Source organism: Gastrolobium bilobum, unplaced genomic scaffold, assembly GCF_033153095.1.
Source record: "Gastrolobium bilobum isolate Gb01-03AN ecotype WA unplaced genomic scaffold, APGP_CSIRO_Gbil_v1 utg3828, whole genome shotgun sequence".
NCBI classification, from domain to species: Eukaryota; Viridiplantae; Streptophyta; class Magnoliopsida; order Fabales; family Fabaceae; genus Gastrolobium; species Gastrolobium bilobum.
The window spans coordinates 37069-109157 of NW_026898686.1; the positions used below are offsets into that span (position 1 = coordinate 37069).

The 72089-nt window shown below is 34.4% G+C and overlaps 2 protein-coding genes, 2 long non-coding RNA genes and 1 pseudogene across 4 annotated transcripts; 3 read left to right on the forward strand and 2 right to left on the reverse strand.

The window, feature by feature from the left end:
• The first annotated feature begins 29285 nt into the window (after positions 1–29285).
• Positions 29286–30310, forward strand: LOC133318334 (uncharacterized). The gene is made up of 3 exons (XR_009752461.1): positions 29286–29385; positions 29555–29646; positions 29793–30310. It is a non-coding gene; the product is annotated as an uncharacterized LOC133318334 (long non-coding RNA).
• A 30-nt stretch (positions 30311–30340) lies between these two features.
• On the reverse strand, positions 30341–34337 carry LOC133318333 (uncharacterized; annotated as a pseudogene).
• Positions 34338–34433: 96 nt separating this feature from the next.
• On the forward strand, positions 34434–36296 carry LOC133318354 (histone acetyltransferase HAC12-like). The gene is made up of 5 exons (XM_061520342.1): positions 34434–34769; positions 34871–35155; positions 35238–35519; positions 35829–35957; positions 36033–36296. Exons 1-5 carry the CDS (start codon positions 34434–34436, stop codon positions 36246–36248), a joined length of 1248 nt encoding a protein of 415 aa, XP_061376326.1. The 3' UTR covers positions 36249–36296.
• A 2-nt stretch (positions 36297–36298) lies between these two features.
• Positions 36299–37113, forward strand: LOC133318355 (uncharacterized). Its single transcript, XM_061520343.1, has 2 exons — positions 36299–36448; positions 36535–37113. The coding sequence occupies exons 1-2, from the start codon at positions 36299–36301 to the stop codon at positions 37111–37113; spliced, it is 729 nt and encodes a 242-aa protein (XP_061376327.1).
• Positions 37114–66522: 29409 nt separating this feature from the next.
• Positions 66523–68473, reverse strand: LOC133318326 (uncharacterized). Its single transcript, XR_009752459.1, has 4 exons — positions 68357–68473; positions 67377–67450; positions 67228–67291; positions 66523–66656 (listed from the first exon to the last, which is right to left on the reverse strand). It is a non-coding gene; the product is annotated as an uncharacterized LOC133318326 (long non-coding RNA).
• Positions 68474–72089: the final 3616 nt, after the last annotated feature.

The following is a 72089-nucleotide window of genomic DNA, read 5'->3' on the forward strand; positions in this document are numbered from 1 at the left end:
GGTTGAACTCGACGGGTCAACCCGTCAACCCGTCAAAACGGGGTGGGTTGGGTTACACTTTTCAACACACCAACTCACCTCAACCCGCCTCGTTTAGTAGCGGGTTAAAATGGGTTGGCGGCGGGTCGGGTCGGGTTGGCACGCGGGTTAATTTTTTTTTTTTTTTACTATTAGGTAGTATTTTATTTGTCACTAAACTTTTGTGATATACATTTTTTTATTTATTTTAGTACTCTCGTAGAAAAATAAAGAAAAACACTTTACTTATGACAAAGATTATCCATATATAGAGACAAAATTAAGTTTTAAAAAAATATCTGACTGAATATTAGCGTATATTTAAGCTTGAGATTGAAAAAAATTAAGGAAAATGTGAAATAAAAATAAGTAATATTATAAAATTAATAAAATATAATTTTTTATTATTTTTTATTTTTTAGGCGGGTTGACCCGTTAACCCACCAACCCATCTCAAAACGGGATGAGTTGATATTTCCAACCCACCATCAAACGGCGGGTCAACCCGCTCCGCCCCGCTTTTGGCGGGTTCAAGGCGGGTCGGGGCGGATTGGCCCGTTTTGCTACCTCTAATTGATGGAAATGATGGATTACTGGGCGTCGGGGAAGAATTACACAATGCATTAAACGGACCCGTGTTTCTTCTTCTCTTTTGCGATTGAGTTTCTGGTTTTGATGAATGTTTTCCCTTCATGTTGCGCAAAACTAAACAACAAATAAGATGAGATGCCTACAAACACGAACGACGTGTATATACAAAAAAAGGATATAGCACCATCTTTCAACATGTATCAAGGCTCTGTTTGCATAAATTTTCGTTATTGAAATAAGTAAAATTTATTATATCTAAAACACGATGTAAATATGCAGAATAAGATTTTCACATCCATTATTATAAAACTTAACTTTTTATAAAAAGCAGTCATATAGTCATGGTTTCTTCTCAAAAAATATTAACACTGTTTAAATGCATAATAAGATTGGTTTACTTATAATTGCTGTTATAAAGTTACTTTGTCAAATTTGTATATGTTTTTTTAAATAGCTCAAGGGTCATTATGTTAATTGACATATAACACTATATGTCACACTAATTGTATTAAGACACGGGGAATGATATTATTATTTTATTTTATTTTATCTATATAAGACCATTCTAATCAACCATTGAATTATCTTGAATTTAATAAGACATATTAAAAGTTCTGTAACCAACAACATCGATGTAGCCAAGCATAAGATGTTTGGTACCAGCCATTGGTGCATAAAGTATACAGCAACATTAGTTTAAAATTCTACAGTAAGAAATGGAGACCCATAGCGCTGGATTTATAAGGATAGGAAGGTCAGGTCCTTTTTAATTTTGGGTTTATTAGTGTTATGTAACGTGATGTACGTAATTGTTGTTTTCAACTCTCACATCAAAATGGAGAGAGAAAGTAGAATGATGAAAGAAAAAAGAAAAACATGCGGACCTCACCTCTTTAATGTGTGTGTAGGAAAGTGAAGTTATATTATGTTAAATGATAAACATAAAGCCCATTTTAAATATAATGAATCCTCAAGTGATGCTTCCATTTCCGAACTCGAAATTACATTAAATGTCCATTGACATTCAAAAACATGTCCTCGTTTTGATATACCTATTCAGATTTTAATTAGAAAAAAATAAAACATTATTGATTGCCCTGGTTGTCTTTATATATTTTCTTTCCAAAATGTTCGTTCGAGATATCATATCAGGTAGCAAATATTTCAAGTGAGGTTTTAAATTCAAAACAGAGTGACATTTCCAAGATGTTTTAATTCCATTTTAGTGAACAGCAAAATGTTGATGCGAGGCATTTCTCAAACTAAAAACACTAATACAAAAATTCAACAACTTCATACGGAATACATTATCATCTTCTCTTCCACCTCTTATAGTCGGATCCACCTGTGTCTGGAAAGCAGAATCTGGGTTGCACGTGGGAGCACATAACTATCCCTTGCAAGATGAAGGAATTCCCTATAACTTAATTCGACCTTGCAGATGTCTCGTATATTATTTGCTGCAACCCTTACAAAAATACATCACCACCCCATCACGGTACAAAACTTCAGTGTTGCCACTCTCTCTACAACGTTTCAAGAACAGTGCTTGGCGTTCTGCATCGAAGCCTTTTCGAGTTTGAAAACAAAAATTTTGTGCATCAGGCCTGTGCTCCGTTCTACCACCAAAATGATCCCCAACTCTAACCTCATGAAGAAATGATTTTTTTTTTTTGTAATCCATTCCAATGGACCCAATGCAAATTTATCCAAGGAAACATGTTCATAAACATATATAATCATCTTCAGCAAGTTGTGCAAATCCTTTGCACGTAAGTTTGATGTTGGCAAGATCCTCTATGGAATCAAAAGCCAGCTTTCCAAATATGGTCAGCAACACATCATCAGGGAGAGATTGCAAGGAATCACGATCATAGATCTGAATCTTCCTTCGCTTTGTAGCAGATGAATCAGCCATTGAAAAAAAATGCACAATAAAAAAAATGAGGTTTAAGAGAAAATATAATGGTTTTCCAGAGAAACGATAAATACAGTATATAAGGACGCTGGAAACGCAAAGGGAAGGAACGTAGTTTGTTGGTTAAACGATTTGAAATAAAAAACTGTGTCCACTTTAATTATGAAACAGCCATCGTGCAACATAAATGCGGTACTGATTCCAAAACAGCAATCATCTCTTTCACATTAGTTGCACATACAACCAATGTGAGACTATATATCTCAACACGCCCCCTCACACGAGAGTCCACTGGGCTTGAAGAGTGGATGATGCAACAGGCCCAACCTACCTGTTCTAAGAAATTCCACACGAGAAAGTGGGGGACGACGAGGCTCTGATACCATGTAAAGAACCTTGAGGTCACCACCCCAAAAGCTAGCTCAAAGGGTGGGAGTGTCCAAGGCTTTATAAACTTCACATTAGTTGCACATACAACCAATGTGGGACTATATATCTCAACATTATAAAGCCTTGGGCACTCCCACCCTTTGAGCTAGCTTTTGGGGTGATGACCTCAAGGTTCTTTACAACAGTAATGTCCAAAACGTCATCATAAATGTTTGTCCAATATTAAGTACGAAGGAATATATCCACAGCACGCACAAAACAAAAACTATCCCTTGCAAGACGCAAAAAAATCCTTGCAGCTTTGTTCAATGCTGCATATGTCAACGATGTTGTGAGCAGATAGCCAGATACCATTGCAAAGATCACTATTAAAATCTCGTCCGGAAGATCGTTCAGTGATCGAGTCACACATTCATCAGCCATTGCTCGAAGCATCCACACAGTCACAAAGATAGTTCGTAGTGCTATATTTAACCTTGATCTCATGCCTATACAGGGAATGCTTCATCATAACCATTTATCCAATCAAAATGTCGTAACCATTAAATCTCATAAGTTCACTAAGATGTTGCCTAATCGTTTCTATCAATCACATTTCGTATTCCAATAAACAATTATTAAAAATCATCAACAACGGATGCAGTTATCTGATCAGCATTAGTCTTTTCGATTTTCCAATACACATTGGCATTATCATTGCTGCAGTCACGTGATATCTCCTCAATGCTAATGATGACCCTTGCACGCATGTATTAGCACACTTCATCGACACAATTAAATCCAACAAACACATTAACTTTTTTCTTTATCTTGAAAGGATACAATTAGTATCTGATAAAAAAAAAAAAAAAAAGGAAATGTTATAGTTACTACCTTTTATTCTTACTACTTGTTACTACCAAATCTTAACCGTTGATTTCCGTAAACTTAACGGATATAATTTATTGGGTCACATTTATTAATTAACTATTAATTCTAATAAATTATAACCGTTAGATTAACAAAAATCAACGGTTAAAATTTAGTAGTGACAAGTAGTAAGAAAAAAAGGTAGTAACTATATCCTCTCCCAAAAAACAAAATAATCTAAGAAATATTTAATGACAGACACCATTTATCAGTGAAAAAAATTGTCTCTCTTCATTTTATGGCCATTATTAAGTGAATGAGACGATCTCTTCGTATGAGATACATAAGCAACAACAAACGTAATTTTCTGTTTCAGTATTTCTCTTTTTGTTTTACGAACAAACGATACGATTGTGATTCTAGATTTTATTTGCTCCACCATCCAACATTAACAATAACGAATAGATGAATACCAACCCATAGACATAATTTGTATATGGTTTATTTACCAAACCATACGTCCATATAATTTGATTTTTTAAAAACTCTCATAGGAACTGGTTGTGAAGTATTGCACAGGGTAGGATTTAAAGGTTTATGTTGCTTCAAAAGTTATGACTTTTAAATAAGAAAGCTTATCCATGATGTTGGCAATAATCTTATATACAACAAAACGCAAAAGAAACTCAGAGACATTGTCAACATTGGATTGGTAAAAACAAAAAACATTCAAATCGTGGAAAAAATATCCAAAGATGGTACTGGCAAAAACATCCTAATCAGGTATTAAAAGATCTTGACGCGGCACATCATTCATCTCTCCACCAACGTGTCTTCAAATTCAGCATCCAAACTATTTTCAAAGAGACAAAAAAAAAAAAAACAATCGTTACAATAAAGTATATAAAAGTTGCTTACCAAAAGTATATAAATGCTAAAAATTTTAAGGTTAAAAACTAACTTTTTCTCCACTTTAATCTTTTTAAGTGGACGAACAGCTGAACAATTAACCAAGTCTCCAAAAGCATCGTTAGAATTGACAGAAGGCGTCAACAAAGACATACAAATACCACTCTCATCCGCAATCTCACATGTTTGACTCTCTCCATCCTGGCAAAAAAAATGAAATCCTACATGAAAATACGGTGCGACGTGCAAACGATAAATTAACTATGAAGCATTACCGCATCCATTCCATGTTCTGCTGATACAATATCATTTTCAAAAACATTTGTAAATATTGCTTCATCCTGCCATTTTAACGCACTTTAGCAAAATAAAATTAAATAAAAAGATTGAAACAAATGCAACAAACAACGTAAATTAAATAACAGTTTAAAACAACAAAAAACATACACTTGTGTCCACACCAGACTTAAGGAAGGACGCAATAATAGTTTCATTGCTGCAAACTTTAGCAACTTGATATTTTGGCTCATTGTATGACTCCAAATTCTTTTTCTTCACACTGATTTTAAATAGCAGAGATTTTTCGTTAAGAACATTAAGTTCTTCGGGATAATGTTCCAAATCAGCACCCTAATAAAGAAAAAAAAATCAACAATTATTAGATTATAAAAATTTGCATAATATAATGGCACCTAATCTTAAAATCACATTGTGAAAGACTTTGAGTCCAAACCCTCTTGAAATGTTGTTCGCGCAAATCTGCAACACTAATTCCCAACAAAGAAACACAATCTCTATCAAACAGAATGAATGATGCACAGTCAGTGTTATCAACAACTCTGACCTGAACACTAAACCTACGGCATATCATCAAAATTGGAAAATCATTATAAAAAGGTATTGCAAAAGGTTTTTAATTGGAAAATCATATTGCAAAAAAAATTATTCTTACTTTGGATGATAATCACTCCAATGCTTCTGACAGTTTTTACAAAACCATTTTTCAAAATCTTCACAAACAGAATACGGACACTTCTTACAGGACTTGTACCACCAGTTATATTTTCTCTCAATCATTTTGATGGTTCCATACGTAATAAACGTGGAAACCTGACGCAAAAAAAAAATTAAACCATAAGGAAAAAAAATCGCGTAACCGTATTAAAATGTATTGAAAGCGCACCTCGCTGCAATTTTTTATATCACTGATGCTCTTCCTTTCGGTATCTTTAAGAAAATCATTTTCAAAAGAATAAGAGGACGGGCTGGACAACTGAGTCAACTTCAAACCACTATCCACTGGTTCAGATGAAACTATAAACCGAAAAGACATAGCATTGTTAGGAGACATAATAAAACCAGTGTTCTATACGTTTAAAAATATACAACTCACATTTTTTTGAAGTCTATAATTTCTGGAACGTTACAATCCAAAACAATCTTCGTGGTATATTTGGTATTGGTTATACCAATTTTACCTGGACAATCAAGAAAACAAACAGAGGGAAATGCATTAAAATAACAATGGATATAAAAATTTAAGAAACAAAAAATACCAATTTTAACTACACAATTTAGAACAATGAAAATACCCCTGAAACCCTTTATCTTTGCAAGCTAGACTATTATAATGTTCTGCAGCGACTCATTGTTTGCCAAGAAAGATTGCACCTCGTCCACATACTGCTCCCAAAGAGTGCACTCAAGCTTCTGACCCCTATGTAACAAAGCGGTGGTAAGAAGTCAATTTTGTGTATATTAAAACAACATCCAAATAACAAAGCAGCATGCAAGATACTTGAGGTTGTCAAGTTCTAACACAACTATTTTTGTTTTTCTGCCGGACACAACATACTCACGAACTTCGCCAATTCCAGAAAGAAAACTGATCACGTCTACACAAAAGAAGCTGCAGTCACCATAACGTTACTAAAAAATTAAATATACAATTAATAGGGAAAAAAATTACCCACTAAATAAGGACAATCAGGTGCTTCATTTTGAATAACGTCGAAATCAACAAAACTGAATCCATTAAAAGGAATAGCCGCATCAAATGTGGCTTTAACATCAGTCCTCAAATTAAAAGACAGACGATAATCATGTCTGGTTGGCCTAAAACTATCGCTATTCATACCAACTCCAAAAAAATTTATATAATAGACACCTCATTCGCTAACTTTTTTTCGTACTAGCAAAGATCCTTTCACATTAGCATGGATTCTTCCACCCTACAAAAAGCATACATACATAGCTTAAAAAAACAATAAACATATCACAATAGAATTGCAAATGGTATGGCAAGGGAAAAATCCTTACATGTTCATCCAAAAGAATCATCTCCACGTTGTCGTCAAAACCTTTATTCTGAAAATTAGGGACCTTCCAAAGCCTAACCACCCTAACTTTGATCTTCCAATCCTCCTTAAACGGATTAAAATCCTTTACAAAATCATATTTGGAGCCCATAATTAATGATATAACAACACACAACGCAAACGATGAAGGATTTGAGAGAACGAAGAAAGATGAGGAGATGAACAATCCGAGCAGAACCGGTTTCAACAAAGAAAAACTCGGATGCAAATCATGTTCTATTTATACCCGACTTCAATCGCTTTGCACATCAATAAATTATAACCATCAATTTGACTGAAATCAACAGTTAAAATTTAATTGTAAGAGTTTGTAAACGAAAATAGCAATAATATAACATTTTCCATATATATATATATATAAAGTCAAAAAGTACATTAGAAATTATTAAAACAAATTAAATAAAATTAAGTCATATAATTATTAACATTTTTTTTGTACAGTATAATTATTAACTTTTAAATATGAATCTTTATCATATCTTATAAAATTATGATTATGTTTAGATTTATTTATTTTGCATAATATTTTTTAACGTTAAAGATTTTGATTATAGAATTTTATTAAAACTACCAATTTAAATATATAATAAATATTTATAGAATAAAAGCTTATTATCGTAAAAAAAATTAAATAATTCATATTGCACGATTACTGCAAGTATACCATTATTATTAATAATAAATTTCAACAATCCCTGGAACAAATGAGTAACCTAACTAGTTAATCTTAATATGTGAAAGGACATGCAATCCCCAGTAATATTTAGGATCTATAGTCATTTAATTTAGGATCTTTAGAAAATTTGTATATATGATACTTTTTTAAAAAAAAAATTCACTGAAGAATTTAATTATTATTTTTTATAAGTTGAATTTATATAGCAGGGTACCATGCATTTAAGTACCCTCCCAAAAAGGAATATACGGTAGTCTCCTAAAGGCAAATATTTTTTTTAATTTAGCTCGCGTAACTTTTTGCGCAGACTCATAAAAGTTAAATATGTTCAAATCTTAAAAAAAATATAATATTATTGCATTCAATGAAAACTTTAGGATTACTTTGACAACAAAACAACCATTCTTTAATGAGATTTTTCTCTTTCCTCGTACACATATTTTAATATGCTTAAGTTGGTAAAAAAAATACACCAATTGTCCTCTATTCAACATTTGGCAATGACATAAACTATATAGTATGTGACAACGTGTCACAAGTGTTCAATGCATGACATCGAAATTCTGTAAAAGAAAAAATCATTCATTTTTTTTTCTCTTTGTTCATTGTGCTTGCTCGCGCCTATTTTGGAGGAATGAATTTAAAGTTGCAGACTGCAGCACCCTAAGCCTACAAATAGGGGCTTTGGACTTCACTTTTATGCATCCCACAATTCACAGAGAAACTAAGTAGTATATTTAAGTGTCATTTTGAATGAGCTGTATTCTTTTAATATAAATAGAATGATATTGTTCTTTCTTTATATTTTAGAGAAAGGTTTAATTTATTTTACTTAATGAAAATTTTCTTTAATCTCATCTTTGATTTTTTTTCAAATTCGGTTTTGCATGTAAATATCGTGTGTCAATTCAATTGACATATTTATTGATCTCTTTATATGTGAAATTAAGATAAAGTTATTTATTAATCTCTTTATATGTGAAATTAAGATAAAGTTAATTCACTCTGTTGATATCCAGAAGGTAGTTAAAAGGCATAGTCTTAAAGTTAATGGTTATTTAATTAATGGGTTATATATCTATTGTTATAGGAAAAACACTATTTAGTGCTACAAGACTGAAAAATAAGAGAGAGGAAGATGAGATGAGTAAAGAGAAAAAAAATTGTGGACCTCATATCTTGATTGTTTGTGCAGGAAATCAATTTTTGTTCCAGTTGCATGATAGATACATATCCCTTAATTAATCACTATTGCCATTGCACAAAGAGACTCCCACTTACGAGCAAACTTTCGGTACATTCATTGTACCGAACTTGATACACCCATTTGTTAAAATAAATAACTTTTTTTTAATTTTAACTCTTGCTTTTTTTTCAACTCTTGCTTTTTTTTTTATACTCTCCTCTACATCCCAAATTTTTCACTATTTAGTAAACGGGTATATATCAAGTTCAGTATATCAGTAGTATTAAAAAAATTTCCCCCACTTACACTTAGCTAGGGGATAATAGTGTCTTGAAATTTTTGTTTCTCTCAACTCTATTTTAATTGTTTGATTCTCTATTACCTAACATAAAAAAATGATTTAAATGGATTTCCAAACTAATTTTCATATTCAGAACACCTTAAATATAACTTAATCAAATTCGCATAATTTGATAATTTTGTTTTAGTAAAGTTGCTTAGAATAGATAAACTAATTAAAAATAAAATCTATTCTTCTTAATAATTAACAAAAACCTGAATCTAAACAAAATCAATAAATCTTTACATATACTTACATCTTAAATAAAACTATTTAAAATTAAATAATTCTCACTTACCAACTTTCTAAACCATGAATTCAGTTGAAAATCATCCCCATAATTAATCATTGCAATCAAATTTGTGGATTTAGTAATTCACCTAATTACCAAATGGTGGTAATTCACCTAGGGAGAGAATTGTCCCAGTACCATATTTCATGCGGATTAGTTGCGAAGCGATGAACCGATTGGAATATTTCCAAAAAAAAAAAAAGTAATTCACCTAATTGTGCATATTTCGTGCATAAATCTATCCATCAATCAATATAACATTTTAAAATTCTCCAAAAAATTATCACCTCCATTATTTCAATCTAAATTGAAATGTCATGGCAGTATTTTTGTTGTACATGTGAGAAAGAGAAAGGGACCTGCACAACATAAATAGAACAAGTAGTAAGGGCTAATCAATTCAATTGAATCTTGTTTCTTCCTTCTTAAAGACTATTTTTTTTTGTTCAAACTGTTTGGAGCATACATTTCAATTATAGTATTGTGGCTGTGAAAATTTGAATAACCAATGGCATGAAACACAAAGTCAATAAGTAATTATTCTTATTCTTACTCTGAATGCTTGAGATAGGAAGGGTGAAATGAATTTAATCTTCAGATTTTTGAAGGAAACTAATCTGTGTGAGCTAAAGCTGGTAAGGAACGAAAAATGCCAAACACTTACTCATGAGAGCGTTCCTGAGGTGTCACCACAATGAAACTTCTAACTTGCCTTGATGCTGTGAGTACTGCTGAAGAACAAGTGAATTTCACTAACAAGGATAAACCTTCGAACACTCAGCCTTTCACAAACACTTCCATTCCCACTCACACCGCAACACATCCCCACACACACACACTCATCCCATGGTCAACAAAAAGAGACAAGGAACAAATCCAAAATGAGCAAAGAGAACAAGGAGAAAGAAAACAAAGAAAAACGGGAACAACCATTCAAAAGAATTCATAAGAAAATACTAGAAAATATTCTTCCAAAGGAAGAAAATAAGGTACAAAAGACAAGGTGTTCCCTTAACAGAAAAGTCCAGCTCTGAAACAGAAAGAATTGTTCCTTAACCCAAGACCCATAGCTATTCCATTTCTAAAAACCTCCATCACTCATTTTCACAAAGATCCTTGATATGGAAGGCACATGCACTTCTTAGGAAAGCAACAGATAAGCAAGTTTGAAGAATCACATCCAGGAATGGACAGAGAAAACACCAAGCCCTGAGTGATAGTGAGACTAAAGATCAGCAACCTTCCCTTACCTGGGAACAAATTCTTTTTACTTCTCACCTATGTAAAGTAGTTCATTCTTTGAAAAGCGTAAGATTACTTACTGGCTCAAGTTTATGAAGATGAGCTATTCTTTGAAATTGATCAGCCTAAGCCACTATTTCTAAGTTGTTTGAGGACAACCAACAGTTTAGTTTTGAGGTGTTCGGTGGGACGAAAATTCGTTCCCATCTAAGCCCATTTTGATGGCAAAATACCATCTGTTCCCTCCACTGATGAACAACTTTAGCACTAAAAGCACATCTTTAATATCTTTTTGACAAAAACACAGTGGGGAACGGATGATGACGTAATTCTTCGGAAAATATACAAAAAGAGGAACGGATTGAGAACATTAAATACACCTGCTTCACTCACTCAATCTCTCTGACAACTTTTCAGGAAACGTTGAAGAGAAGTTTCCATAAAGCATAAGCGGTGCCACAATCAAGCAAGAGGAAACGTGCACAGCAGAGAATAAAGGGTTCCTATTGGCCAAAGAGGAAAGCAAGACATGGGGGTGGTCGGAAGGAAAGACAAATTTCAACAACAATTATCCCATCCAGCCACTTTGCACTCTTCGAAGCACTGTTCACACCGCCTCTATCACGAAGACAAGAAGACAAATCCAAGAGAATTAAAGACTTTGCCACCCACTCTTCTGCTATAAATAGGACGTTCCAGCACGAAGACAACCATCGAATTCCTTAAGAAGAGATCACTTAGTTTATTTTTGTAGTTTTTAGTTGTACAGTTTTAACTTTAGTTAAGTGACAACACTTCTTCTTTCTGTATCACCCATTTGAGACTCCTCACGAGCAACAACCATCTTCTCCATTTTTCCTTTTGTTGTAATCAATTTATTTCCATTTAAATACAAGATTTATTTCTCTCCTTTACATTCGTTATCTCTGAACTGAATCTCGGGTCTATGGGATTTCAGTTTGGAATAATTATGTTTAATTTAGTAGCCACGGGCTAAACTATCTGTGGAATGGAAAAATTGCAAAGTTGTTAAAGAATTATTTTCAAAACTTTTGTATTACAGCTTTTGTGTTTCTCTGGTTAAGTGAGCTATATTCATTGTGTATCAATAGAAATTGAACACATACTGAGAAAGGAACTTCCATAAGGAAGGGATTTCAGACAGCTTAACCAGAGGGGGAAGGTAGTCTTGTGGAAACAAGGCTGCTGGTTGCCTTAGGAATAAGGGACCACCTCGTTTACTTAAAGGTCCTGTACCCAGTACCTGTTGGAGTCAAGGGAGCCATAGGAATATGAAAACTTGTGAGTCATCTAGTTCATGAGCTGAGGAATCAGAGTTGGCAGTAAAGAGACTGGAACAAAGACAAAAGTGTTGAGTCTTGAGTAGAGAAAATAATTGTTTATGAATGGAGCAGTGGATCCGTTCCTTCTGTTATTATTGTTTTAAAACCATACATATTGTTGTCTCTTAATTATTGTTATTACTTTTATTTTTCTTTACTTTATTCAATCTTGTATCTACAAAACTCCAATGAAAATGATCATACCTTCTTCTATAAAGAAGGATTGCATACATAACGAAGCGAGGAGCCGTTTGCTGTCAGACTGCACCTACTGTTCTTGAGGAACATTGTCAAGACAGTAGGGAACGTTTGACCAAACAGGTCAATTACTAACTTTTCTTTTCATTTTCATTCTTTGTAAAATAGTATAAGGCATTAATTAGAGTTCTATCCTCGTGGGAACGATAATCTGGGCATTAACACTGCCATTTATTACTTGATACGTGCACTTGCGCACTTGGGTTGAAGCTAAGAGAGTCACTGTGTTTTCTCTTAGTGAACTGAGGAACGTCTTCATCATAATATATTTTTCACCCACAGCTTTCCACCCAACACATCCCTCTAACTCAAGCATGGCCACTTGCCAGCAGAATCTTTCGCAACATCTGTACCTGAAAAGGGGTCCCCACAACCCGGGGTGAGATGTACGAATACATCTCAGTAAACCAGGGGTCCTTGGAGCACCTCTCCACTCCGTAGTTCACTCACAGTATAATAGCAATAACCGCAAATAATGCAGCAAATACATATCCATGTAGTGTGTAGAACATCTCCAGGAGACATCCCTCGAGCTCTCATGTTGTCCTAAGGATACTCAGATGCAAATAGTCCTACTGGACAGCTAAACTACCAAGTATGAATTATGCTTCGTCATGCAACATACAAAACATAGGGAAGCACCATCCTATGCCACACCGACGTGCGTTGTCAAACCCACGCAAATTACCGAGCTTTAGGTTTGTAGTGATAGGGCAACTCAGATCGTCTCCCAAAGAACATGCTTGAAATCAGAAACGCTCTATAAAATAAAATATAAAAGGGAAGGGGGATTTTTTTGATTTAATATTTAAATATAAACAGAATTAAAATTGGGATTTGAAAATCAGAATTAAAAAACAATCAACCTAAGGAATTAAGATTCATTAATTTATTTCTTCATTGGATAAAAAGATAAAATTGTCAATTTGTGATTATCCCCAATCGAATTCGAAATCTTCAAATGCAATTGCAAACCCTCTCTAGACTATTGCCTAGCGTTTGGTTGAATACAATATCTCAACTATGTGATTGCAGTAGTTTTGATCTGTTCAACTTATGTTCATCGAGTAAATTAATCTGACCATTAAATCTAATGATCAATTTTTCCTTATAGAATGCAATCGCATTATTCAGTTTGAATACCTACAATCGCATGATATTCAACATGAATTGGGAAAAACAAAACTGATTTAAAAAGTTAACAACATATCCTCTGAAATAAACTAACGAACCTTTAACCTTAGATTGATTAAAGGTGTTTAGCCTAGCTTCGCGAGGTTAAACATCATTCAAAATAAAATAAGAAAAGAAGAAGATTAAAAGAAAGAGCGCATAATTTCGATAAAGAAAACTCAAAATAATTGTTCAATTCCAAAATCTGACTACCGAAGGGTTTCCTAAAGTTTCCCTTAAATAGCACATATTCAGAACGGGTTAGGGTTTCACCACTTCGGCCCATACATAAAATAAAAACTTTAACAAAAAAAACATTAAAACATGGCCTTGGGCCCTAAACACTTTGGGTTCTAATCTGATTTACAAGTCCAAACATCAAAATAAAATTCCAGCAAAAAAAAGTCATTTTGGGTTCTAATCTGATTTACAAGTCCAAACGTTTGAATTGAGCTTCAGTAGCTGAAATAGAAATTGTAGCCCTTTCTGTTATCTGCAAAACTCAAAAAGAAAGGAGTCAATCGGGCATCTGTAGAGTGAGATATGGTCAAAATACAAAAGTAGTATAAATCTGGAAAATTATGACAAAAATCAATTAAACCCAATTAAAATCTAGAATTCTGATTTGACCTAAAAGACATTTATTTAATTCAAATAAATCCTAAAATACCAACCAAGAGTAATAAAAAAGTGTAACAAAATATGTGTTATTCAATTCCCCATACTTATCTTTTTGCACTCTTGGGAAAAAACTAAAATAGAAAGCAAAGACTAAGATCAACCAATCCCTTCTAACAATTACCAAGCATACAGAAAATATACAAAGATCAAGAGTCTATAACAGATAAACCAATTAGGACAGAAATTCTCTAATCTCAAATCAAAAGACCTGCTAATTTCAACTGTACATGCCAATTACAGAAAATGGTTCCTTACATGATGCTCTCAATATTTTTCTCTCAAGTGTATCAGGTAATCAGTGTATCACTCAAATCTACTCAAGAAAATCATCTACCATAGGCTTGCTCAAATTCTACTTCTCCACTGCTACTAACATATGCATGCACAAATCAAGAGGACTTTACGTAGGGTTGTAATGGGGCTGAGGTGAAGGTATGGATAAAATATGGAAAAGAAGGTTAAACACCCAGAAATCTACTAGAGCAAAAGTTAAGAACTACACTAAGAAAATAAAACAAAGATAATGAAAAGATAGAAATAAACACATATTTTTTTGATTTTTTTATTGTCTTTTTTTATTTTATTTTTTACATTAAAGCCACATAGCATAAAGGAATCAGATGGTCATCCCCCACACTTAAACTTTTGCACGTCTCGAGCAAACCCCCACACTTAAACACAACATCACAGTGAAACTAATACTAATGCTCAGTAAATCTCCAGTGTGTGGAATTAATTGGTTTTTCACTTAGGCTAGTAATGTGGCTTAAGAAACAAAGGATATAAAGGCACAAAGGGGCTCACCAAAGGATAAGAATGTAAGGGATGGCTATCTAGCTAAAATGAATAAAGAAAGAAATGAATGCCTCAATCATATTCAAGCATGTAAGTGAAAAATGCAGTTTCAAAAAGAACCGGAACAAGTTCTAGAGAACAAAGATCAAGAACAGAAGCACACAAGAAAGAAAGAATGGCCAGAAGATGTATGCCATGTATACAGGCTCAAAACCTCACAAGGGTCAACCAAATCATGCAATCAACATCACAGAATCAATCAACAAGTATTGCAATCCAAGAATCGAGATCAGAGCCTAACGGACTAAGAATCATGCAATCAAACATTGTGATCTAAGTCTATTCCATGTAGCACTTAATAATTATCAGAAAGAAAAGGAAAATCTACCTATGAAAATCAAAAAGTAAAAGAAAGAAGAAAATACAAATAAAAGAAAGAAAAGAAAGGAGGGAAGAGAACTCCCTGAACTCCCTAAGGAGAATAAACAACATCGAGCAGCCTGATCTCTGCTTCCATCTCTGTATCCTCAGGCTGCTGTGGTGTTCCTTCATAGAAGGGCTTCAGACGATGCCCATTCACAGTAAATGTGCTCCCAGTCTGTTTGTCTTTTAATTCAACTGCACCATAAGGAAATACATTAGTAATAACAAATGGGCCATTCCATCTTGATCTAAGCTTACCAGGCATTAACTTAAGACAGGAATTAAACAGTAGAACATTCTGGCCCACTAAAAACTCTTTCCTCAGGATCTGCTTGTCATGGAATGCTTTTGTTTTCTCTTTATATATCTTGGAACTGTCATAAGCATCCAATCTCAGCTCTTCTAATTCTTGCAGCTGTAATTTCCTCTCAATTCTTGACTGGATGAGATCCATGTTGCATTGTTTCACAGCCCAATATGCTTGATGCTCCAACTCTACCGGAAGATGACATGCCTTTCCATAAATAAGTCGGTAAGGGAACATCCCAATAAGAGTCTTGTAGGCAGTCTTGTATGCCCACAAAGCATCTTCAAGTCTCTTGCTCCAATCCTTCTTGTTAGAATTGACTGTTTTCTGAAGGATTTGCTTGACTTCTATGTTTGAAACTTCAGCTTGGCCATTGGTCTGTGAATGGTATGCAGTGGCTACTTTATGAATTACACCATATTTCTTCATTAATCCAGCCATGCTTCGGTTGGAGAAGTGTGAACCCCGATCACTGATAATAGCTATAGGAATGCCAAACCTGCAAAAAATATTAGATCTGACAAAATCTACAACAACAACAGAGTCATCAGTCCTGGAGGCTTTTGCCTCAACCCATTTAGATACATAATCAACAGCCAAAAGAATGTATGTAAATCCAAAAGAAACAAGAAAGGGACCCATAAAGTCAATACCCCAAACATCAAAAATCTCACAGAAGAGTATAGTGTGCTGGGGCATTTCATGCCTACGGGAAATACTACCTGTTCTCTGACAATTATTGCAAGATTTACAAAATTCATATGCATCATGAAACAGAGAAGGCCAAAACAAACCAGAATCTAAGACTTTCCTAGTAGTTCTTTGTGGTCCAAAGTGACCACCACAGGAAGATGCATGACAAAAATTCAAAATAGATTGGAATTCAATATCAAGCACACATCTCCTAACTACTTGATCACTACAAAATCTCCACAAATAAGGATCATCCCACACAATACTTAGACTCACTTTTAAATTTCAGGATCTGAGCCTTAATGGAATCAACAGGCAAAACACCAGCAACCAAGTAATTAGCCATATCAACAAACCAGGGAAACTTACCTTGCAGCTGTAAAAGCTGCTCATCAGGAAAATCATCACGAATGGGGAGTGGATCAGATGAAAAAGAAGTGATGCGGATCAGGTGATCAGCTACCTGGTTTTCTGCTCCGCTTCTATCTTTGATTTCAATGTCAAACTCTTGGAGCAACAACATCCACCGGATGAGTCTAGGCTTAGCAACTGTTTTCTTTAAAAGAAATCTCAAAGCTGCATGGTCAGAGAAAACAATAACCTAAGTATCTAACATATATGACCGAAACTTATCAAGAGCAAATACTATAGCCAAGAGCTCTTTTTCAGAGGTGGTATAATTTGCTTGGGCCGAATCCAAAGTCCTGGAAGCATATGCAATGACATGTGGAGCCTTGTTGACCCGCTGAGCAAGAACAGCTCCAACAGCATAGTTGGAGGCATCGCACATCAACTCGAATGGAAGGGACCAATCAGGTGACTGAATCACATCAACAGCATAGGCAGCGCTTCAAATGATCAAAAGCCGCCTTGCATGCATCACCAAACTCGAACTCAATGTCTTTCTGGAAAAGGTTGGACAGTGGTAGGGCAATCTTGCTAAAATCCTGAATGAAGCGCCTGTAAAATCCTGCATGACCAAGAAAAGAACGCACTTCCCACACAGAGGCGGGGTAAGGAAAAGCAGTAATAACATCAATCTTAGCAGTATCTACTTCAATTCCTTTTTTAGACACTACATATCCTAACATTATTCCCGACTCAACCATGAAATGACATTTTTCAAAATTCAAGACAAGATTAGTCTGAATGCATTTTCTCAATATTCTGCCCAAATTACCCGAACATACATCAAAAGAAGACCCATATACACTAAAATCATCCATAAATACCTCCATACAGTCCTCTAAATACTCGGAAAAGATGTTTACCATGCAACGTTGGAAAGTACCTGGTGCGTTGCAAAGGCCAAAGGGAATCCTCCTATATGCATATGTGCCAAAGGGACATGTGAAGGTGGTCTTCTCCTGATCCTCAGGTGCAATATGAATCTGGAAGTAACCAGAATATCCGTCTAAGAAGCAGTAATAAGATTTATCGGCCAACCGCTCAAGCATCTGATCAATAAATGGCAAAGGGTAGTGATCCTTGCGAGACTCTGCAACTATTCTAAGCTCTTGTCGGAACCAGTTCAGTTTTATGATTCGCCACTACAGTCACTCCAGTCTTCTTGGGAGTACTTGAACCGGGCTGACCCACTGGCTATCTGAAATGGGAAAAATGATGCCAGCCTGTAAAAGCTTGGTGACTACCTTCTTCACCACTTCTAGGATGAGAGGGTTCAGGCGCCTCTGGGGTTGCCTCACTGGTTTAGCACATTCTTCAAGCAAAATGCGGTGCATGCACATTGAAGAACTGATTCCCACAATATCTGCTAAATTCCATCGAATTGCCTTTTTATTTTCTTTCAGCAATGTCAGAAGCTTTTCCTCCTGCTCAGGTAGAAGGTTCTTGGCCACTATCACAGGTAACTGCTCATTTTCCTCCAGATGTGCATACTTCAAATGGTCAGGCAGAACCTTCAAATCTAACTTAGGTGGCTGTTCAGTGGATGGAAGAAGTCTAGTTGGTGCAGGTTCTGCAGAAAACACATTAACATCTATGCCTGCAATCAAATTCTCAGAAACAGAATCATCAATAATTTCAACAGGCAATCAGAATTCAACTTCAATGCAGAACCACTGTGCAAATCATCATTCAATGCATGATTAAAATCAGAACAGCACAATGCTATCTCAACACAAGTTGTACAGTCACTATTATCGGTACAACCACATGACAGATCAGAATCAAGGAAGGATGAAAATTCTGGATATTGAGTTGTTAAATCAGCAGAGATATCATCAACCACTTCATCTATTACATCAATATAGAAAACATAATGCTCTTCCCTACGAGATTTCATGGCATAAAATATATTAAAATTGACCATGCTATCACCAAATTCCATGGAAAGAGTACCAACATGCACATCTATCTTAGTCCTAGCAGTTTTCATGAAAGATCTACCAAGTATAATTGTACTACTAGGAGTCTCACCCTCCATCCTTAAGATATAGAAATCAGTAGGAAAAATCATGATGTTCACCCTAACTAATATATCCTCAACTACACCAGAAGGGTGAACACTACTCTTGTTGGCTAACTGAACAACAATACCAGTAGCACGCAAGGGACCGAGACCAAGAGACTTATACACAGATTCAGGCATAACATTAATGGATGCTCTTAAGTCTAACATACAATCATGAAAAACAGAATTTCCAATGATGCAAGGAATAGTAAATGTCCCTGGATCTTGACACTTCTTGGGCATGGGCTGGATGAGTGCTGACACATTCTGACTGACGCTAACTCGCTCATATCCTTTCAGCCTCTTCTTGTTAGTGCACAACTCCTTCAGAAACTTGGCATATCTTGAAATTTGCTGAATCGCATCCAAGAGTGGAATGTTTACCTCTACATTTCTAAAGGTGTCAAGAATCTCTTTATCCTGAGCTTTTTTCGCTTGTTTCTTAGACTGGGTGGCTCTTTGAGGGAAAGGCAAGGGGATGTGGATATCAGACGTATCAGTGTTCTGCTTCCTTGCACTAGTGTCACCTCCCTGGGATGACTCAATAGCAGCTTGGGTTGGCTCCTCCAGTATTTTGCTAGACCGCAGAGAAATAGCACTAACATTACCGGTTCCCTTTGGATTTGGAACTGTCTGTGATGGAAGGGAGCTGCTGGAAGGTTGATCCTGGTTCATTGATGTTGCCAATTTCCCAATCTGTGTCTGCAAATTTTGGATTGTGTATTATGTCCTCTGTTGAAACTCCAAATTGTTGTTGGCCATCTATTTCATTAAGTCCTCCAAGGAAGGACCATTGCCACTATTTTGCTGCTGCACTGGTGGTTGTTGTTGCATCTATTGGGGAGCAGCTTGCTGAAAGTTTTGTCTCTGCTATGGAATGAACTGTTGCTTCTGCTGATATGGAACATTTTGCTGATTCTAGTTCCATCTGAGGTTAAGATGATTCTTCCAGCCAGGATTGTTTGTGTTGGAGAATGGATTATTCTGCTGCTGGAACTGTGGTTTCCCAGGAAAGACTGCAGCTACTGACTGGTCTACACGAAATGGGGCCTTTTGCAGAGAAGGGAAAGCATCAGTGGGGTGAAAAGGGTCATCGCATATGCCACATGGGTTGCCGGACTGTGGAGCAGAAGTCTGGACTGTGTGGGTAACTGCCAACTGTCTCACCATGGTTGCTAGTTCATCAAGTCTATTTTCAATTCTTTGATTGTCAGTACTTGATGCCACTGCTGAAGGCTGGGTCGGAGTCGCTTGCACCTGGTACACAGCACTGCTATTGGCTATCGTTCCAAACTGTTGAGCATTTGCAGCTATGTTTGAGATCAACGTCTTAGCTTCATCGGGTGTTTTGTCAACAAGAACTCCTCCAGTGGAAGCATCAATCAGGTTCCTATCCATATGTAGAAATCCCTTATAGAAGTAAACAATAAGCAACTGGTCAGGAATTTGATGATATGGACAGCTCGCGCAAAGTCTCTTGAACCGCTCCCAGTATTCATACAAAATTTCTCCATTTGCTTGCCTTATTCCACTGATTTCCTTTCTGATTACAGTGGCCCTTTATGAAGTAAAATACTTCTCAAGGAATAATGTAGACATGTCAGCCCAGCTTGCAATGGATAAGGGTGGCAGGTAGTACAGCCAATCCTTGTGGTCTCATGGTATTGCATACCACTTGGAACTCCTTGAGATGCTTATGCGGATCCTCACCTGCAAGACCATGGAATTTGGGCAGCAAATGGGTCAGTCCAGATTTGAGGTCAAAAAACACCTCAAGGTCAGGGTAATGATTACATAAAGGCTGTTCATTGTTAACATTAGGGGCAGCGAATTGCTTAAGTGTTCTATTATCCATAACTTCAGAATTAAATAAATTACCAACTGAGTATACACTATGTGAAGGACTCGAGACTCAACAGACGCAGACTCTAAGGTATGCTCATGAATAGCACTACTGTAAGTCAACCTACGAACTCTACTAGCAGCATGCAATGATCTCTCTATCTCAGGGTCATATGAATATAAATCATCAACACTAGTAGTACTCCTAGTCATGCATCACAGGCACATGCATACAGCAGTAAAATCATAAAACATACGAAAAGACACAAAAATTATCGAAAATAGCAAACAGAAGAAAAAATAAATCTACGAAAAATATCAAATGACCTCAGAACGCTGTGGGACCAACTCTCCTAAAGTCTAATTGACCCTACGGACACAAAAATCAAATAAATTTTTTTCGAAAATAAAATAAAATAGCAAACAAAGGAATTTGGCTAAAATTGGGCCATCATCATGAAGAGCTATGACTTTTGTCCGGGATGACCGCCTCCTTCACTTCACCAATTTTCAGATCGATCAGAGCAAGTTGAACAAGTGCAGAAATATCCTATACGTCCTGAAACGATAAAGAAACACTAAAAAGGGTTAGTAAACGGCAGAATTTGGCAAAAATAAGGGTGACCTCACGCCTTTTTAGAGCGTGACTTATGCTCAAAAGGTCAAATTTCTTTAGGAATAGAACTCCTGAAACCAATCTCTTAGACAGCAGTAATGCAGAAAAAAAAAATAACTGCGACAAGATGCAGTAGCAGATGCAAAATTCGATGCAGAAAAGAGGTGCAGAACACAGAATGCAACGTAGAAACTCGAGAACAAGGCGAAACAGAACGCACACAGAATGCAGAAAAACGAAACTGATTTAAACGCACACAGAATGCAGAATTGATGCAGAAAAAAGACACAGTATTTTGCAGACAGAAACAAAATGCAGAAAAATGAAACAGATGTAAACGCAATATGCAGACAGAAATCCTAAACAGAAAACGAATCAGAAAAATAACGAAAACAGAACAAGATCAATCAAAAACAATATTTTTTTTTAACAGAAACAGAAAACAAAAATTAAAAGAAATTAGAAAACATAAACAGAATTAGAAAATAAAAAACAGAAACAGAAAGAAGGAAAAGAAACAGAAAAATGAAAAATTGCAGAAAACGAAAAATATTATTTTTTTTTACAGAACAGAAAAAATGAAATTTAAAAGAAAAAGAAAAATAAGAACAAAAAGAAACAGAACAAGAAAAAAAAAATTAGAGAAAGATTAAGGAAAGAGAAAGAACACTTTTGATGTGCAGATTCCCCGGCAACGGCGTCAAATTTGACGTGCTCTTTCGACCCCACGCAAATTACCGAGCTTTAGGTTTGTAGTGATAGGGAAACTCGGATCGTCTCCCAAAGAACCTTTTTGAAATCAGAAACGCTCTGTAAAATAAAATATAAAAGGGAAGGGGGATTTTGTTGATTTAATATTTAAATAAAAAAGAATTAAAATCGGGATTTTAAAATCAGAATTAAAAACCAATCAACCTAAGGAATTAGGATTCCTTAATTTATTTCGTCATTGGATAAAAAGATAAAATTGTCAATTTGTGATTAACCCCAATCGAATTCGGAATCCTCAAATTCAATTGGAAACCCTCTCTAGACTATCGCCTAGCGTTTGGTTGAATACAGTATCTCAACTATGCGATCGCAATAGTTTTGATCTGTTCAACTTATGTTCATCGGATAAATTAATCTGACCATTAAATCTAATGATCAATCGCATGATATTCAACCTGAATTGGGAAAAACAAAACTGATTTAAAAAGTTAAAAACATATCCTCTGAAATAAACTAACGAACCTTTAACCTTAGATTGATTAAAGGTGTTTAGTCTAGCTTCGCGAGGTTAAACATCATTCAAAATAAAATAAGAAAAGAAGATGATTAAAAGAAAGAGCGCAGAATTTCGATAAAGAAAACTCAAAATAATTGTTCAATTCCAAAATCTGACTACCGAAGGGTTTCCTAAAGTTTCCCTTAAATAGCCCACATTCAGAACGGGTTAGGGTTTCATCACTTCGGTCCATACATAAAATAAAAACTTTAACAAAAAAAACATTAAAACATGGCCTTGGGCCCTAAACACTTTGGGTTCTAATCTGATTTACAAGTCCAAACGTCAAAATAAAATTCCAGCAAAAATACGTCATTTTGGGCTCAGGTTTCGACCATCTCACCGTTTGAATTGGGCTTCAGTAGCTGAAATAGAAATTGTAGCCCTTTCTGTTATCTGCAAAACGCAACAAGAAAGGAGTCAATCGGGAATCTGTAGAGTGAGATATGGTCAAAATACAAAAGTAGTATAAATCTGGAAAATTATGACGAAAATCAATTAAACCCAATTAAAATCTAGAATTCTGATTTGACCTAAAAGACATTTATTTAATTCAAATAAATCCTAAAATACCAACCAAGAGTAATAAAAAAGTGTAACAAAATATGTGTTATTCAATTCCCCACACTTATCTTTTTGCACTCTTGGGCAAAAACTAAAATAGAAAGCAAAGACTAAGATCAACCAATCCCTTCTAACGATTACCAAGCATACAGAAAATATACTAAGATCAAGAGTCTATAACAGATAAACCAATCAGGACAGAAATTCCCTAATCTCAAATCACAAGACCTGCTAATTTCAACTGTACATGCCAATTACAGAAAATGGTTCCTTACATGATGCTCTCAATATTTTTCTCTCAAGTGTATCAGGTAATCAGTGTATCACTCAAATCTACTCAAGAAAATCATTCTACCATAGGCTTGCTCAAATTCTACTTCTCCACTGCTACTAACATATGCATGCACAAATCAAGAGGACTTTACGTAGGGTTGTAATGGGGCTGAGGTGAAGGTATGCATAAAATATGAAAAAGAAGGTTAAACACCCAGAAATCTACTAGAGCAAAAGTTAAGAACTACACTAAGAAAATAAAACAAAGATAATGAAAAGATACAAATAAACACATATTTTTTTGAATTTTTTATTGTCTTTTTTTTTTTTTATTTACAGTAAAACCACATAGCAGAAAGGAATCAGATGGTCAGATAGAAATAAACACATATTTTTCCTGAAATTTCTTGCATTCAGTGCAAAACCATCTCCTCCCAGACACTATCACTTCATGGCAGTGCATGCATGCATACTGAAGGTGAACTACGATGAAGTCTTCCTTGAGAGGCAATATAGTTTGGCCCAGCTAATAGATATAGTGGTAAAAAGAAAAAGGAAGAAAGATGAATTAGCATCTAAAACACATGAAGTATCAATGTAAATAACTTAAACTCTCACATATAAGAACATTGCAAAATTTTATTCAGTTATGTATAAAAGGATATATCCCATTCCATGAGCATGTTTCATCTGCGTAAATGTAGAGACACGATAATAAAGGAAAAGACAGAAATCCAAAGCTCGGTAGATTGCAGGTAAATAACATATTAGTCTGGGACTCACTAATAAAACATGTACTATAGAAGAAAATTTCACAGAACCAAATATATAGTAGAAGTAGTAGAATAATGATGACATTGGTAATTAAAATGCTATATTGAAATACTAAATGTGGGTATCTTTGTTTCAGTAACTAAGAAAGAAATTATAAACTGACATGAATCATATGCTATATACTTAAAATAAAACTGAGTGAATAAGTTTCCAATGAGTATGGAATTGTAAACTTTTATTTCAATACAGAAGACGTATAGAAACCATTAAATGAAATAGGGGTATTTCACTTCGATGAACTAAGTTTTAAGTTAGTAACAGGGATAATTGGATGGTAAAAAATTTACACTTTGATTTTTACGGACCAACGGAAATACAAAGGGAGATTGCATTTCTTTTCTTGTTGACCAAAAAGGGAGGTTGCATTTAACCATTAAAATTACTTATCACACCTTTTCATAACCGGTTCAAAATCTAACACATATCAATTACTCATCACAAAATCTACCCTCCGAAAGGTATAAAAGGTGGGATAGGATGAAAGAGGACAGAACACTATATAAATCATGCGGAAGAATGGTTATGATATTCATGAAGAACAACTTATAGCTCTATGAATCCAAGAAGTTAATAACTAAATCCCGGTTATGGTGTAGTGTATATAAGGTCAAGATCATTTTACACCAGTGTATGTTACACTCTCAATCTTGTCTGTTGATCCCACTTATATTTAAGAGCTCAAATTTTGTAATAATGTCAGTCATTGGAACAAGTGGATCAATGATCAAGATTGAGTGTAAGACTTCTAACTCTTACACCGGGGTAAGAATATCTTATCCTATGTAAGACTTCTAACTCTTACACCGGTGTAAGAATATCCTCCCCTATATATATATATATATAGGGGAGGGTTCTTTTGACTTCAATCAATGGCTAGGATGGGGAATAAGACTTATAAGTCTTACTCTGGTTACTCTGGAGTCAAAAGATCTCCATATATATATATATATATATATATATATATATATATATATATATATATATATGTATTGGTAAATAAAAATTATATTTAATTCCTAACAAATTAGGATGTAAAAATTAAATAAAAATGTATTTAAACATGATAAAATGTAGTTTATTTTTTAAATAGATTTGGTTCCTATATAAACATTAACATATAATAAATAAATAAAATAAGAAGAATAAAATTAAGATTTAAAAAGATAAATATAAACATAATAAATTTATATTATTTTGCAGATTCTCAGAAGACAATATGTAATTTATTTATGGAAAAAATGTTTCTGCATTTATTTTCAAAACGACGTCGTTTTGGTATTGAAATCTTAAAAAATTATAAATATAAAGACTATTATAACCTTGAAATAAATTAAAATTATAAAATACCATGATTTCCGCTCCAAAACGACATCGTATTGGGCTTTCTGCAGATAACTTATCTGCGATAACTGCAGAAAAAGCGAACCCTTTATTTATTTTTAAAACAGAATGCCAAAAATTCAAAAGACAATGTATTATTGATTGTACAATATATATTTTTTTTAATTTTGAAAATTTTACGAATGGTGTGTTAACACTGATTGTACAATGTATTATTTATTAACACTGGTAATAGCAGTGTTAATAAAATCAGATCGACTCGGGATCTGGTAAACGAGTCATATAACCAGTACGGTTGAAGCAACGGACCGACCATGCATCAGAACCATTGTGACCTGGTCTGACCCAATCGGTTTTCATGAAAATCGGTGACCCGATGACCCGGCCCGATCAAAAAAAAAATCAAAATTTTTTTTTCAAAAAACTCATAATGGGCATATTTGCATATTTTTTGATTATTGACTTACATAAGTTATATACCTATAACACTAATATTATCTCAATTATGCAATTGCAGAAAATTTTGATTTGACTTATAGTTAGAGATATCGTTTTCTGAACCTAAAGCCCCGTATCACGATCATTATATTTTTGTTTGATCTTTTATTGTATAATAATATGTGATTTATTATTTTTTATATTAAAATATTTGAAAATTTTATCATTTTCTTTTAGATATTTGAGTATGTTTAAAATTTTTTAATATAAATTATAAAATTGTATATATTTATCGGGTCATGCGGTTGAACGAGTAACCCAGTGATCTAATACCTCGATCGGATTAATGACCAGGCCAATTTTAATAACATTGATTAATAGTACATGATAAAAAATAGTCTAGGCCTGGGGAAAGGGAAAAGGGGAGAAGATATAGATTCATTGAGAGAAAAGGATCACCTATTGTATTAATAAAATAAGGAGAGGTTAATAAAATAGGGAGAGGATATAGTTACTACTTTTTTTTCTTATTATTTGTTACTATCAAATTTTAACCGTTGATTTTCGTTAATCTAACGGTTATAATTTATTAAAATTAATATTTAATTAATATGTGTAACCTAAAAAATTATAATCGTTAGATTGATGAAAATCAACGGTTAAGATTTGGTAATAACAAGTAATAAAAAAGTAATAACTATAACCTTTTTCAATAAAATGATAATTGAAAGGAAAAAAAATAAAAATAAAAAACACAACCCTCACTGAAGAATTCTTTTTTTCAAAGTTATAAAAATCGGACTGACTCGGCGGGGTCAACCCGAAAACCGGTGAACCGGTCATGTAACCGATCCAGTTCATATTAGATCGGCCATGTTACAGAACCGGTGTGAGACGGTGTGACCCAGCCGATTTTCGTAAAAACTAGTGACCTGGTCGGTTCAACCGGTGACCCGGCCTAGTCTATATATATTTTCATAAATTAATGTCTTCTTTTTTTTACTCTCAAACACAAATGTTTTGTTTTCTCTTAAAAATTTTAAGTGATTTATAGCTTATTAACTTACATAGATTATGTACCTACAACACTAATATTATCTTGATTATGTAATATGCAAGGAATTTTGATTTGATTTATAATTAAAAATATCGTTTACTGAACCTGAAAAACTAGTATCACAAATATTATGTTTGATTGATCTTTTCTTGGACAATGATGTGTAATTTATTATTTTCATATTAAAATATTTGAAATTGGTATATTTTTTACAAGTATTTAAGTATATTTATAGTTTTTTTAATATAAATTATAGATTTACATATACTTATCGAGTCATGCAGTTGAACCAGTGACCCACTGATTGAACCAATGACCCAATTACCCAGTACCTCGACCGGATCAATAACCGGGCCGAATTTAATAACATTACTTTTTCTATTAATTCATTTAAACCCTAAGCCAATTAAACCCACAACACAAAACCCTCTTTGTTCCGTAATTCGAGAAAACGACACACAGAGATTCACGCACAAAGAGACAAAAAAAGACAAACTTCGCAGGTTCCATTCTCTCTCTCACTATTTCTTTATTACTGTTCTTTATTTTATTATATTTTTCTTGCGCCGCAATTTGGGGTTTCTTGTTCTTTACAAACCCTAATATCAATTCAATCAATTTTAATGTCGATTTTTTCTTTTGGCCACGCAATTGATTACTGATGGTCAATGCGAACGAATTGAAGTGTGAATTGAGTCTTTCTATTAATCTAATTTTGTTGTTAATTAAAAAAAAATTCAAATTATTAACCCGATTAAGCGATTTTTTTCTGCTTTGAATCAAAGAAAGTGAAGCTTTGCAGATAAAGAAGGCGATTGGATGTTGATGGAGTGTAAATGGTGTCAAGAATTGTAAAGATTCTATTTTTTTTTAATTCTTTTAGTTGACTAGCTGAGCATAAAGAAAAGGAGAAAGTTGTTAATTTAATACCCCATTTGAATTATTTATTACTCTATAGTTTATTAATTGGACATTCTAAATCTGGGGTTGCTTTAATTTATTATTTTTTGAAGTTCACGTGTTTTCAAAGAACTTTTTTTAATATTTTTTAAATTTATGTTGAAACATATGGTATTAAATAGCTAAGATTGCAACTGGGGTGGTTTTTTTTTTCAGTGGTGAAATTTGAATAGTAGCTCTGCTATTCTGGATAGCTAGGTTAACATTATTAGAGCTTGTGACATTGGTCACATTGAGTATGAATAACGCTGAACAGGGGAAGGATTTATACATGGTTTATAAAAGGTTTTAGACTTAAATTTCTTTGCTGGTGATGTACAAAACTACGATACAGAGTATTTAAAAAAAAAAAAACACACACACACACACAGAACTTTATAATTTCGAGTGTAGACATATGTATTATTTAAACAAAGGGGGTGGGGGATTCACTGAAACCCTTTCATAAGTTGCATAAAAGTTTATTAGTATTATCTCTTATGGAGATACCATGATAAAAAAAAAAAAGCTAGTGTTACTTTGATACTTAATTGATTATGATACGTGAATACAAGCTCTGTTGATAGGGCCCCTTCCTTTCTTTCTACTTATATGGTAAAGCTACTTACCATATGGAAGAAGAGTTTGGAACTAAGGAGAACAATTTTCTTCTGTAAATGCTAATGATATTTTTTCAATATCTTCCAAGTAGGGAAGCTGTCCAAGATTACGTACTTGAATGATGCAATTTAGATTAGTCTTAGATCTTTGTCACGACCTTTTCTTTTTGAAATTTTGAATTTTGATGACCCAATTTTGTTTTATTTGGTTGTGATGCCATTTTAAGATGGATGGCTTCTTCGTTATATTATGATTCTTAAACTATTTCTAATTGTTGTTCACATTGGTATTTGTATGTGTGCAAACTCAATTATGAGCATGTTTACATTTCTCATGATATCGTTTTCTATATTCGGAGTATTGATATCATATCATGAACATCATGGTATTTTCTTTAACTACATTAATTATTTCTGGTGGATTGTAGCACCTGCAGGAAGAATAGTTTCTGATAAAGCGGGAAGATGTATGCCCAGGGTTCTAATCTTGGGAATTCCTGCAGACGAATTCCACAAAATTCTTCATCATTTGTCCCAATCCTTCAGAAGAGAGGTTTTGATTTAAGCCACCAATATGAAAGAAACCAAGTAGAGTTCTCCATGGACTGGCGTAAGAATTCTAGAATCAGCTACTGCCGTAAGTTGATTAGAAATAAGATGTAAGTGATATAAAATTTTATATATTAACCTGAACTAGTGTAACTGTTTTTTTGGGGTACAAAGACTTGTGTAACTTTTGACACCATATAGATGCTGAAATTAATAGTGACGACATTTACTTGAACATAAGATTGTCATTGAATTGAGACTAACTAAATTTTACTTCAGATATGCAATTCTTAGTTCCGGAGCCAATACAACAGGCATCTGAAATTGCAAATATTCTGGAAGAGTGGTTGTTTATTGATGCTACTTTAGAGGTTTGTTTCTTGAATTGTGTCTGAGCAAGTGAGGTTTCTATTTGTTATCAAGGAAATAAGAGGATTAAATGCAAGTTGTGCCCAAATCTTGATAACTAAGCATCTTTGTTATTTGTTGATGATTTTTATTTCTATATTTTTCGTAGGAGGAGTATATGAACGAGGAGACGTTGATACAGCGATTTCATACTCAACTGAATACGGTGTTTAGGACAAAATGCAGTCAACTACAACTAGATAGTTCGATTCCTTCCACATCTCATACAGTACCCTCATCTCAGACAAAATGCAGTCAACTACAACTAAGTATGAACTGGCTGGGCCATAGAAGCTTTACCACGAAGCTCATATTGCTGCCTAAGATGTTTGAAATTCTGTTGAAAATTCAACTTCTGGGGTTGACATTGCCTTATATCTCCAAGGCTTGAACTAGAGGTCAGGACGGGAAAAAGATTGGAAACATCTGAAATTTCCCTTGACAGATGTTGAGATTGCAGCAAATTTGAAGATTCAAATTGGAGGGATTTTCCCGTTATAGTATGAAAAGCCATAAACTCATTTTTCCGGGTAGTTCTCGAATAACCTCTATATCCAATTTTGTCTTGCATGCCCTCAAAAAATAGCTTTTGCATTGAACATAAATGGCATGTGTTAGCATCCATTCCCGTTTCTTCCTCAGACGTATTCTGTTACAAGAAGCATCAATTTATATATGCTAAATATACTCAAACAGATCAAGGTAATAGAAAACACTAGAAGATGGTGTACTAACCTGAATAAATTGCTTTCTCAGACTCATAATGTGTTCTTTTATTTGATTACTAGTGAAAATCTCAGTTAAGGAAACAATATTAATTGTTGCATTTGAGAACTTTTTCCATTTGTTGATCAGCTTTTGGCTCAATGACTTTGTTTGTAGCATTTATCCCAGCCTCCTGGTTGAACCCAGTTCTATCTTGTATGCCCTTATTATCAGCAGCAATAGTGTCGTTGCAAAGAGTATGCATAGTGGGGTATGGCTCATCTGATACATTAACAATTTCTAAGTCTTCAGAGCTAATTATTTCACTGCTGAAAATCGGTTCAGATGTATCATCAGTCTTCATCTGACTAATAGAATCAAGCACTGGATTTGAATCATCAGGCTCAATGACTTTCTTTGTAGCATTTATCACAGTCTCCTGGTTGAACCCAATTTTGTCTTGTATGCCCTCCAACTTTGGTCTCTTGGGTGGTGGTAGCTTGGCTTCAGAGTTACCACAAGGGGCACGCTTATTTCTTGCAACAAAATCCACAATCATATTATTTGGAGATTCAGATTGGATGGATTTTCCCGTTGTAGTATGAAAAGCCATAGACTCATTTTTTTGGGTAGTCCTCGAATAACCTCTATATTTTAATATATCCATCTCCCCTGCTAAAGTAGTCAATCAAATGGGTAAACAATACATTATTGAAAGTAAAAATAACCTAGCAGAAAAGGAAAAATAAAAGCAAAAGTGTGCGCACACGCATTGAACTTAGAAAGAAATACTTAGAAAGAAATCAAAAGCTTATACAAACATACAATCATTTGCAAGCTGCTGAGGAAAGAAGGAACAATTTGATTTGGAGCTAGCTTCCACATTGCATACCCCACCAGAAACAGGAAAGTCAGAAAACAAAACCATATCACTACATGTAGGGATTGATGAACAGTTATCAGGCGAAAAAACTTGCTCTTGAACAGCAGAAGGGTGAGATAGTTCACCGTTTGGATATCCATATTTCTTGATTACAGTCATTGAACAATAATCTGTGGCATTTATGATAGGACGAGCCACTTGAAAAGCAAGTTGCGGTAGACTTCCATTAGACCAAGCATGTAATAACCTATATGAGGGTACTGTCTGAGATGTGGAAGGAATAGAACTATCTACTTGTAGTTGACTGCATTTTGTCCCAAACACCGTATTCAATTGAGTATGAAATCGTTGTATCAACGTCTGCTCGTTCCTATACTCCTCCTGCCAAAAATATAGACAGAAAAATCATCAACAAATAATAAAGATGCTTAGTTATCAAGATTTGGGCACAACTTGCATGTAATCCTCTTATTTCCTTGATAACAAATAGAAACCTCACTTGCTCACACACAATTCAAGAAACAAACCTCTGAAGCAGCATCAATAAACAGCCACTCTTCCAGAATATTTGCAATATCATATGCCTGTTGTATTGGCTCATAATAAAGTCCGGAACTAAGGTATCCAATCTAATGATAGAAAAAGAAAAACGTAAATAGAACAAATAGAAGAATTAAGTGTTCATTTTTGTTGGTTTAATTGACATAGTAAATGAACCCAAGGTGAAATGTGGTCTAACAAAAACAAGGAGCAAGTAATTAGCAATAGGATTTATAAGCAACATACCAATAACTCATGGTAAACGAAGGTTCGAAGAAATTCTCCACTCATAGCCGCCCTTTCAAGCCTAAAATACTTAACAGAATCAAGATATGAAATATATATACAACCCTGATTAGGGTTGCCGCATTCCGATCCAAGCTCCTGGACATACATTCCAAAAAGGCATACATCCACTCCTTCAATCTACTGAAACAAAAGAATAACCTGAAACAAAAGGAGCCACTATCACTTCTTCTGAATAATGGACACAATGGTGGAGATATTAACCTCTGTACTTACTCTTGATCTATAAGGGAACTCAATAGGATAGTTTTCCTCCAAAAAGATGTCCCGAAACTCGTTCTTCACTTTCAATTGTTTGTCAACAGATAATACTACTCTAACAGTTAGATTTTCTGCTGCTAAAACCTGGCAAATTGGAGTAGTATATGGCAAATCAGAAAATATATAATTATATATATTTTTTTATAAAAGGATATAGGTAAAAGCAATTGATAAAGATCAATAACAATAATATCAGAAGAATAATATCTTGCATGTTTCTTAGTACTGGAGTTATTTTACGGAAGATTATTACTTTACTATTACTTTCAATTTTCTTTCTTGCATAAAAATAAGAAAATGTTAAAACATGTCAGTTTATGTGCATGCATGTTATTGCGGTAATATAGGTATTCAACCACTTCAATTGAACAGTATATATACTCCATCTTACCTCATCAAAATTTTCATTCCCTTCAACTTTTGCCCTGTCTTCTCTCTCTTGCATGAGACGACTAAAAAGTCTTTTCTCAAGGTGCTCGCTGAGCATGGTGCTTGGCAAGTCCTTGGCACAAAAAATAGCAGTCTTTGGTAAGGGTACATGCATTCCATTTTCAATGTCCTTTAAGCGGCGTATAGGACATATGTAGTCAGCTCCGCAATCCAACTCTCTTTTATTGTTAAAGAGTGCACATATTTGATGTTGCCATCTTTGGCATTTATCACATTGTACCCACTATAAGAAAAAAGAGTAAAAAACAGTGAGTTTATAGTTCTCTATATAAAGCTGAGTTACAGTGCAGGGAGATTAAACTTACCGCTTCTTCAATAACTTCATCATTTTTCCTTCTATCAAGAAATGTCTTGGAAACAGATACCCCATTGAATGTGATGTGCCCGCTTCGAGAATTCTTATAGCACAAGTTGCAAAAGCAATTCTGTGTATCAAACTCTTCTGCTTTTTTATAATAATAGTATGCATTTCGCTTGATGCGGATGTCGCAACAGAAACAATAAATTGGCACTGGTTCAAAAAATAGCTTTTGCATTGAACATAAATGGCATGCGTTAGCATCCATTCCCGTTTCTTCCTCAGACGTATTCTGTTACAAGAAGCATCAATTTATATATGCTAAATATACTCAAAAGAGTAGAACTCAAACAGATTAAGGTAATAGAAAACACTAGAAGATGGTGTACTAACCTGAATAAATTGCTTTCTCATACTCATAATGTGTTCTTTTATTTGATTACTAGTGAAAATCTCAGTTAAGGAAACAATATTAACTGTTGCATTTGAGAACTTTTTTTCCATTTGTTGATCAGCTTTTGGCTCAATGACTTTGTTTGTAGCATTTATCCCAGCCTCCTGGTTGAACCCAATTCTATCTTGTATGCCTTTATTATCAGCAGCAATAGTGTCGTTGCAAAGAGTATGCATAGTGGGGTCTGACTCATCTGATATATGAACAACTTCTAAGTCTTCAGAGCTAATTATTTCACTGCTGAAAATCGGTTCAGATGTGTTATCAGTCTCCATCTGACTAATAGAATCAAGCACTGGATTTGAATCATGAGGCTCAATAACTTCCTTTGTAGCATTTATCACAGCCTCCTGGTTGAACCCAATTTTGTCTTGTATGCCCTCATTATCAGCAGCAATAGTATAGTTGCAAAGAGTATGCATATTGGGGTCTGGCTCATCTGATATATTAACATCAGAATAGATACAAGAAAGGGGAGATTCTGACTGTTCCTGCAATTTTGGAAAAGCTTCAAGAGAATAAGGTTTGACCATCTCGTGAGTCCAGTTATCAGAACTTCTGTTATCAACTAAAGAGACACTAAAAGCTGACTCCAACTTTGGTCTCTTGGGTGGTGGTAGCTTGGCTTCAGAATTACCACAAGGGGCATGCTTATTTCTTGCAACAAAATCCATAATCATGTTATTTGGAAATTCCAAATGATGTTAAGGATTGCATGAATTTACATTTTCAGATCCATCCAAAATAAAAAGACCTACCGAGCATTCTGAAGTGAACAGTTTATCCCTATTGAGAGGTCTTGTAGGAAGTTGAGCCTGATGATTCAAATCCAGTGCTTGATTCTATTAGTCAGATGGAGACTGATAACACATCTAAACCGATTTTCAACAGTGAAATAATTAGCTCTGAAGACTTAGAAGTTGTTCATATATCAGATGAGTCAGACCCCACTATGCATACTCTTTGCAACGACACTATTGCTGCTGATAATAAAGGCATACAAGATAGAACTGGGTTCAACCAGAAGGCTGGGATAAATGCTACAAACAAAGTCATTGAGCCAAAAGCTGATCAACAAATGGAAAAAAAGTTCTCAAATGCAACAGTTAATATTGTGTCCTTAACTGAGATTTTCACTAGTAATCAAATAAAAGAACACATTATGAGTCTGGGAAAGCAATTTATTCAGGTTAGTACACCATCTTCTAGTGTTTTCTATTACCTTGATCTGTTTGAGTTCTACTCTTTTGAGTATATTTAGCATATATAAATTGATGCTTCTTGTAACAGAATACGTCTGAGGAAGAAACAGGAATGGATGCTAACGCATGCCATTTATGTTCAATGCAAAAGCTATTTTTTGAACCAGTGCCAATTTATTGTTTCTGTTGCGACATCCGCATCAAGCAAAATGCATACTATTATTATAAAAAAGCAGAAGAGTTTGATACACAGAATTGCTTTTGCAACTTGTGCTATAAGAATTCTCGAAGCGGGCACATCACATTCAATGGGGTATCTGTTTCCAAGACATTTCTTGATAGAAGGAAAAATGATGAAGTTATTGAAGAAGCGGTAAGTTTAATCTCCCTGCACTGTAACTCAGCTTTATATAGAGAACTATAAACTCACTGTTTTTTACTCTTTTTTCTTATAGTGGGTACAATGTGATAAATGCCAAAGATGGCAACATCAAATATGTGCACTCTTTAACAATAAAAGAGAGTTGGATTGCGGAGCTGACTACATATGTCCTATACGCCGCTTAAAGGACATTGAAAATGGAATGCATGTACCCTTACCAAAGACTGCTATTTTTTGTGCCAAGGACTTGCCAAGCACCGTGCTCAGCGAGCACCTTGAGAAAAGACTTTTTAGTCGTCTCATGCAAGAGAGAGAAGACAGGGCAAAAGTTGAAGGGAATGAAAATTTTGATGAGGTAAGATGGAGTATATATACTGTTCAATTGAAGTGGTTGAATACCTATGTTACCCCAATAACATGCATGCACATAAACTTACATGTTTTAAAATTTTCTTATTCTTATGCAAGAAAGAAAATTGAAAGTAATAGTAAACTAATAATCTTCCGTAAAAGAACTCCAGTACTAAGAAACATGCAAGATATTATTCTTCTGATATTATTGTTATTGATATTTATCAATTGCTTTTACCTATATCCTTTTATAAAAAAATATATATAAAATTATATATTTTCTGATTTGCCATGTACTACTCCAATTTGCCAGGTTTTAGCAGCAGAAAATCTAACTGTTAGAGTAGTATTATCTGTTGACAAACAATTGAAAGTGAAGAACGAGTTTCGGGACATCTTTTTGGAGGAAAACTATTCTATTGAGTTCCCTTATAGATCAAGAGTAAGTACAGAGGTTAATATCTCCACCATTGTGTCTATTATTCAGAAGAAGTGATAGTGGCTCCTTTTGTTTCAGGTTATTCTTTTGTTTCAGCATATTGAAGTAGTGGATGTATGCCTTTTTGGAATGTATGTCCAGGAGCTTGGATCGGAATGCGGCAACCCTAATCAGGGTTGTGTATATATTTCATATCTTGATTCTGTTAAGTATTTTAGGCTTGAAAGGGCGGCTATGAGTGGAGAAGCTCTTCGAACCTTCGTTTACCATGAGTTATTGGTATGTTGCTGCTGATAATAAGAGCATACAAGATAGAACTGGGTTCAACCAGGAGACTGGGATAAATGCTACAAACAAAGTCATTGAGCCAAAAGCTGATCAACAAATGGAAAAAGTTCTCAAATGCAACAATTAATATTGTTTCCTTAACTGAGATTTTCACTAGTAATCAAATAAAAGAACACATTATGAGTCTGAGAAAGCAATTTATTCAGGTTAGTACACCATCTTCTAGTGTTTTCTATTACCTTGATCTGTTTGAGTATATTTAGCATATATAAATTGATGCTTCTTGTAACAGAATACGTCTGAGGAAGAAACGGGAATGGATGCTAACACATGCCATTTATGTTCAATGCAAAAGCTATTTTTTGAGGGCATGCAAGACAAAATTGGATATAGAGGTTATTCGAGGACTACCCGGAAAAATGAGTCTATGGCTTTTCATACTATAACGGGAAAATCCCTCCAATCTGAATCTTCAAATTTGCTGCAATCTCAACATCTGTCAAGGGAAATTTCAGATGTTTCCAATCTTTTTCCCGTCCTGACCTCTAGTTCAAGCCTTGGAGATATAAGGCAATGTCAACCCCAGAAGTTGAATTTTCAACAGAATTTCAAACATCTTAGGCAGCAATATGAGCTTCGTGATAAAGCTTCTATGGCCCAGCCTAGTTCATACTTCGTTGTAGTTGACTGCATTTTGTCTGAGATGAGGGTACTGTATGAGATGTGGAAGGAATCGAACTATCTAGTTGTAGTTGACTGCATTTTGTCCCAAACACCGTATTCAGTTGAGTATGAAATCGCTGTATCAATGTCTCCTCGTTCATATACTCCTCCTGCGAAAAATATAGAAATAAAAATCATCAACAAATAACAAAGATGCTTAGTTATCAAGATTTGGGCACAACTTGCATTTAATCCTCTTATTTCCTTGATAACAAATAGAAACCTTACTTGCTCAGACACAATTCAAGAAACAAACCTCTAAAGTAGCATCAATAAACAACCACTCTTCCAGAATATTTGCAATTTCAGATGCCTGTTGTATTGGCTCCGGAACTAAGAATTGCATATCTGAAGTAAAATTTAGTTAGTCTCAATTCAATGACAATCTTATGTTCAAGTAAATGTCGTCACTATTAATTTCAGCATCTATATGGTGTCAAAAGTTACACAAGTCTTTGTACCCAAAAAAACAGTTACACTAGTTCAGGTTAATATATAAAATTTTATATCACTTACATCTTATTTCTAATCAACTTACGGCAGTAGCTGATTCTAGAATTCTTACGCCAGTCCATGGAGAACTCTACTTGGTTTCTTTCATATTGGTGGCTTAAATCAAAATCTCTCTTCTGAAGGATTGGGACAAATGATGAAGAATTTTGTGGAATTCGTCTGCAGGAATTCCCAAGATTAGAACCCTGGGCATACATCTTCCCGCTTTATCAGAAACTATTCATCCTGCAGGCGCTACAATCCACTAGAAATAATTAATGTAGTTAAAGAAAATACCATGATGTTCATAATATGATATCAATACTCCGAATATAGAAAACGATATCATGAGAAATGTAAACATGCTCATAATTGAGTTTGCACACATACAAATACCAATGTGAACAACAACTAGAAATAGTTTAAGAATCATAATATAACGAAGAAGCCATCCATCTTAAAATGGCATCACAACCAAATAAAACAAAATTGGGTCATCAAAATTCAAAATTTCAAAAAGAAAAGGTCGTGACAAAGATCTAAGACTAATCTAAATTGCATCATTCAAGTACGTAATCTTGGACAGCTTCCCTACTTGGAAGATATTGAAAAAATATCATTAGCATTTACAGAAGAAAATTGTTCTCCTTAGTTCCAAACTCTTCTTCCATATGGTAAGTAGCTTTACCATATAAGTAGAAAGAAAGGAAGGGCCCTATCAACAGAGCTTGTATTCACGTATCATAATCAATTAAGTATCAAAGTAACACCAGCATTTTTTTTTTATCATGGTATCTCCATAAGAGATAACACTAACCCCAAAGACCAAGTAAAATATCACTTTTCTCTTATTCATTAGGGGTGGGCTATAACTTAAGCTAAAAGATCTGGGTTCGTTCCCATTTGGAAATATATAGACAAGTGTACCCAAAAAAAAAAAAGGAGAAAAAGAAAGAAAGAATCTTAAAACCAATAAAATGAATTCAATAAATAATAATAATGGACCTTGTTTAGTAATTTTTTAGCTTAAAAATTATTATATATTTAAAGTGAACCTTCAATTTTTAATAAATAAAAATTGTCAGTTATACAAAAAATACACACTATTATAATACATATTTTACTTAGCACTCATTGTATAAAGAGCCATGAATTAGGAAAACATAAATTAATTATTCCAACTAGGAATAAGATATCCCAGGGCCAAGACCAAGACCCACAAATCTCATTATTAATGTAAACTCCAAATCCCCAATAACATAGTAATTCTCAACTTAAAAATACTTATATATTATTACAATAATCATAAAAGGAAATAAACAAATAAAGAGAACATCCAACCTTTTTAACTCTACCTAACTTGTCCATTCTTTATCCTAGTTTCCTAATATGATCAACATCCTTTCAACTCGCTAACCCGACCTTTGTTCTTTTTTTGTTCTTTTTATTTTTAATATGGAAATAAAAGGAAAAGCTACATGGGTTTAATCTTAAACTTGGTGAAATGCTTTTATCGTGTAAACCAAAAATAACATACACCTGTTGTATACAAAAAAATAATAATAACATACACCTGAACACGCTCTCCGTTTTCAAAATACATCAACATCATCACTTGGAGATCACACTACCAAAATAGTCTTGCAAACAGCCTTTAATACCAATAAAAAATTAAAATAGTCACACATCCAAATTAAGAGAACTAGGGACAGCATACGATACCTATGATCAATTAATTAATTCTCCTTTCTTTCTACTTGGCGAGACTCTTCTTGTGATGGTGGGTGAGTTAGCAGTCTTTTACGTACCTTCACTTGATTAGGTGCTTCATCAATAATCATAAAGATCAGCCAAAAAAAAAGAATGCATGTGTTAAAAAAATTAATTAACTTATATGGCTTGCAATGACCAATGTTAAGAAAAGAATGCATGTTGTCGGTCAAATACTCAAACTTGCAAGTCCCTTAAGTTCTATCTACGTACACCTTTCAGGTGAAGCTAGTACTTTGTTTCTCCTCCTTCAATTCTTATTTCATTTGTTTATAACTAGCATTCCGATATATCTATATGAATTTCTTATGAAAGATTAAAAATATATCTCAAGCTCACTAAAAAGTATAATATTAATAAATAAAGAAGCAAAACAAATCCAATCAGATACATACAGTCTGTAGTTTTATTGTCTTCCCATCCTGCTCAACGGTGCGCATTTTCTGCACAAAATATCTAATTAATTAATAAATAAAATGGGAATAAAATAGATAAGTTAGTTCAATTAAAAGTTAGTTCAATAAAATAGATAAGTTAGTTCAATTAAAAGCACAAAATATTATTGTCTTCCCACCAATTTTCTCATGCAACTCCAACTTCCAAAGTTTTCTCTCAATCTAAGCATCCTGCCTTAATGCCTAAATCAGTGTTACCATGAAATTGTTCAATAAACATCTCACACTAGTCTATATTTTTGCATCAGAAATAAATTAGACTGAACTTGCTCAGAATACCAAAAGACAGAAAGCAAATGCCAGCAACCAGTTTACTTTCTTTTGGATAAAAGAATAAAAATATATAAAACTGTGAAAATATATGGTAAACCAGTATAAGGAAATAATAAAAAATGACAAGTAAGTACTTTCCCCAATAGCATTCTTCATTCATTTGAAACAGAGGAAGGATGGAAGATAAAAGAGGGGGGAACACCCAAAGGAACACATTCATCTATTCTTATCTTTACATTCTAAAACGTTATGTATGACCAAAAATGAATTAACAGCTACTAGTCTTAGTTTCAGCTCCAAGGACAGTGATTCTTTCCAATTATAATTTGCATTGCAAAAACAGGCCAACTACCAGAAGCCGAAAACAAACATGAGTGGATCTAGTTGAGGTGGGACTGCTCTTAGATTAGATGGTCAATTGGGCACTGAACCCAAATTAAAAGCCCAACATTAAATCACTGAGAAAAGTCACATCCTTTGATGATTTGAATAAATACTGTTCGACCCAGTTTAAATAAGATTAATTTTTTGGTAATTAAATAAGTAATTATGATTTATTTAAATTTTAATATATATTCTTTATTATTTCCAACATTTTGAATAGAATTTTTTTTTCTTATTATAAGGATTGGCCTGTTTGAAATGTGTTTTTAAAAACAGTTTTTTAATTTTTTTTAAATAAAGAATCATGTTTGATAATGCTTATTCTGTAAAAATAATTTTAAATTATAACAATTTTTTAATTTTTAGAATCTATTTTAAAGAATATATATTTTTTGTTTTGATTTTTAACTTTAAGACAAAAACATAAAAAATATTTATTATGTTTTCATATGATTATCTAAATTTGTATACACCAACAAACCCATTACTAATTATTTTGGAAAAAGCTCTTTTAATGAGCTAAAATTATAACATCTTCAAATTAAATTAAAGACAATACACTCTTATTTGTATATTTATATGTACAAACTTAATTTATAGGAGTCTTATTCAATTATTTTATATTATCAATAAAAAGAGTGCTCCACGTGATTCTTTTGTCCTCTTTTGGTATGGGCCACAAGTTGAATAAAAAAGAAGTGGCTAGTTATCTTTAGGAGCTCGGTTACTATTTTGAACAGAGCTAAAAATTGAGCGTTTCAAAGCAGCACAAACAGCTTAGTGATACTATGTTGAATTTTCGAAAAAGTTACGTTCAGATCAGACACGCTAGCTAATCAAAGAAGTTTTGTAGAAGATGTACTTTTGTGTGTGAAGGTGAGATTTTACCTAAGACTCCCATTTCAGCAGCACATGTTTTGTCTCAATTGATGGTCATAAGCTAATAACTAATAGGAATCCTTATCTGCCAACTGTTGTTTAATAAAATAGAGCCATTAAGCTACAAAATAAGCTAACATGTTAGCATCGAGCAATTGTTTAATTTCTAATTTCCTTACCTGTACATGCATCATGACTCAGTTTACAAAAATCATTATCTTCATTAGTTTGGATATCCTTCCAAATTGCATAACCGGACCTTGTTTTCATATGATTACATTGATTATTCGTGAGTCTTTTAATTTCAATTAAAAGATTGATCAACTGATAGATTAAGTTGACGTCTTTCACAACGAAAAATACCATCCAAGTAATTTAGCAAATCATGAACAATACAAACTATTCAACTACAGAATACAGTCTCAGTTGTATACCTTGGAGGGCCGAACTAACCAAGCAAAGAACAAAGTGGTGAAAGCAGCAAAAATTTCCCTTGTGAATTTAGAAGGTGGTAGGAGTGTCCTTATCTGCCATTTGTCATACATAACAACATATTCATTGATGAAAATTACAACGAAAATCAAAATTGTTAATCACACTCCAATCAAACAGAACAGGGCATCTCTAGTTCAGTGATCATATAAGGCATCTCCTGTTGTTCTACATGAGCATATTATAAATCACATCACATGCAGCAATAAAGACGCAACAAGAGAGCTCTACAGCTTGCTGTTGAGCAGAGCAAGACACCAGCATAAGAGACTTGAAAAGCTAATATAAATCATTATTATAATTGGTACAATCTAATAACTATGCTTGAAAGCTCAAGGTATGGGTCATTTGGACTTTTAAAATGGGTAGTAGATTACCACATTGATTTGCCTTAACTACTTCATTTTTTCTTGGGCCCCTTAAGGCTTTAACCCATTTTACTCCCCCTCTTGAGCATTCCACTGTCGTAATCTACCGTGATTGTGCACTATAAATACCCAATACATGTTTACTTCCTAGTGCTTAAGTGGTTGTGAATTGCATAATATGTCTTCAACTTCTCATAACCTTTAGCAACTATACCCGTGAGCTATCCTTAAGATAAAGCCAAAAAAAATCCACATAACGTATTATATTGGTTGTTGTCACTCTCAATCTATACCACTATTCAAATTGCATAAAAAAGAAAAAAAAAATCAATACATAAAGAGGAACCCAGTGCCACTGGTTTCAAAAACCAAAATAAATAGGCATATACTGATATAACCACCACATTTATAATATATGCACTGACTCTCACATCTAAATGTGCTCACCTCATTACCCTATCTATATACCTTACAAATCCCAATGCCCCACCTTAAATTAACCTCAGCATATCCTTCCATTTTGGCACAACCCCATCTTCTTCTGCCATGGACTGGTTCTCATGGCTATCCAGAACCAGTCTTGACCCTTCCCTCATCTACGGCTATCAATATGTTCAATTCCATTGAAGTCAAATATTTGAAGAGTTCCAAACATCATGTCAAGTAAATTTCCAAACAAACTGATTTCCAAACATCATGTAAAGTAAATTTCAACCAGAAAAGGAGATGGTTTCCTGAAACTATAAGGTTTCGACTTTCCACTGAAGTCAAATATTCGAAGAGTCCCAACATTGAACACCTGGTGTTCAAATTCAAGCGAGCTCAAAATAATTTGGATAGACAAATAATTAGGGAGAAGCAGTAACATACCAAGAAGCGCCATAATTGATAACAGCCTGCAAACAATTTTGTAATAGAAGAATAAATTAATAAAGAGAAAATAATAATAATAATAATAATAAAGTTTGTTTCGCGCGAACTGTGAAGTGAAAACGTGAAGGGACGATATTGTTGGAAATTTTCGATTCTTGATTTTTGATAAGAAACAAAGGGAAATGGAATTTGGGGTGCTTACGGGAGTTTTGGAGGATTTGATGTGTGCGAGAATGTGAGTGAAGTCGTCGTCGCTGGAAGCTCTTTTCAGGTTGACAGAGAAATCTAAGCTAATGGAAATCACAATGTTCAGTATTACCCAAAAATCAAAAATCTAAGCAACCAAAGATCACAATGTAACAGATCTGAAAAGCTTGCAGATCCATGATTTTACCTTTGCAGTGTTTTCACTAAGAGATCCACAGACTCAGAGCTTCAAACTAGTTTTCTAAGAAGGTTCTTCACTTAACGTTTTTTTTGGACGAAGGTGATGCACAAGAAAATGAGGTGAGGCGGCAACAAGAGAACATGGACGAAGGTGTTAGGTTAAATGGATGATGTTCGCTAGGTTTAATTATTTTTAAATAGTTTTTATTTTATTATTTATTAATTTCTAATTTAATATATTATGGCCGTAAACTCGAGGTGGATGTAAAACAGGGTTAAAGTATGCGAAATGAATATGATCCCCGGCCCTTTTTTAAAACGACGTGGAATAATCGGGGTTCATATTTTCTTATGTTGTAGGATTGCATGAGATAAAAAAAAAGTAGAGACAAATTAAATATGGGTCCCACATTTTATATTATAAAAGAAAAAGAAAATTAGTTGCACAAAAAACGAATTTGTGTAGAAAAAATCATGCTCTCATGTGACATGAGAGCATGATTTCCCTATATATATATATATATATATATAGTCAAAATCATTTCTGCAGCCACTTTACGTACAGCAATAATATGTGTATAGTTTTGATTCCCCACATTTAATGCTTTCATCTTTTGTATGGTTATGATTTTCTGCATTTAATACTTTCACGTATATATATAGCAAGTATTTGATTGCTGCATATATAGCAGCTGCAGAAATGTAAACTCCATATATATATATATATATGAGGCAGGATATTCTTACACCGGTGTAAGAGTTAGAAGTCTTACACTCAATCTTGACCATTGATCCACTTGTATCCAATGACTCACATTACTAAAAAATTTGAGCCGTTAGATATAAATAGGATCAATGTATAAGATTGAGAGTGTAACTTACACTGGTGTAAAATGATCCTAACTATATATATATATATATATATATATATATATATATATATGTGGATTTAGCGGATGTAAAGTGACTGCACCTAAGGATTGGTGCAGTCATATAAAACTACGTTGTTTTATAATGTTAAAGCATTAAATAGGGGAATAATAACCATACAAAAGTAGAAATAAAAATAAAAAATTAAATATGGGAATCATAACCATACAAAGGTGGAAATAAATATAATATTTTTATTTTCTATATTTAATTTTAAATGCGATCTTCCTTTATCCCACCCAAAACGACGTAGTTTTTGGGTGACTGCACCAATGCTTATATGCAGTCACATTACAAATCATTTTGCCTATATATATATATATATGAGTAAATACAATTTTTGATCCGTAACAAAAAACACGGTCTCCACTTTAGTCTCTTACAAAAATAAATTAGTCAGTAGGTCCCTAACAAATTCAAAGTGGACCCATTTAGTTGAAACCGTGGTCCCTCACAAATTCAAAAAAGACCTATATTAGTCCCTCAAAAGGACTAAATTGGGTCCACTTTGAATTTGTTAGGGACTAACTGACTAATTTATTTTTGTAAGGGACTAAAGTGGGGACCGCGTTTTTTGTTAGAGACCAAAAATGATGTTTACTATATATATATATATATATGTGTGTGTGTGTGTGTATATATATATAATGTTATATTTATAACTTTTTTCGTTCACAAACTCTTATAACCAAATTTTAATTGTTGATTTCCATTAATTTTACGGTTATATTTTATTGGGTCATATTTATTAAATTAATATTAATTTTTAATAAATTATAACCGTCTGTTTGACTGAAATCAACAGTTAAAATTTAATTATAAGAGTTTGTAAACGAAAATAGCAATAATATAATATTTTCCATATATATATATATATATATATATATATAAAGTCAAAAAATACATTAGAAATTATTAAAACAAATTAAGTAAAATTAAGTCATATAATTAAGGGTTATATTTATCTACTTTTACATAAGATAACTACATTTGCTACACACACAAAAGCTAGGTGGGTCTCATTTTTTTCTCTCTCTTCTTACCTATGGGTCTCACTTGCAATCTTGTTTCTACAACATAAGATAAGTATTTCCCTACAACATAAGAAAATTATTTCCCTATAATTAATAACTTTTAAATATGAATCTTTATCATACCTTATAAAAGTATGATTATGTTTAGATTATTTATTTTTCTTAATATTTTTTAAAGTTAAATATTTTGATTATAGAATTTTATTAAAACTATCAATTTAAATAATAAATATTTATTGAATAAAAACTTATTATTGTAAAAAAAAATTAAATAATTCATACCGCACATATACCATTATTATAGATAATAAATTTAAACAATCCCTGAAATAAATGAGTAACCTAACTTGTCCGTGAATGGCTTAGGGTTTACCCTAATCAAAATTACCGCTATGTTTTCCTGCCAATTATATAGCAAATAAATGAATTAATAAAAGAGGATTCTTCGCATACCAAAAAAAAAAGAAAAATTCTTCAGTGAGGGTTGTGTTTTTTTTTTCTTTCAATTATTATTTTATTAATACAATAGGTGGTCTTTTTCTCTCCATGAGTCTATATCTTTTTCCCTTTTTTCTTTTCCTAGGCCTAGACTCTTTTTTATAATGTACTATTATTCAATGTTATTAAAATCGGCCCGGTCATTGATCCGGTTGAGGTATTGGGTCACTAGTTCAATCAGTGGGTCATTGGTTCAACTGCATGACCCGATAATTATATACAATTCTATAATTTATTATATTAAAAAATTATAAACATACTCAAATGTCTAAAAGAAAATGATAAAAATTTCAAATATTTTAATATAAAAAATAATAAATCACATATTATTATCCAATAAAAGATCAAACAAAAATATAATGATCGTGATACGGGGATTTAGGTTCAGAAAATGACATCTTTAACTATAAATCAAATCAAAAAAGTTTACATATTGCATAATTGAGATAATATTAGTGTTGTAGGTACATAACTTATCTAAGTCAATAAGCAAAAAAATATTCAAATATGTCTATTATGATTTTTTTTTAAACGAAAATTGAATTTTTTTTTTACGATCGGACCACGTCACCAATTTTCATGAAAACCGGCCGGGTCGAACCGAGTCGCACCGGTTCTGATGCATGGCCGGTCCGTTGTTTCATCCGGACCGATTATATGACCGGTTTACCAGTTCCCGGGTCGACCTGGCCGGGTTGGTCCGGTTTTATTAACACTGTTATTATCACACCATTCGTAAAATTTTCAAAATTAAGAAAAATATATATATTGTACAATCAATAATGCATTGTCTTTTGAATTTTTGGCATTCTGTTTTCAAAAAAAATAAATTACATATTGTCATATGAGAATCTGCAAAATAATATAAATTTATTATGTTTAAATTTATCTTTTTTAAATCTTAATTCTATAATTTCTATTCTTCTTATTTTATTTATTTATTATATGTTAATGTTTAAATAGGAACCAAATCTATTTAAAAAATAAAATGGGTTTTATCATTTTTAAATACATTTTTATTTAATTTTTACATCCTAATTAAATAGGAATTAAATATAATTTTTATTTACCAATATATATATATATATATCTAAAGAGAGATCATTTGACTCTAGAATAAGACTTATAAGTCCTACTCCTCATCCTAGCCATTGATTGAAGTCAAAATATCCCTCCCCTTTATTTATATATATAATGTTATATTTATAATTGTTTTCGCTTACAAACCCTTATAACTAAATTTTTATCATTGATTTTCATTAATTTTACGGTTATATTTTATTTGGGTCACATTTATTAATTAATTATTAATTTTCAATAAATTATAATCATCAATTTGACTAAAATCAACAGTTAAAATTTAATTGTAAGAGTTTGTAAACGAAAATAGCAATAACATAACATTTTCTATATATATATATATATATATATATATATATATATATATATATATATAAAGTCAAAAAGTACATTAGAAATTATTAAAACAAATTAAACAAAAATTAAGTCATATAATTATTAACTTTTTTTTGTACAGTATAATTATTAACTTGTAAATATGAATCTTTATCATACCTTATAAAATTATGATTATGTTTAGATTATTTATTTTTCTTAATATTTTTTAAAGTTAAATATTTTGATTATAGAATTTTATTAAAACCATGAATTTAAATATATAATAAATATTTATAGAATAAAAACTTATCATCGTAAAAAAAATTAAATAATTCATACTGCACGAGTATTGCACGTATACCATTATTATAGATAATAAATTTCAACAATCCCTTGAACAAATGAGTAACCTAACTAGTTAATCTTAATATGTGAAAGTACATGCAATCCCTAATAATATTTAGGATCTATAGTCATTTAATTTAGGATCTATAGAAAATTTGTATATATGATACTTTTTAAAAAAAAAATTCACTGAAGAATTTAATTAATATTTTTTATAAGTTGAATTTATATAGCAGGGTACCATGCATTTAAGTACCCTCCCAAAAAGGAATATACGGTAGTCTGCAAATATTTTTTCTGATTTAGCTCGCGTAACTTTTTGCGCAGACTCATAAAAATTAAATATATTCAAATCTTAAGAAAAATATAAATTATTGCATTCAATGAAAACTTTAGGATTACTTTGACAACAAAACAATCATTCAGATTTTTCGCTTTCCTCATACACATATTTTAATATGCTTAAGTTGGTAAAAAAAATACACCAATTGTCCTCTATTCAACATTTGGCAATGACATAAACTATATAGTATGTGACAACGTGTCGCAAGTGTTCAATGCATGACATCGAAATTCTGTAAAAGTAAAAATCATTTATTTATTTTTTCTCTTTGTTCATTGTGCTTGCTCGCGTCTATTTTGGAGGAATCAATTTAAAGTTGCAGACTGCAGCACCCTATGCCTACAAATAGGGGCTTTGGACTTCACTTTTATGCATCACACAATTCAGAGAGAAACTAAGTAGTATATTTAAGTGTCATTTTGAATGAGCTGTATTCTTTTAATATAAATCGAATGATATTGTTCTTTCTTTATATTTTAGAGAAAGGTTTAATTTATTTTACTTAATGAAAATTTTCTTTAATCTCATCTTTGATTTTTTTTCAAATTTGGTTTTGCATGTAAATATCGTGTGTCAATTCAATTGACATATTTATTGATCTCTTTATACGTGAAATTAAGATAAAGTTATTTATTGATCTCTTTATATGTGAAATTAAGATAAAGTTAATTCACCCCGTTGATGTCCAGAAGGTAGTTAAAAGGCATAATCTTAAAGTTAATGGTTATTTAATTAATGGGTTATATATCTATTATGTTATAGGAAAAATACTATTTAGTCTTACAGAGACTGAAAAATAAGAGAGAGGAAGATGAGATGATGAAAGAGAAACAAAAATTATGGACCCCATATCTTGATTGTTTGTCCAGGAAATCATTTTTTGTTCCAGTTGTATGATAGATACATATCCCTTAATTAATCACTATTGCCATTGCACAAAGAGACTCCCACTTACGAGCAAACTTTCGGTACATTCATTGTACCGAACTTGATACACCCATTTGTTAAAATAAATAACTTTTTTTTAATTTTAACTCTTGCCTTTTTTTTTATACTCTCCTCTACATCCCAAAATTTTCCCTATTTAGTAAACGGGTATATATCAAGTTCAGTATATCAGTAGTGTTAAAAAAATTTCCCCCACTTACACTTACCTAGGGGATAATAGTGTCTTGAAATTTTTGTTTCTCTCAACTCTATTTTAATTGTTTGATTCTCTATTACCTAACATAAAAAATGATTTAAATGGATTTCCAAACTAATTTTCATATTCAGAACACTTTAATTATAACTTAATCAGATTCGCATAATTTGATAATTTTGTTTTAGTAAAGTTGCTTAGAATACATAAACTAATTAAAAATAAAATCCATTCTTCTTAATAATTAACAAAAACCTGCATCTAAACAAAATCAATAAATCTTTACATATACTTACATCTTAAATAAAATTATTTAAAATTAAATAATTCTCGCTTAACAACTTTCTAAACCATGAATTCAGTTGAAAATCATCCCCATAATTAATCATTGCAATCAAATTTGTAGATTTAGTAATTCACCTAATTGTGCATATTTCATGCATAAATCTATCCATCAATCAATATAACATTTTAAAATTCTCCAAAAAATTATCACCTCCATTATTTCAATCTAAATTTATAATGTCATGGCATGATGGCAGTATTTTTGTTGTACATGTGAGAAAGAGAAAGGGACCTGCGCAACATAAAGGGTGTGCATGACAACCTTTCCGGAATTAATTCTTTTTTAATTTCTGTTCCCGGGAACAGAAATGGATAGGAAACTCATTTGGTAAAACCAGTTTATTTTTTTGTTCCCGGGATGAACCGGTTTAATTTTTGTGCTGGGGAACAAAAAAAAGAATAAAAAAATTTCTGTTTTTTTGTTCCCGGGCTCAAAATGAGAAACACTTATCTCTCTCGATCACTCTCCACCTCTACCATCATCACCACCACCACCATCATCCCGACACGACTATCGCCACCATCGTCGTCGCCGCCATCGTACCACTAGTGCCACCGTCACCACCCCTCACCACCACGATATCACCGCCACCATTACCACCACCTCCACGCATCACTACCACATGTCACCGCCACCACCACCACAACTACCATCACCGCCACCACCACCACCACCACCATCACTATCACTGCCATCAACCACCACCACCATCATCGCAATCATTGCCATCACCGCCACCATCGCCATCACACGCCAGTGCCAACACCCCCATCGCCATCACTACCACCACCACGACGCCGCCACTACCACCACCACGACGCCGCCACTACCATCACCACCACTGTCACCAACCACCACTACCATTGCCGCAACCACTACCGTCTTCACCACCGTCGCCGCCGCCGCCACCAACCAACACCACCATCGTCACAGCCATTATCGTCATCACCACCAACATTGCCACCATTACACCAACGCCACCACTACCATCACCAAGCCATCACCACCACCACTACCACCATCACCACCACCATTGTCACCTACCACCACCGCCGCAGCCACTGCTACCACCACCATGTCACTGCTACCATTGTTTCCGCCACCAACCACCATACCCACCACCATTGTCGCTGCCACTGTCGTCTCCTCCACCACCACCATCTCCACCACTACCACCGTCGCTGCCACCATTATCACCGCCATCGTCACAACCACCACCACTATCTTCACCACGTCACTGCCACCACCACTACCGTACCGCCGCCGCCGCCACCCCCACAACCACACCATATGGAAAGGAAAGTGTTGATCCGAAATTTTTTTATATTTAATAGGAATTATTTTTTATTATATTATTTGTTGTGTTATCAAACACAATTCTCATTCTCGGAATAAAAATGAAACTTCTCAGAAACTGTTCCAAGGCACAGAAATAGAAAAGAATTGTTTCTTTTCAGAAACAGTGCTCGGGAATAGAATGGTTGTCATGCACACCTAAATAGAACAAGTAGTAAGGGCTAATGAATTCAATTGAATCTTGTTTCTTCCTTCTTAATGACTTTTTTTTTGTTCAAACTAAGGGATAATGAATTCAATTGAATCTTGTTTCTTCCTTCTTAATGACTTTTTTTTTTGTTCAAACTGTTTGGAGCATACATTTCAATTATAGTACTGTGGCTGTGAAAATTTGAATAACCAATGGCATGAAACACAAAGTCAATAAGTAATTATTCTTATTCTTACTCTGAATGCTTGAGATAGGAAGGGTGAAATGAATTTAATCTTCAGATCTTTGAAGGAAACTGATCTGTGTGAGCTAAAGTTGGTAAGGAACGAAAAATGCCAAACACTTACTCATGGGAGCGTTCCTGAGGTGTCACCACAATGAAACTTCTAACTTGCCTTGATGCTGTGAGTACTGCTGAAGAACAGGTGAATTTCACTAACAAGGACCAACCTTTGGACACTCAGCCTTTCACAAACACTTCCATTCCCACTCACACCGCAGCACATCCCCACACGCTAGGGGTGTTCGCGGTCTGGATTGGATCGGTTTTGGAAGCAAAAATCATCCGATCCAATTCTTTCGGTTTGATCATGTGATTATCCATTCGGTTTGGATTTTTTTTCAAATCCGATCCAATCCAATCCAATTTTTTTCGGTTTGGATTGGATCGAATTTTGGTTTTTTAAAATCCTAAAAATTGTTTCATGATTATTGTGCAAATAACATCTTTTGTATATATTGACTTTGTAATTTTATTTTTTTACATACAAAAACATCAGTAAACGATAATATATATATATTTTTTTGGAAAATGAGATATGAACCTCTACATAGATGAAATTTTGTTGATAAGATGTGACTAGGTTTTTTTCTTGGGTTTAGTTGATGGGTTAATGGGTCTTAGGTTTCGAATTTTTTGGGCTATGATTGGGGAAATACCCAAGTAGGTAGAGAGAAATTAATATATTGGATCGGTTTGGATTGGATCGGTTTTCATCTACCAATCCGAAAACCGATCCAATCCAATTAAAATTTGCGGTTTTTTTTTGTTTTCGATTTTTCGATTTTCGGTTTATTCAGTTATCGATTTTTCGGTTCGGTTACCGCGGTTTGAATCGGTTTGGATCGGTTGATGAACACCCCTACCACACACACACACTCATCCCATGGTTAACAAAAAGAGACAAGGAACAAATCCAAAATGAGCAAAGAGAACAAGGAGAAAGAAAACAAAGATAAACGGGAACTGCCATTCAAAAGAATTCAGAAGAAAATACCAAAAAATATTCTTCCAAAGGAAGAAAAGAAGGTAGAAAAGACAAGGTGTTCCCTTGACAGAAAAGTCCAGCTCTGAAACAGAAAGAATTGTTCCTTAACCCATGACCCATAACTATTCCATTTCTAAAAACCTCCATCACTCATTTTCACAAAGATCCTTGATATGGAAGGCACATGCACTTCTTAGGAAAGCAGCAGATAAGCAAGTTTGAAGAATCACATCCAGGAATGGATAGAGAAAACACTAAGCCCTGAGTGATAGTGAGATTAAAGATCAGCAACCTTCCCTTACCTGGGAACAAATTCTTTTTACTTGTCACCTATGGAAAGTAGTTCATTCTTTGAAAAGCTTATGATTACTTACTGGCTCAAGTTTCTGAAGATGAACTATTCTTTGAAATTGAGCAGCCTAAGCCACTATTTCTAAGTTGTTTGAGGACAACCAACAGTTTAGTTTTGGGGTGTTTGATGGGACGAAAATTCATTCTCATCTAAGTCCATTTTGATGGCCAAATACCATATGTTCCCTCCACTGATGAACAACTTTAGCACTAAAAGCACATCTTTAATATCTTTTTGACAAAAACACAGTGGGGAACGGATGATGACGTAATTCTTCAGAAAATATATATAAAAGGGAATGGATTGAGAACATTAAATACACATGCTTCACTCACTCAATCTCTCTGACAACTTTTCAGGAAACGTTGAAGAGAAGTTTCCATAAAGCATAAGCGGTGCCGCAATCAAGCAAGAGGAAACGTGCGCAGCAGAGAATAAAGGCTTCCTATTGGCCAAAGAGGAAAGCAAGGCATGGGGGTGGTCGGAAGGAAAGACAAATTTCAACAACAACTATCCCATCCAGCCACTTTGCACCCTTCGAAGCACTGTTCACACCGCCTCTATCACGAAGACAAGAAGACAAATCCAAGAGAATTACAGACTTTGCCACCCACTCTTATGCTATAAATAGGATGTTCCAGCACGAAGACAACCATTGAATTCCTTAAGAAGAGATCACTTAGTTTATTTTTGTAGTTTTTAGTTGTACATTTTTAACTTTAGTTAAGTGACAACACTTCTTCTTCTTTCTGTATCACCCACTTGAGACTCCTCACGAGCAACAACCATCTTCTCCATTTTTCCTTTTGTTGTAATCAGTTTATTTCCATGTAAATACAAGTGTTATTTCTCTCCTTTCCATTCGTTATCTCTGAACTGAATCTCGGGTCTATGAGATTTCAATTTGGAATAATTATGTTTAATCTAGTAGCCACGGGCTAAACTATCTGTGGAATGGAAAAACTGCAAAGTTCATAAAGAATTATTTTCAAAACTCTTATGTGAAAGGACATGCAATCCCCAGTAATATTTAGGATCTCTAGTCATTTAGTTTAGGATCTATAGAAAATTTGTATATATGATACTTTTTAAAAAAAAATTCACTAAAGAATTTAATTATTATTTTTTATAAGTTGAATTTATATAGCAGGGTACCATGCATTTAAGTACCCTCCCAAAAAGGAATATACGGTAGTCTCCTAAAGGTAAATATTTTTTCTGATTTAGCTCGCGTAACTTTTTGCGCAGACTCATAAAAGTTAAATATGTTCAAATCTTAAAAAAAATATAATATTATAGCATTCAATGAAACCTTTAAGATTACTTTGACGACAAGATATTTCAAAATATGATTATATGAAATTAGAACACCAAAAGATTTAGGCTTACTTGTTGAAGAAGACACGCTTCTTGATTTCTTGAAGACTTCTTGTTTCCTCTGGCTCCTGCAATGGAAAGAACAGGATCTTCCGCTGCAATTCACATCACTCCCTGATCACAACCGTCGATGGGGCGAGTTGTGGAGTAACAGTTTTCTAACACGTTGTGAATGCAGAGGGTACATAGCCAAACTTATTAACCCTAGTCCCCTTCCCGTAATGGGCCTATGGATTAGGCCTACACTGTTACCCACACTAATCAGTTTACAGATATCCAAACCCCCCAAAAGGATCACTAATTAAATGCGCTTTATACTTCACCCCTTTATAGATCATGACTTAGCCCGTTTTTATTAAAACAAGAAGAAACTACAATTGATTAAAGCCCACAATTATATAAAAATTTCTTACATTCTCCCACTTGGGCAAAATCAATTGTAAAGTTTTAATTTAAAAAAGAAAACGAAAACAAGTTATTTAAAAACGACTCTCGGGCTAAGGACTAATTCTTATAATGTGGCCACATTTTAAGAAAACACATGATCCAAGGTGCGATATCTGAATATGACTTCATCCAACTAAAATCAAATAACATTGAATCAGGCGATAATTATACCCTTATCGATATAAGACCTTCCATGATCACAAATGTTACTTGACTCCGTCGACTAGTCATTAGTGTGGAGTGTAGCAAGAAAATAGCATGCCAATGTGATCCAACAACAGCCAAACTGCTATTTTCTCTGTAAGTCCTCAAATTTCTCTCAAATGCCTTAACGCCAAAGAAATTCCATGGTTTATCAAAAAACCATCATATAATCAAATATAGTTTTGACTACGGGCCCTGTAGTCTTAACAACACCATTATGTCTCAAACTCCCATATAGTGTCAACCACAGACATGATGGTTTTAACTTCCAATGACACTGAGTTCCAAAATCATGCCTCAAACTCCAATATAGTGTCAACCACAGGCATGGTGGTCCCAACGACACTGAGTTCTAAAATCATGCCTCAAACTCTAATATAGTGTCAACCACAGACATGGTGGTCCCAACGGCACTGAGTTCCAAAATATCTCACAATTGGTAAACAAAAATACATGTAATCAATATATACAATAATAAAACTCAAAGCATTACCAATTGCTCCAAAATAATTTATCTGTCAACCAAACACCAATTAAATCCAAAATAAATGGCTCAACATCGTAAAATAATAAATGATTCAAACTCCCACTAATCAACTAAATCAAAGGAATTCACAATGCCCATATTCTTCACATGTATTTATCATGGGCCTAAATTCTTTGGTTAGAGAGTCAGTCAATATTCTCAACAATATACTATACAAGAAAAGGAAATTTTCTCCCACTGACCTTATGATAAATATACTAACAGAAATTATTTTCTTCATAGCTCAAGAAAATCACTATCTTATTAGATCACCATTAATGTGAAATAAAATCCATGTTGATTTAAAAAGGATATAGAATTCAAAATCCTTCTCAAAGAGGCTTATAAAAAATTCATTTCAAAATAAATTCATATCCTGACATTAAAAACTAAGCAATTATCTCCCACTGAATCGACAATAATTTCAAGATCACACAAAATTAATCATATCTCTCCCACTAAAAAAAAACACATCAAGTATCTTCTCTACATTAATTATAGGCTAATACACAATGCCTTATCAAGATCAAAATTCTTAAATAAATAAAATAAAAATCTAGATCTCATCTCCATTATTCATAATTCAATCCAATCTACAATTCTATTATGGCATTGTTATCGTTCATATCAAAAGTATATTTATTACATAAATGCAATTATATTAATTATGGGCAGTGAAGTAACTTTAACGAAATAATTAGCTTATTATAAACTCTCATATGGACAGAGTACATAATACATAATTATTTCACATTATTTGAAATTTTAACTCAATGCAAATTTTAAAATTAATGCATACAATAACTTCCTTTGGGCAGATAATTGCAAACAATAATTTTTATTAATAAAGAACCCTGACGATTTACAAATAACATTCTGAGTAATCATACCTAAATAATATGAAAAATCTTATAGCATGTGTTTCCCAAATTCATATTACATTTACTAAATTATAATTTGTATCATAAATTTCAATCCCCAATATCAGCAATTATATATCTTAGCTCACTAATAAACTTAATTGACAAAGCACATAAAATCTACGCTAAAATTGGGAGAGTAAATACTAACATTATAATCATGATAATATGTAACAATTTTTCATTAATTAAAATTTTGAAAAAGGAACATAAAGATTTATTACAAAATCAAACATGAATAAGAGCTCACAAAATTAAATATGAATGAGAGCGAATAATTCCAAATAAATATTCATGTATATAAAAAATTAAAATAAATATTTCAAAATATTAATTTCAAAATGAATCAAACATAGAAGTTCATTATTAAGGCAAAACAAGAATGCATCAGAGTAAATTATAGGGCAATATACACCTTTAATTAAATCAAGATATTATAATGAGGCCAACATAATAGTACATTCCCCTTTGGATAGAACGCACTAACCAAGGTTGAACCAAGGTCAGAACCTCAGATGAGTTAATAAATGAGCACAACACTGGGTTTGAAAATCTATCCCCTTTGGGCAGATAGATTCCTAACCAATGAGCCTCCAATAACTTCATCTACAATCTCAAGAAGAAGTTGCTAGGATGAGTTAATCACTTAGCACAACATGTTGTCATAACAAGGCCAATATAATAGTACATTCCCCTTTGGGCAGAATGCACAAACCAAGGTAGAAACCAAGGTCAGAACCTCAAATGAGTTAATTAATGAGCACAACATTGGGTTTAAAAATTCATCCCCTTTGGGTAGATAGATCTCTAGTCCAATGAGCCTCCTTCAATAACTTCATCTACAACCTCATTAAAAATTTGCTCAATGAGCATACACTGACTTCAGGGATGTGTCCCCTTTGCGCAAACAGATCACCTAGACCAATGCACCTCCATTAACATAATCCCAAACAAATTTTGTATTTAATCAATTCAAACGGAAACATGCATCTTAATAAACAAAAAAAATATATTAGAGCAAGCATAAAAGGTTTATCACTTTCCCATAAAAGGATATTTATCACAACAATTTATTTATTTATTTTAAATATATCATGAAATCATATTTAATTGTAACACTTCACAAGTAATATTTGGTGAAAATTAAGCCATTATTGGGCTCATAAGTGTCTTATGCGCTATAGCCTATGAATGAGCTTCGATCAAAAAACCCAAATGGGTCTTCTTAACCACCAAGCAAAACAACCCAAATGGGTCTTCTTAACCACCAAGCAAAACAACCACCGGGGAAATAAGTTGCCCTCATAAATAACCCTTAACTCTAAACAAAATAGAATTCATCAAAGCTATCATGGATTAATTCCTTTTTTTTATTCATGTTAAAAGCGATGTAACCCACGTGACTATCAAATATCTTTTATTTTAAACTATTCATTCCAAATAGTTTCAAACTAAATACAAAAACAACAATGGTAATATATTTACTTGTATCCAAATATTTTCATTAACCCACAATGGCAAACATAAAGATGTATCTCTAAAGCTTTCAATCAAATCCAACAAAGATCTCAAATGAAATAATAATAATAAAATCAAAAATTGTGTGGTTATATGTATATAAACAATAAACACAATGGGTCACTCAACAAAATATACAATACTTTGACATTTTATATTAAATTCATAATTCATCTATGGTATAAATTAAATAAAGACGTCATATTATTAATATAAAAATTGAAGCTTCAGCAACGAAAATGATAAAGCATTAGTACCCGAGTCCATTGAAAACAAAATAATCAAATGCATTAAAAACAAATGTTTGCCATCTCTAAATATATACTATAATATATTTATTCAAAATCAATTTAAAATTTACTTGTCTAACAATAGAAGAAGACGTTGATTTCAATTTCTAAAACATTCAATCATGTCCAATAATAAAATGATTGGGTTCTAAATCATATAAATCAGACTCTGATACCAAATGTAAGATATTTTAAAATATGATTATATGAAATTAGAACACCAAAAGATTTAGGCTTTCTTGTTGAAGACACGCTTCTTGATTTCTTGAAGACTTCTTGTTTCCTCTAGCTCCTGCAATGGAAAGACCAAGATCTTCCTCTGCAATTCACACCCTCCCTGATCACAACCGTCGATGGGGCGAGTTGTGGAGTAACGGTCTTCTAACACGTTGTGAATGCAGAGGGGACCTAGCCAAACTTATTAACCCTAGTCCCCTTCCAATCATGGGCCTATGGATTAGGCATACACTGTTACCCACACTAATCAGTTTACAGATATCCAAGCCCCCCAAAAGGATCATTAATTAAATGGGCTTTAACTGCACCTCTTTATGGATTACGACTTAGCCCGTTTTTATTAAAACAAGAAAAAATTACAATTGATTAAAGCCCATAATTATTATAAAAATTTCTTACATTGACAACAAAACAATCATTCTTTAATGAGATTTTTCTCTTTCCTCATACACATATTTTAATATGCTTAAGTTGGTAAAAAAATACACCAATTGTCCTCTTTTCGACATTTGGCAATGACATAAACTATATAGTATGTGACAACGTGTCACAAGTGTTCAATGCATGACATCGGAATTCTGTAAAAGAAAAAATCATTAATTTTTTTTTCTCTTTGTTCTTTGTGCTTGCTCGCGCCTATTTTGGAGGAATGAATTTAAAGTTGCAGACTGCAGCACCCTATGCCTATAATTAGGGGCTTTGAACTTCACTTTTATGCATCCCACAATTCAAAGAGAAACTAAGTAGTATATTTAAGTGTCATTTTAAATGAGCTGTAGGCAAAAGATATTGTAATAATCAAGTTGTGTTACTATCATATTACTACCAATCAATCTCACCGTTAGATCGATTATGTTGATCCAACGATTATATTTATTTTCATCTTTGTATGGTTATGATTCCCCGTATTTCAAGTGAAAACATTAAATATGAGAAATCATAACCATACAAAGGTGGAAATAAATATAAAGTATTAAATTTGCAAAATCATGACCATACAAAAATAAAAATAAATACAATCGTTGGATTAACATAATCGATCTAACGGTGAGATTGATTGGTAATAACATGGTAGTAACACAACTTGGTTGTTACAATATCCTTCCCCATTATTTTAATATAAATAGAATTATATTGTTCTTTCCTTATATTTTAGAGAAAGATTTAATTTATTTTACTTAATGAAAATTTTCTTTAATCTCGTCTTTGATTTTTTTCAAATTAGGTTTTGCATGTAAATATCGTGTGTCAATTCAATTGACATATTTATTGATCTCTTTATATGTGAAATTAAGATAAAGTTAATTCACCCCGTTGATGTCTAGAAAGTAGTTAAAAGGCATAGTCTTAAAGTTAATGGTTTTTTGATTAATCACTATTGGCATTGCACAAAGAGACTCCCACTTACGAGCAAACTTTCAGTGCATTCATTGTACCGAACTTGATACACCCATTTGCTAAAATAGATGACTTTTTTTAATTTTAACTCTTGTTTTTTTTTTTTATACTCTCCTCTACATCCCAAATTTTTCCCTATTTAGTAAAAGGGTATATATCAAGTTCAGTATATCAGTAGTATTAAAAAAATTCCCCCCACTTACACTTACCTAGGGGATAATAGTGTCTTGAAATTTTTGTTTTCTCTCAAATCTATTTTAATTGTTTGATTCTCTATTACCTAACATAAAAAAATGATTTAAATGGATTTCCAAACTAATTTTCATATTCAGAACACTTTAATTATAACTTAATCGAATTCGCATAATTTGATAATTTTGTTTTAGTGAAGTTGCTTACAATAGATAAACTAATTAAAAATAAAATATATTCTTCTTAATAATTAACAAAAACCTGAATCTAAACAAAATCAATAAATCTTTACATATACTTGCATCTTAAATAAAACTATTTAAAATTAAATAATTCTCACTTAACAACTTTCTAAACCATGAATTCAGTTGAAAATCATCCCCATAATTAATCATTGCAATCAAATTTGTAGATTTATTAATCCACCTAATTGTGCATATTTCATGCATAAATCTATCCATCAATCAATATAACATTTTAAAATTCTCCAAAAAATTATCGCCTCCGTTATTTCAATCTAAATTGATAATGTCATGGCAGTATTTTTGTTGTACATCTGAGAAAGAGAAAGGGACCTGCGCAACATAAATAGAACAAGTAGTAAGGGCTAATCAATTCAATTGAATCTTGTTTCTTCCTTCTTAATGACTATTTTGTCATTACTAACAAATTCATTGACCCTATTATTATTGATTTTGAAGATTTATTTTTCAATGTCGTGGAAAAGGAAGTGTTAATTAACCCCCTATTTGGGACATGGGGAATTTTGGCAATATTTTTTGACGAATAGCCAAGGATGTAAATGGGTCAACTAACATATTATAGGCGTACGACGGTCATTCATAGCTTAGTAGATATAACAAAATAGAGTAGTAACTGGCCTTAAAAAAAAGCTTATTTAAAAGCAAGTCATAGGTCTTATTTTACAAGGTCTGAGATGTAAACCTACAGGTGCACCTATATCATAATATTTATTTTCAAATGAAATAAATAAAATTATTATTTAAATAATATATTAATGTTATTTTTTATAATTTTTGAACGCCTAATAAGCTTGAATAAGCTAGTGGACCTAAGTTAGACTTTTTGTTTTTTAAATATAGTGGACCTAAGTCAACCTTGTGACTTAATTCACAGATTCCACACCAAGTTAACAAGTTAGACCGGACTTAAAATATTTTATACGCCCCACCAATTTAAACAAAAATTTCGTCTAACCCAACCCATTTACCCTCTTACGAACAATAAAATTTGTTGTGAACTTTGTACCCATGGGTTAGGCTTGGGCTGAGATGATACTTATAATCCTATGGTTAAATATATTGGGACAAAGCCATTCACACCCTTACGAATAATAAAATTTCTTGAGTACTTTGCATATATACTTGTTGGCTACACAGTAAATGAAGTGTGTTCATTTCTTCTCATTTTTTTAAAAATAAGTTAAACATCCAGTGGTTTCACAAACATAGCCTAGGATTTTACATAAGATTTCATTAAATGATTAGACTGATAACAGGAAAATGCATATCATGTATATATATCTCAATTGTTCATGCATTACGCTGATTTTTCAAAATTTTAAAATGAAAGCATTTTAGGAAGTTGGTAAATTTATCATGTATTAGTAATATTTTTTCTTAAAAATATCAGCAATAATTTAAAAAATATATATAAATAAAAGAGAGAACGTATTTAAAAATTGACAAAATTAAAAGTTAATTTAAATCTGAAATTAAAAAATTGAGAATATGAAACTCTCAAATGAAAAATATTTTAATTTAACAAATAGAAATATATTACAATTGGCTCCATTATAGTTAATATAAGATCATTGAATTGGAAGGAAACTTAACGTGAGAAATAGGTAATAGTTTGGATGTCCGCTTCTGGAAGGATAAGTGGCTCGCGGTGGCCTTTGGAGGAATTGGTTATGGGAGAAGATCATATGATTAATGAGAATCTAAAAGTTGTTGATTAAAAAAGCTAGCAAGAGAAAGTAATGGGTTAGGCGAGTAAAGTCACGCGCGCGCGAAAATTTCCCTCTGCTAGGGTTTTTCTTCAACATTGTCTTTGTTGCTTTCAATGGAGGTTCTGGCTGGTAACAACAATGAAGCTTTGTCCATGGCGAGGAAAAGTACCAAGAGAACGAAGTGTGGGGAGGAGATTCCCACTGAGATTCGTATGCGGGAAGTGGTGAAAGATTTCCAATCGAACCCTTCGGGGATGGTGAAACAGAGGTCTTTTGCTGAAATGACTGGCGAGGAGAACAGCGTTGCTGGAGCCGCTTTCCCTTGGTTAGCTGCGGAAGAAGTTCCGGACGTGGAACCCTTGGACCCGAGTTTGGGTGCAATCTCTGAATGGGGTTTTCAAACGATCATCAACGAGGATGGGTCTGTTGAGATTAAGAGCAACAACGAAGCCAGATCTAGGATGTGTCAGCGTTGGAAGAATGCTCTTATTGTCAAGCTCTTGGGGAAAAAGATTGGAGTGGGTTTCATGAAGAGGAAGCTGGAATTTCTCTGGGCTAAGGCGGGGAGTATCACGGTGGCTGATCTAGGTAATGATTTCTTCTCAGTTCGTTTCAGTAATCTGGAAGATCTCAATTTAGCTATAACGGGAGGGCCTTGGGTAATCCTAGGGCACTACTTAGCCACGAGAAAATGGGAACCAAGATTCGACCCTGACAAAGCCAACATCCATAAGGTGGCTGCCTGGGTCCGCCTTCCAGGCATTCCTCAGGAGTACTGCGAATTCCCGTTCCTAAATCATCTGGGAACAGTGATTGGAAAGGTTCTCAAAGTGGACAGAATCACGTCTACAGGTGATAGAGCGCGCTTTGCTAGGGTATGCATCGAAATTGACCTCTCCATGCCTTTGAGAGGTGAATACATTCTTGATGGGGCCAGGAAAAAAGTTGAATATGAAGGTTTGTTTCTGATCTGCCTTAAGTGTGGGAGGTATGGCCATAACTCGGAAACTTGCCCTGAATTTGCTAAACCCGCACCTTCAACCGGGTCTGGAAAGGACCAAGATCAGCCAATGGAGAATACCAGGCCTCAAGGAATATGGGATTGGATGGTGGTCCAGAGGAGGAAGAAAACCCAACCGAATTTCCAGAATAAGGACATTCAGACTAATAGAAGATTCGGAGAGGATATTTCTAATAAGAAGAGCACTATGGAGTCAGTTACTATGAACAGCAGTGGATCAACCTCTCAGGAAAAGGGTCAGGTGAAGCTGCCGAGTGCAGATGGAGATTTAGCAAAGGAGCATAATGAGAATGTGGTTCAAGAGGCTGGATTGGGGATGGAGTTTAATGCAGTAGCTCCTTCCCAGGATAAGAAGTCAGTAGGAAACAAGGCCAATGTATATGGCTACAAGAAGACTGCCTCTAGGAACCCGATTGTGAAAGGAAAGGGATCAGCTGGGTCCATCCCACCTAATTCTGTTTCGAATAATGGAATCAGAACTTGCAAGGCCCACTCAAACTCATCTCAACCAGATGTGCAGCTGAAAGGGGGACTATGGAGTGATCTGGTGATGGTGGATGATTGTTTCTGGAATGAGGGCAAATTTAGGCAACCTTGCAAGGAGGTTTCAGTTGATGATGGAGGTGTCAAGCTTCCTGTGGCAGATCCGGACCCTCCTGACCCAACCAGAAGTGAGGGGCCTAATAGGGATGGAAGCCAAGCAGGTATGGATGTTGACTTATCATTATGCATTAAGCTGAGTAATGGTTTGAATGTTGAAGGTGGAGTCAGCTGTGATAATGTGATGGCAGAGGGTGATATTCCTGAGCAAAGTTGCAAGAGCTTGTTAATCTTGCAATCAACTCAGAATTCATTATGAATATCCTTACTTGGAATTGCAGAGGAGCTGCTAAAAAGCAGTTCAAAGGTACCTTTAATATATTCTGTAGGAAGCATAATGTAGGAGTGGCTGCTATTCTTGAACCAAGGGTGAGTGGTAGCAAGGCTTCTAGAATAATTCGTAGCTTGGGTTTTACAAATCACATAGTTGCTGATGCCCATGGTTTTGCGGGTGGTATATGGGTTGTTTGGAATAATAGAGAGGTTAACATATCTCTTCTGGTTAGAGATAATCAGTTTATCCATTGCTGGGTGGAGTTTCCTGGAATGAAGGGTTTCTTTTGGACTGCGGTGTATGCAAACCCTCAAGAGGAAAAACGTAGGATTCTCTGGGAGGAGCTGAAACACTTGGGTAGAAATATGAATGGCCCCTGGCTTCTTTCTGGGGATTTCAATGAGATTGCTCAGGCCTCTAAAAAGAGGGGAGGTGGGCCTGTGGATGTAAATAGATGCAACCATTTTGCTAATGTTCTGAGCTCTTGTGGGGTAATGGACTTGGGTGGAGGGGGAAATAGGTTCACTTGGAAGGGTCCAAAATTCCTTCACCTTGATAGAGTGTATAAAAGGAGAGCTGTTGCTAATGATGATTGGAGAGCCTCTTTTGAGGATTCAGATGTGATTACTCTCCCTAGACTCTTCTCAGACCACTGCCCTATTTTGATTAGATTGGAGAAGGAGGATAATGGGTGGAGAGAGAGACCTTTTAGGTTCCTGGCCACCTGGCAGAATGATGCTAGATTCTACTCTTTTTTAAAAGCCAATTGGGATCCTACTGCTGGTTTACTGGACAGTTTAAATGCTCTAATTCCACTATTAAAGGAGTGGAATAAGAAGGTATTTGGGTTCACTATGCTAAGAAAAAATAGGGTGATAGCCAGATTGGAAGGTATACAAAAACAGATCTGCTCCTCAAACAGTTCTCAGTTTGAAGTTTTGGAAGATAAGCTGCATAAAGAACTTGCTGAGATCCTTGACCAAGAGGAGCAAATTTGGTACCAGAAATATAGGGGAGAATGGATAAGAGGGGGCGACAGAAATACTAGGTTTTATCACACTAGTACTGTTATCCGAAGAAAAAGGAATAAAATAATCAAGCTTCAGGATGGGAATGGGCATTGGGTGACTGATGAGGATGGGCTTATTGAACTTGCTAGGGATTTCTATCAGAATCTTTTTCAGGAAGCCTCAGAGGAAGCTGTTTGGTTCCAAACGAGCAATTCTTGGCCATCTATTAATTTAGATCAGCTGGGAAGTTTGAATCTGGATGTTTCTTTGGAGGAAGTGAAGAAGGCTTTCTTCCAAATGCCCCCTCTGAAAGCCCCAGGACCTGATGGATTTCCAGCCATTTTCTATCACAAGAATTGGGAGATTCTCAAGGAGCAAATTCTCATTAGTATGCAAACCTTTATGAGGAGTCCTGCCAGTATCAGAGAGGTAAATCAGACTTTGTTAGTGTTAATCCCGAAGGTGGAAAGGCCTTGCTTGATGAAGCAATTTAGGCCAATTGCTCTTTGTAATTCAGTTTATAAGGGATTTAGCAAGATCATTGCTAATAGAATTAAACCCTTTCTTGGTGAGCTTATTTCACCTAATCAGGTTAGCTTCGTACCTAAGAGACATATTCAGGACAATATCATAATTGTTCAAGAGCTCATACACTCAATGCATAGGATGAAAGGGAGAAAGAGCTTCTTGTCTATTAAAATTGACCTCGAAAAGGCCTATGACAAGTGTAACAGCCCGTTACGTACCGGTATTGTTAACATTAATTATGATATTAAGCGCAGTTACAATCACAGCAGTTCATTTAAAAAAACGAGAATAAATTTTTTTCCGACTATTACGCGAGCATTTAAATCATAAAAAGCGTAATAATTAAAAGCTGTGACCGTAACCGTAAACTCTTGCGGAAGACTTATTTCAACTATTTTTTATAACTTACATCATTTATTATGAGTTACTAAGGAGTTCCCATAAACCCACTTAGCCTATTTCCAACTTTACATTTTTACCAATTCGAACATGTTTCACTCTAAATTTTTCTGCGACCAAACCGATCGCAACCAACCCTTCTTCTCAAATTATATTTTTGTATTACTTAATTCCCTTTTTAACAAGCTATCATACGCTCAATTCGGAGCTCATTTGCTCCGGTTATCGCCGTTTGAAGTTGGATAAGCAATTAGCCCAAACAACCCCAAAAACAGCTCCAAACCACTCACATTACTCGAATTACTGCACTCAATCCGCTCAACCATTTGCTCTCAAATTTTTATCCCACAAACTAGACATCTAAAACTTCATTTTGATATATTACACGCTTAATTTGGCGGAGAAACGAAGCGGGAATTAATTTCCCAAATCCGGTCCAGAATCTGCCTCAGGTGCAGGGGCACATGGGCAGTCCGTGTTTCTCTATTTTTTTCAGGCCGAAGATCAACCCAGAATTTCCTTAAATTTTGACACAAGGTAGAGGACATCTCAACCTTCAAAATGGCGTATGGCACGTCCCTAGGGGACTTCTATGGAGGGAGATATGCTCTCCCGAAGTTTGCCTAAAATCTGCCAATTCTACAGAAAATTCGCCAGAGTTTCCTTTGTTTTTCCAATAATCCCAAATTTGTAAAAGATCATTTAAACCTCAAATGTACCTAATAAACACATGATAATACAGTAATAATCCAATGGGTGGCACACACAAGGACCAACAACGCCTTGGGGCACTTACAACCCAATCCAGTTTATAGTTATTAAACATAGAGTCCATATTAATCATTCTTAAGTAGTTGCAATCACTAACATTTTTTTCGTGCATATTTCCATCATACATATTATCATAACCTAAAATAGGCCTAAGGCCCTTCCATCATAATTAGACATGCATCAATACTATTACAATATGGCTTTACAAATTACAACTTGAAACTAAAACTTCAAATTACATTCTTCTAAAATTTCAACTTAATTTAAAAGACAACATAACCAAATACATCACTACTAGACTTAGGCAAAATGGCATGAACAAGATGCTAATGAAGCTACTAATAAATACAAATGACATGTTCATGCCCTAAGTCTAGCCTAGGCCACACGGCCAACAAAATGCAAAATATGAAGCGCTCCAGCGCTCACTCTGCGGGCCTCTTGCCCGAGGCTCCTGCTCCACTGCTACCTCCTGAAATAAATGCCCCGAGACGGGGTGAGATATACGAATATATCTCAGTAACCAAGAGGTTCTGGAGAAAACTCCACCCAATGGTTCACTTCGATGCATATCAATAGAATACAACAACCACTTTGAAAACGGGATATAGCAAGGGATTTAGAGAATGGGGAATATAAAGAAAACAAAATACGACGATACGGGATGGTAACACCAATTCCACGTACGCCCTCGGCATATATAAGCCTATGGGTATCATCCAAGGTGTGTTCACAGAAACCACAACCATGATGCCCAAACCAACCAAAACGCCAAAGACATTCCTAGTGTGCTCCTACCCGGATCACACACCATGACCGCAGTCAACTGGAACTCCCTCCTGGAGACCTATCCAGCGGAAGTCCGAAAATGCCCGAAGGCTAATAAAACTGTCTACTGGCCAGAGACTCGGTACCGCAGTACCCATAGCAATAATGCATGCATGCTCATGTGTTCTATACTATTCATACACACTTCCTACCGTTGCCATCAACTGGCAAGGTGGAACAGAAAAGGGGAACAAGCCCCAGTACCAAGAGGTTACCTTAATTCGTGTTTCCACAAGCTCCGTAGCAGCTTATCCCTCAACTCGGTACACAGCGGAATGCCTACACAGAGGACATTCCCAATCACTCTCAGTTCAACCCATACATGTTAATTTATAATTACACATGCAATGAACCAATTTCTTACCTCAATCCACTTGGTCCCGGACCAAGGGCAATTCACTGATTCAAGATTCGGGATTCAGGTCGATGTACGGCAACCTATACAATAACGTACATCCATCAGTACTCGTCAAATAGTATCAAAACGCAAAAACACAAAAATCCTCCCCATCTTCCCTTGATGGTTCGGCCATTGTAGTGTAAATGTGAGATTTATTTTTCTAAATTTTCTTTCTCATTTTGTTACGTCTCATTAGGTTGTCAATAAGCCAATTCAAGTGCCGGTTCGTCATTTTCGCGTCGGATTACATCAGAAAGCGAAAACCGCAAAATCCCCCCTTTTTCCCTTGGAGGTTCGGCCATATAGGTGTTAATTGGGGATTTATTTTTCTAAATTTTCTTTCTCATTATAGTACCCATCCTTGGGTTGCCATAAGGCCATTTCAACTGTCGTTTCGCCGTTTTATGTCTTTTAAGCATCGTTTCGCTAAATATTTCGCTCTAGGTTCATTTATGCCAACTAAACCACTTATTATTTTTCCATTGATTCTAACACTTGCCAATCACAACACAACCCATCTAAGCACTATATAACTACACAAATCATCATCCAAATCATTTTTCATCATCAATTCACTCATTTTTCCTCAAAGGTTCGAATCTTGCCCTATGACATTCCAAAGAATTTCCATTCAATTTTAATCACTCCAACCTTCACACAACCTATCATATCATCATACCATCATGCCACAATTCATCAAACAAGTCTCAACACCAAAATTCACAAGTCCAAAATCATGATCATCAAATTTTTCTAAGTTAAATTCATCAATTTTCACCAATAAATTTCATCGCATTTCTAGCTTTAATACATCATTCTAACACATTATCATCTAATACACATTTTCAAATTGAGCTCTCTAACGTCACTATTCATCATATCAAAGTTTAGGTTTTCAAAATCAAATCATCACCATCCACCATTTAAAATGCAAGAACACTCACCCAAATGGAAGGTACAAGGCTCCTCCTAACTATACTCCACCATTGGAGCACTTGGAAGCTCCAAGAACACAAAATTCCTCACCAAAACCGCAGCTGTAAATGGCCAAGATCTCCTCACACACGCGATTTCAAGGCTCAAGAGTGGTACCAATGTGTTTAGGAGGTGTTTTCCAACAAGTTTCAAGACAAAAATCGTTGGATTCGGAGGAGATTTGACCAAGTTATGGAAGAAAGAAAGCTTGAGCAATTCTTGGCCATGGAGGGGCTGCTGCACGCGGGAGAGAAGAGAGGGAGGAGAGAGAAAGTGTGAAAAAAAGGTGAGTTTGACTCACTTAAGTCACAGGCGGGTCCCACACGCGTTTTAACTTTAATCAATCACCTAATTTCAACCACAAATTCATGACCTACATATTTTTCTTGTTCATGTCATATTTTTGTTTCCCAAAAATACTGATAAAATTTTCACGCTTATCGGTACAATTATACCGCAGTATTTTTACACCGGAAAATCACTATTCATCAATTTTTCCCAAAATGACTCAATTCCATCAAATTTCATCAAAATCATATTTCCTAACTCAAAAAAACATTTACAACTCATATTTGAAACCTAGAGCTCAAAACTCAATCGGCACGTTTTACGGTGCAATCGTACCGCGGTATTTTTACCCGCGAAAAACACTATTCACTGATTTTTCTGAAACTTGCCTGTCCACTCAATTTTTCGTTCTGAACCCATTTCCAGGGTTATTTTTACCATCTGAGACCTTCTACTCAATTTTTATCTTCCTAGGGTTGCGTGTTGGCTAATTACCGTTTTGCCCTTTCTTTGTATTTTGGCCTAATCTTTTGGATTTTCACTAATCCATCACTTGATTGCTCACTTAATATTTTAATTACTTGATTTAAAATTGTGAGGTGTTATAACAAGCTCGATTGGAAGTTTATTAAATCTGTTTTGGAAGATTTGAAGTTTCCTGAGACACTGATTAGAGCCATTATGGGCTGTGTGGCCAGCCCAAATCTGGAAGTCCTTTGGAATGGCACTAGAACCGCTAGTTTTCAGTCCAAGAGGGGAATTAGGCAAGGAGATCCCCTCTCCCCTTACCTCTTTGTTCTCTGCATGGAGAAGTTAACCCACTTGATTATGGATGAAGTGGAAGTGAAGAATTGGCTTCCAATAAGAGCTGGCAGATCTGGTCCCCTAATATCTCATCTTATGTTTGCAGACGACATTATATTATTTGCAGAGGTTTCACTTGATCAAATCAACTGCATAGTTAATTGTCTGGAGAAATTTTCGAAGATGTCAAGTCAGAGTGTTAGCATAGAAAAGTCATGCATTTACTTTTCGAAGAATGCTACTCAGGAGGTAGTGCAATCCATTACTGAAATTAGTGGATTCAAGAAAGTGGACAAGCTTGGCTGCTATCTAGGAACTATGATGAGACATGGAAGAATTAACAAGAACCATTATGCAGCTGTAATAGCCAGGGTGCAGGAAAAGCTTCATGGCTGGAAGGCAAAGTGTCTGTCCCTGGCTGGCAGAATCACTTTGGCCAAAAGTGTGCTCTCTGCCATTCCTTGTTATCACAAGCAAAATAATTCCATTCCAGTGCATGTGTGTCAAGACATTGAGAAGTTGCAAAGAAATTTTATTTGGGGAGACTTAGACTCCAAAAAGAAAGCTCATTATGTAGCCTGGGAGCTCATGTGTCAGCCTAAGGAGGGTGGGGGACTCGGGATCATCAATCTTAGAGTTCAAAACGAAGCTTTTATGCAGAAGATTGCTTGGCAAATTATGAAGGACCAGGATAGCCTTTGGGCTAAGGTACTGCTTGCCAAGTACGGCAGGAAGCAGGATGCTAATGGCATTTGGATTGCTAAAACGCATGATTCGAACCTGTGGAAGAGTATTTGCTCGGCAAGAATCAAGATGACTAATCAGTTGGAATGGGTAATTGAAGATGGAAGGACGACATACTTCTGGACTGATATTTGGGGAGGATGGCAGTGTTCTCTGTTTGATCTGGCTGTGACCAAACCTCCTATGGCTGACCTCAGTATGAAAGTTTGTGATTTAATTGATAATGAAACAGATGACTGGAAGTGGGACTACCTAGGTAATTTCTTGGATATTTCTGCCTGCTCAAAGTTGAGAAATTTCTCTCCTCCTTCTCACAGCAGCTCTAAGGACTGGATTAATTGGAAGGTGGGCAATCCAGGTAAATCCATAGTCAGAAATGCATACAGCCATCTTATGAAATCAAACCGTGTTACAGATAGACTTTGGTCAATTATATGGAAATGGGAGGGCCCCTATAGAATTGCTGTCTTCCTTTGGCTTGCATATCTCAACAAGCTCCCTGTTAGGAGTATAACCAGCCAATGGAGTGGAAGTGAAGTTCTCTGCCCCACCTGCTTTGATGATCAGGAAACCTTAGTCCACACTTTGAGAGATTGCAAAGCTGCCAGGGAAGTGTGGGAAATGTGGTTTGCGGGTAAGGTTCCCAATACTTTTCTGTCTGCAGAAGGTATAGACTGGTTCAGGCTTAATCTTCTCAAGCCTTTTCATTCACACTTTTGGCATTCCTGGTCTGAAATCTTTTTTGTCACTTGCTGGTTCCTGTGGTTTTGGAGGAACTCCTCGATTCATGTTGAAAATTTCTCCAGACCCCATGATCCTATTCAAAGAATTCTGCATTATCTGGCCGAAATGAAATGTAGCAGGAATGCTGATCCTTTTACTATTTTGCCTGGTCAGTGTAATCACAGTGACAGCCTTAGACAGAAGGGGAACGAGGGAAGCATCAAAATCTTCGTAGATGGGGCTGTTAGTCTATTGCCCCATACTGGAGCTTGTGGTGGAGTAGCGGTTTCAGCTGATGCAAATTGGATAAGAGGTTTTGCCTATAACACAGGGCCTTGCTCCCCTCTGGAGGCTGAATTGTGGGGAATTTTCCAAGGGCTAAAACTTGCTAGAGAGCTGAACCTCCCTTGTGTATGGCTGGGAAGTGACAGCAAGGAGGCTATCCTTTGTGCAGAGGACAATGCGTACCCCTGTGGCTATTCTGCTTTGATTGCTAATATTAAGGAAATTGCCCAAACCTTTGAGAATATCCAGTTGGAGTATATTTCAAGAGACTTTAATTCTTGTGCTGATAGTTTGGCAAAGATGGGTTTAAATCTTAAGAGTGGTGAGCTAAGGCTACTAGAGTCTCCCACTGATAGTGTTGTTTCTTGTTGGTTCTCTTTTTGTTCAAAATTGTTGGTGGAGCATGCCTCTATGAGCATGCATAAACTCTATGTTTAATTTTTCTGGGCTAGGCCCTCCATTTATATCAAAAAAAAAAAAGTTGTTGATTTGGTCTCAAACGTAGGAGAATGGGAGCTCGATACTATTCGATCTTGGCTTCCAAATAACATCATCAATTTGATAAGGAGCACCTTGCCTCCTAATTCTGCTAATGGACCTGATAAGCGTGTGTGGAACCTATATGAGAGTAATGTAGTCACTGTCAGTGCTTTATATAACTACATTACTAATCATGGGAGAGTGGAGGATGATGACAAAAAGCAATGGGATCGTCTCTAGTGAAAGGGTCCTACTCAAAAGGTCAAAATTTTTGGATGGAAATTGATGCATAATAGACTGTTAACTAAAAGCAGAATTTCGGATTGGAATGGTGGTGACAGCACCTGCCCGAGCTAAAGGAGGTGTTGAAACAATTCT

Bases quoted from the DNA above. Each gene is read 5' to 3' on its own strand.
- LOC133318355 (XM_061520343.1), top strand. From the start codon at position 36,299: ATGCTACAAACAAAGTCATTGAGCCAAAAGCTGATCAACAAATGGAAA. The intron at 36,449-36,534 runs GTTAGTACACCA...TTCTTGTAACAG, and splicing joins TGAGAAAGCAATTTATTCAG to AATACGTCTGAGGAAGAAAC.
- LOC133318354 (XM_061520342.1), top strand. From the start codon at position 34,434: ATGGAGACTGATAACACATCTAAACCGATTTTCAACAGTGAAATAATT. The intron at 34,770-34,870 runs GTTAGTACACCA...TTCTTGTAACAG, and splicing joins TGGGAAAGCAATTTATTCAG to AATACGTCTGAGGAAGAAAC. The intron at 35,958-36,032 runs GTAAGTACAGAG...CTTTTGTTTCAG, and splicing joins AGTTCCCTTATAGATCAAGA to GTTATTCTTTTGTTTCAGCA.